The 71,963-nt window shown below is 36.7% G+C and overlaps 1 protein-coding gene across 1 annotated transcript; it reads right to left on the bottom strand.

The window, feature by feature from the left end:
* Positions 1 to 20,849: 20,849 nt before the first annotated feature.
* Positions 20,850 to 31,861, bottom strand: LOC129216690 (uncharacterized). Its single transcript, XM_054850906.1, has 3 exons — positions 29,544 to 31,861; positions 28,259 to 28,595; positions 20,850 to 21,098 (listed from the first exon to the last, which is right to left on the bottom strand). The coding sequence occupies exons 1-3, from the start codon at positions 31,859 to 31,861 to the stop codon at positions 20,850 to 20,852; spliced, it is 2,904 nt and encodes a 967-aa protein (XP_054706881.1).
* Between the last annotated feature and the right edge of the window lie 40,102 nt (positions 31,862 to 71,963).

The raw sequence follows: 71,963 nt of genomic DNA, 5'->3' as shown, positions 1-71,963 counted from the left end.
CGCCTACACACTGCCGAGCCAGATTACAGCAGTGTTGCCAAATGGTTAAATCCAGATTTCCCCCAATTCCCTTCCAACTTTTCCCCAAAAAGCGATGTTTTTTTATCAAAATTCCCCAAGTTAAAAAATTATTTTTCCACTAATATTTTCACAAAATGAATCGACTTCCTCTGATATTTTTGTCTCTTGAAAAAAATTTTTTTCCCCAAATAGCCCAAATAAAAATATAATTATAAAATTCTCCAACTTTTTTTCTTCCCATTTTCGTTTTTTTTTTTTTTTTTTGTCTTTACCTTTTTTTATCTTTACTAATAATAAAGCTGAAAGTCTCTCTCTCCGAAACTCTCTCTCTCTCTGTCAGAATCTCAGTGACGCGCATAGCACTTAGACAGTTCGACTGATTTTCATGAAATTTGGCAAAGAATCAGTTTGTAGCATGGGGTGTACACATTTAAGCGATTTTTCGAAAATTCGATATTATTCTTTTTCTATTCTAATTTTAAGTACATTTTCCTGAGAAAAATTATCATAAGATGGACGACTAAATTACCAAGTTATCATAATGTGGAACCGTAACGTGGGCAAGCCAATTGGCGAAAAATTCATCATGCATTATTTGTAAATGTACAGGGAAACTAAAATACCTTTTAATTTTCTACTACGGGCAAAGCCCTGCGGGTGCCACTAGTCATAAATACAAGCGGCTGGCCGAGACATATGAAATAATCAAATATTTTTTCTCTACTCTGCTTCTGTATGTGCATTTAATATATGATTTTTATATATATTTATCCAAAAACATTCTTCATCACACTTATTTTTGCCTGTTTCATGTATCAACTAGTAACTCACATAAAACTATTAATGCAAATTCCGTAGCATAATATTCCACATAATAAGAAATGCGAATTCCATAACGTTGAGCAAAGCTAAACCAACCTGTCTGATACAAAACGCAAATTAAATTACAATTTTTTTTCCCCAAGTTTTCCCCAAGAAAAAAAATTTTCCCCGAATTTTCCCCGAAATTTCCCTTTCAAAACCCATTTCCCCAGAAAGTACCAAATTTCCCCAAAATGGGGAAATTTCCCCCAATCTGGCAACACTGGATTACAGTGGTGCATGGCTCGATTAGGTTGGAATGGTGCCGACTGGGGATTTGGTGTCTTTAGCGACGAACACCGCTTCCAACTATGTCATGACGATCATCGAAGACGTGTTTGGATACACCCAGGGCAGAGGAGGGATCCTGGTTTCACTTTTGCACTCCACACTGGCCCTCAACAAGGCATTATGGTCTGGGGTGATATTTCCTTTGATAACTGGACCCTTTTGGTCGTAATTAGAGGTACACTTACTGCACAGTTTTACGTCGACGACATTCTAAGACCTGTTTTGCTGCCGTTCCTTTTGCAGTACCCTCGGCTGGTTTTCAGCAGGACAATGCCCGATAACCTTACGGCACATGTTACTATGAACTGTCTGCAAGCTTGTCAAACTCTTCCGTGGCCTGCCAGATTCTCAGATCTCTCTCCCATCGAGCATGTCTGGGATATGATGGGATGGAATATTGTTAACCTGGTCCGGCAATTGGAGCGAATTTAGCCGGAAATACCGTAGGACAACCTCCGGGAGCTTCATCGGTGTTTCCCACGTCGTGCTTCAGCTTGTACCTGGGCTAGAGGCGGGTCAATACCTTATTGAACTTGTTACTGTAACTCTGACATAAATTATTCAATTGTGCTAACAATTTAATCATTTACTATTCTGTGCATTGTCTTCCTATCCACCAATTTTCGTCTCAATCGGATCACTCCTTCTTGGTGCGTCGATTCTTTTGTTATAGAATGTATCACCAAATGATCGTCAATATGAGACGCTATATTAGTTTTGTATTTAAATAAGTAATTCATAGCCACAAAAAAAAAAAAAAAAAAAAAAAAAATAGTTTATAGGTTTTTAGAACACCCGATCGAAAACAAAAAGGGAAGTGCACAACTGGAACGTACGCACACCCCACATGCGAAATTTTAACCTTTTACAGCTTACTATTTTTGAGCTATGACTTATAAAAGATGCATATGTACATCCAGCCTCAATAAACAAACAATAATTAACTTGTTTGGTACCTGAATGCAGTATTAAAAACTCTTTCAGGGGTGACTAAAATAGAAATTCATACTGAAGTTTAAGTAAACAATTTTATATGAAAACTAGCATTCCCGTACCCGGCATTGCTCGGGTAATGGAATTAGCAGGGGTTAACAGTGCTTGGTGCACCTAGTTTCGAAAATCCCCTATAATAATTACTTATTACCTATAACTTTTTCTAATTTGGGGAGGATCCCGTGGCCCCTGAACTCCTTACATATATGCCTTTGTCCTTAACCGATCTTTAACTGTTATTAACGATCCTTTTAAAGTATTGATTATCTTTGCAAACACAGGCCATCCACATTTTATTGATATACCTATGTTTAAGCAAGAACTTCTTTGTATACAACATTTTTAGTTTTTTTTTTTTTCTGGTGCTAAAATTATTAAGCTGCTTGATGAACTGACTTTGGAGAAAGCTACATAACATTGGCCATGTGAAAAAAAGTCTTCTCTTAAATTGGTCCCTGCTACTTTTAATGTCTGTCCTTGTGATTTATTAATGGTTATTGCAAAGCAAACTTTAACAGGAAACTGTACTCTTCTAAATTCAAAAGGATAGTTCGCCTGTGATGATGTTCTTAAAAACTTCGTTTCTAGTTTTGAAGAAATGAAAGCAATAGACAGAAACATTATGATTTGACTTGAGAAAAGCCTCGAAGAACCACGTGAGAAACAAAAACAATATCAAATTTATAGTTCGCTATCGACCAAAAGTTGAGATGAAGTACTGAATAATGATTTGAATGGAGGAAAGCCTTCGAAAATAAGGGATTTGAAATTCAATGACAGGTTTTAATTTCTCAGAAATTAAGAGGTTTTAATTAATTTCTCCCGAACTAATTGAGATTTCGAAAAATCCTTTCTTAGTGGTTACTTTCGTAATCATGCGGACATGCCTGCCAAATTTCAAGTCTGAAGCTTCAGCGGTTTCGGCTGTGCGTTGATATATATATATGTATATATATTATCTCAGGACATTGATTTTTATATATTAAGACAATAACTCCGTTTACTTTGCATTAAAAAGTAAAACAGCAAAAGGTCTTTTTTTTTCGAAAACATCGGCCAATTCCATCGGCTTTTCGATGTTTTTAAGGCCGATGGGCCGATGTTTCCTGCAAGTTAGCATCGGCCGCCGATGCCGATGCCGATGGCTAAATTGTTGAACCATCGGCGCCGATGCATCGGCCAGGCCGATGCATCGGTCGAGTCCTAATAACTAAACCATCTGCATTTTTCAAAACCTATCGGCCATCTCGAAAAGTAAATTTACCAGTAAATAATTTTAATAATTCAAGTAAAGCTAAAACAGGGATGACAAGGGGGGGGGGAGTGGGCATGGTCAGGGTGCAGATTAAACCATCAAAACTTTTAGAGGCGTTTAAAAAATGTTAAAGTGTCATTGAGGAACTTTTTTGGGTGCAGTGGGGTTTTGTAAAATTTGGGGAAGGGGGAATGCTTTGTCGTCCTTCTTAGAACACCCAGAACTAAATCTGCATTTTAAGATCTGCAATAAAAGCTATCGGTCATCTCGATAAACCAGTGATTCGAGCAATTTACCCTTTGCTGCACAGGGTTGCCGAGGAGGGGGGAGGGAGTATGGCGCGGACAGTACCATTGAAATTTTTAGAGAAAATCAAAGACTTCCATTCCTTAAGTCAATGGCGTCACTGGGGGGGGGGCGGTCCTCCCCAGGTTTTACCCGTCTTGGGATTTACACCCAAAGTGGAATTGCAAGTTTCTGAAAAATATGAAGCTAAAATGTATTTTTAAGACTACAAATTTCAAATTTTTCCAGAGGTAAATCCCCTCTCACCCCACAGCACAGGGTTAATACTATACTCAGAATTAGGTTCATATTGTCGGTACGTGGACTGAAAATTGTGTAAATTTCATGCTTACAAAGAATACTTTTTTTTTTTTTTTTTTGTGTCGAGGGGGAGGAGGGGCTTGACACCACAAATTTGTGCCCCAGGTGTCACCCATGCTAGGTACGCCACTGCTTAAAATTCTCCTCATCTTTGGGAACTTTGAAAAGCGAAACGTTTTTGTTTTTTTTTTGCCTGATCCGTGGCAAATTTTGCACGCTGGTATAAAACAAATGTAGCTTTTTTTCTCTTAATATTCGACTTGGATGTGTCCATTAAAATATTTTTAAACTCTTTCATAATTATTTTACGAGATGCGGAAAAACAACATTAACGCATAACCGAATTATAACTAAATCCCACATCAACTAATGTGAACTCTGTCAAAAGTAACGTGCTCCCTAACCGCACTGCCCTCTAGCGGAATTCCTCAATTTCGTCCTCAAGAATCGCGGGGAAAACAGCGGTGGTCAGCACACTACTCTTTCTAGGCACTATAATTTTGCGAAATCCTTCGACCTTGGGCGACAAGTAAAGCAAATAGGGGGAGGGAAGTTGAGTCAGCGATTGCACGTGTTTCACTGAGGAGAGAAACGCTGATCCACGTGAGCGAGTAAGCCTTATCGCGTCGGAGCGATGGGAGTCAGGACATCCTTTGACCTTGGGCAAAAAGTAAAGCAAAGAAGGAGAAAGGAAGGTGAGTCAGCGATTGCAAGTATTTCACTGAGGAGAGAAACGCTGATCCACGTGGGCGAGCAAGCCTTATCGTGTCGGAGCAAAGGGAGTCAGGGAGAGGATCGTAAGCAAAAGTACTAGTAAGGGAGTTGGATGGATGTCCAGTTTTGTAAAGGGATTTTACCACCACCCTCACAAATTAGGTTGATCTAGAACCCCTATAGGGGCCTTAGGTTGATCGGGGTAGTCAAGCAATCTAGTCGTTCGTGCGTTCTTGGCTTATCTTTTTTAGGGAACTTCTTCGCAGAGTTGCTTTTGAAATGGCTCCTAAGCGATTGAGAAATTATACTGCAGTCTTAAAGTTTAAAGTTATAAAGGCAGAAGCTATTGGAAACCGACTTGCTGCCAGAGAGTTTGACAGTGATGAGAAATGCATTTGCCGTTGAAAATCGGATAAATTCACCATTGAAAGTGATGGCCAATCGAGGGATGCCGAAGGCAAAAAGTGCAAAATGGAAATTTTTAAAAATATTTCATTATTGTTAATTAAAAATACTAACTAGAAATAAAAAAAATATTTTTTAATTACATTTATTTCAGCTTTCTTTACTACTGATTGTGCTTTTAAATTGCTTAATGTTGGGTTCACGCTTATGGAGGGTGCGGCGCATACATTAAATTTTTTTTTCTTTGAGCATATATTACGATGTGGCGCTTGGTCCCGAAAATACGGTAGTTCAAAAAAAAAAAAATGCGATTTTATCACAAGTGCATCAATACAGTGATCCAAATATCTCACAGTTCAAAAGAATGGTCGTTCATTTTTGCATGAATGAAGGGGTCCGTTCATTTTAAGGACTCGTTCTTTTTGATCCATTCGTTCATGAACGACACATCCCTAGAGCCAACTCTTACGGATTAGCTGTAAAATGTACGCATGTTTGCTGCTATTTTGCTTTTACGTATCTGTCCGATAACTCTTTATACATTTTGTATTCCACAGTAAAGGACTTGCATGCACTCCATTTGCCGCACCCTCTGGTAAATTTCAATCTAGTAGCATCTGAGTTAATCCAAGCCAGTGTACTTGTAGAAATTTGAATTAATTTTTACCAATATGTTCTTTTTGAAAAAACTGTAAGGTGAAGTGCTTTATGCACCTAAGATGGTAGTTTGTTTTTAATAAAATTGGTCAAAAAAAGGCTCAAATTTCAGATTTTTTTTTTCTCCTCCTAATTTTTGTGGATTCCTAATTAGATTAGAGAACTTCAAATAAGTTGACAAAGTGGTGCGCATAAAAAATTTTTACTGATGCCGATCTTCAAAAGTTGGCAAGTATGGGAAAGTTAAAATTTTGTGGTTAAAATGGTTTTTGTTTAATTACTTATTTATATTGGCTCTTTCGCTTTCTCTGCTCTATTTTCGGAGATTAGTTTCAGTGGGTACAAACCATTATATCAAGTGACAAATGTATAGCTTTTCATGGAATTTCTGAGCCTTTTTTTTAATCGAATGACTTTTGTGCTTAAATGCTATTTCTTCCATCTTTTTGAAGGGAAGAACTTCTTGAATCTTTCCTAGTAACCGCACTGCCAACTTGGTTGTACCAAGAAATGTTGTCATAAGTGTCAGGATAATGTATTGTTTTCATTTTATTTAAACAAATTTTTAAGGAATTTTGCTTGATGAGGACTTAGTAGCCTTCAGCTACACTAATATATGTTCAAACAAGATTCCAAGATTATCATTCCGTTTTCTGAAAGTTAGCAACTTGCTCTAGCAAACTGAAAAAAAAAAAAAAAATAAAAGAAAAGTGTAAGAGACTTGAGCATGGATGATAAATTATAGAGCGGCGATCAAGTTAGTCACATAAGTGGAAAAAATAACTGCAACCAATCGAGCCAAGTAAGCATGACCATGCAATCACGCTTGGAAAATTAAAAGAATATCGAAGTAGCAATTGAAGGGATCAGTGGATAAAGGTGTTAACTGACATTTAAAAAAAAAAAAGCGAGTTTTGTTGATGGATGAAAGTTTTAAATGATTATATTTCATATAAGCTAGCATTGAAAGTCCTATTCTGTGTATTTCCAGAGATTCTAGATGATAAAGGTGTTATCTAACATAAAACCGTAAATTTTCTAGTGGTTAAAAGTGTTTACGTATGTTAACACCTTCATCCACTAACTGGCACCGTTTTTAATTCGAACGTGGGCAGCCAACAGCTGTTGAGTTGATTCCTTCTGACTGATCTGTTTGTTTACAGTACTTTCTGAACGTGATTTAGCTATTATTTTCTTGTAATAGCCTTTTGCGCTTTATTGTGATAATTAAACATAAGATACATTTTGTCAAGAGAAATAATGTCAATGTAATAATGCAATGTAATGGTACTGCTTTCATTGCCGTTGACTTACGACAGACTATGCCGTTGCCAAAATTAACAACATCAAAAGCCTTTTACTTGCGTCAAATGTGGTTTCTAGGAATAGAACCACATCTAGGAATACATATAATTTATAAAAATGTAGCCAAAACCACATTTTGTACATGGACTGAAGACGTTGCCCATCGAAGAAGCTTAGAAGTCGGTAGTTCAATTTTAACGGCAAATAGAAACAGATGATGAGCTGAAAACAAAAGACGGTTTAATAGTATGGAGTGACTCTTGTGCTGGTCAGAACAAAATCTTTGCAATGATCTGCCTCTATCCATTCCTTATATTGAAAGGTTATTTCAAATCAATTGACCACAAATTTCCAGAAGTGATACCATATCTAGATTCAGATCGGGATTTTATGGAAGAATTGAGAAGGTTCTTAGAAAACACGAAACGATATATGTACCAGACCAGTATCGGGATATCATCCGGAGTGTATCTCGAAAAAACAAAGTGATTGATATGACAAACCATTTACGCCATACTGAAATGTTAAATTTGACAAACAAAAAGAAAAATTGTCTACAAGAGAAAGTTAGGTTTAGGGATGGGATCAGATGGATTCGGGTTGAAGAATATGGATATTATCTAAATAAGGAAAGTTATGATCAATCTTTGCCATTTAAAAGAGTGTAAATTTACTACGAAAGAAGAAAATAGCAAGTCCACTAAATACTAGTATTCGTCTTCCTAGAAAAATAGGTAAAACAGGAACTAGAACGCAGCTCAAAATCTTAAAGAGCAACAAAAGTTTATTCCAGAGGAACATCAGGTTTTACAGCACTGTTATAAATGGAAATGATATGTAAATGACAGTAAAGCTTATAAAAAAGTTTGTTTACTTTATTTGGTTATTAAATCCAGAATCTTGCAATGTTTTCTTAAATTTATAATTCAAAAAATGTGATTCAGATAGATGTTAGTGTATTTTATTACCATCATCCATTGACACGGCATGAAAAGTTTGATCCGAAATTTAGTGGATGAAGGTGTTAACTACATAAAAGTGATAAAAAAACTCATTAATTGATGGTTTTCACAGCTGATCATTTTATTATAGATACCTGGACGACCCGAGACCCACGTGATAACAGGCCAGACAACTCCCCCCCCCCCCCCGCTTCGTTACGCCACCAGTCGTCGATCTATGAACTTGGCGCGAAACTTTGAAAGCAGTGCAGTCTACCAGTTAAACAATAGTGCTTCTTGCTCTGGTTGAAATAGATGAAATAGGAAATATGTAACTTCGGCTGCACATTTTTGAATACAATACTGTTGGATTTATCTCATCCTTTCCGCGTTCCTGAATGTAGAGGCAATTAAAATATATATATATATAATATAAGTGTCTGCTGAGTGCAAGTGAGTCAGCGATTTCCGCTTCCGAATAACTTGCATGTGAAGAAAAAAGCTGGGCGCCTCATGGAATAAATTTTAAAGTTCGGAGGTAAGTACTTTTCTCAGATAAACAAATTTACATTTTATGCAGTTAAGATTACTTAAGTTTTCCTCCATTACACAAACAATTGTCAGTTTCCTTTCTGGTATCTTTGTCTGTAATTTGTAATTTCAGTATACTGCTTTAATATTTGAAACGGTTAACTTGCAATTTTTTATTTCTTTATTTTTTCAACTTTGTACACGCATTTATTCGAAATGGATTTTCCAAGTTGACAATATACATATGTCAAAATTTTCTGCAAATATACTTGTTGCTATCAGAAGCAACGTAACTTGGTGTTGATATTCAGTTAATATGTAAACAAGTTTATTGAAAAAGGCTTTTAACTGAACTAATCTTATATTTTCCGTTTCGATTAAATTGTTTCATACGCTAGCATGTGTTATTTTGATCAAAAAACATTCCTTTGTGGGCTTCCGTAGTTCTGAGATAGAAGATTAGATTTGAACGCCGGAGGTCGTGGGTTCGATATTCAAACATTTCCCCCCCAACTACGCCCCTGCAATGTTATTCAAACAAGCTGGTTCTGTGCGTAAATTAAAAAAAAATATGTATGGTTTTTTTTTTTCACTCTTGTCTTTAAGTTTTAGGATATTTATGCACACATTGTGGTTAAGTTAACGGTATTCATAATTTCTGGGCTTGCGAATGATTAACTTTGAGCATTGGATACACAACGTGTTTTTGCCAAATGCTCTGTGCTTGTTTGTTTAAGCTTAAAAAGGGCAAAATGTCTTGAACTACATATTTTTTGAACTCCTTGGGTTTTCTGTTAATAAGCTTTCAGGAACTCTGAAACTGTAACGTAAATTGAATTAAGGGGCTGTCTATAAAGTATTATGCAAACTTTTGAACAAATCCCCCCCCCCCTCCTCCTTGTTACATGTAACGCTGTTCAACATGAGCATATTGTTATAAACAACGCGTGATGTCACACTTCTTGTTATCCCCTCCCTTCCCCCTGTCACAAAACTGTCACATTGATTTCCTAAAAGAGCATACTCAGCAAAATGTTGATCTAAAATTAACATATATGAGGTTTTAAGTATTTAAGAAAGTTGTTAAAATGGTCATTCTATGAAAAGTTTTTTAAAAAGGTTACTTTGTCATCAATTAATGCTTTTTAAAATAATTTTTCAAAAGCCTAAAATGATGAACTATTAAAGCCCCCCCCCCACACACACACAAGAATCATTAGCAGCAGAAAAAGCTGAAAATGGAAAAGTAGCCGAATTCAAAAAAAAAGGCTGTTTAGATATTGAATACATTTTTTTGATGTACAACATACAGTATTCATGATGTTGTATTATTCATTCTTTAATTAACGTTTTTCAAGTTGAATTCCTGTGTAATTTTTCAAGAGTGCCCACCGAAGGGGGGGGGTCGGAATCATAGTCTCATAGTAATGATAGCTTTTCAACGGCTATATAACTGTGCCCTTGAAATTTTAAGGGAGATGGAGATGTTTCGGGTTTTTTTTTTTTTTTTTTTTGAAGTTTTCATAATTGAAGGGGGTAGGGTACCGTCTACTTTGGGGGATGGCAGTCAAGCATTCACGTCTTTTTAAAAGCATAAATTTGCTCAGTTAAGTTAACATTAATAATCTGGTATTATGTACTTTAATTTGATGTTATGTCTTTGAAACATAATGCAGTCATGTTTCCCGTTTTCTTAAGTAAAAATGTTTATTTATTTTTTAAAATTTCATTTAATTCTTATTCAAATACAATAGTAATATTATTTTTTGTTTTGATGTAATTGTAAAATGAAAGTTCATTTATTTATTTGAATACTTCTTAAGACTTAATGTTTCAATACAATATACGAGTAGTTAAAATGCGATTAGTTAAAAAACATTTTATAATGAAAAATAAAACTGTGTTTATTTATCACTTTGTTTTAACATGATTGTAAAATAAAATCGTCTTTAGTTATTTGAATACTTTGTAAGACTTATAAATGTTTTTATGTTAAATACTATGAATTAAGCACAGTGTATTTTTTAATGTATGATTATCGGTTCCTTTTTATGTTTTCAAATGAAAAAGTAGAACTTGTAATGCTACTAAAATAACAGAAGTCAATAATAAATAAACCAAATAGGTTTATTTAACCAAAATATTAATCGAAGTGCTCACTTCCAAATATCAATGTGGATCGGCAAACGATGACGTCATTTGCTAGTTGGATGGCCTTCCTATCTCGAAGGCCTCGGACGACCGAGCCTCGCTCGGCTTTAAAAGGATTATTTTTTGTCAAATTGTGTTTTTTAAGGTTCACTACTTTTCCAAATAAGCTTCACGTTAACGAAATATTATGTACTCGACCTTCTTATAACACTAAAGTACCAAACAAAGATTCTGAATGTAATTAAATCAACATTTTGCTTTAAACTATCTGTTACGTTTGTTTCCACTATACAATTTTCTTGTCAGTAATTAAAATATTTTGACCTTAGTTTTGCTATATGGTGAAACCGGTTGTTAACCGAATTCTTCCTTTCATACTATGATGCGTTTTACGATTTTATCCCAATCGAGATTTTCTTTTTGAATTAGTACTTTTAGTTTTAACGCCAGAAAATGCTACATACAGCATGATATCCATCAAAACTGCTGATCCACAAACCTTCCAACAAATGATAACAACTGTCTTAACAAAACATAAACAATCTCAAGACATACACTTCTTCGAAATAAAATTTAGATGTGTGATTTAAAAAACATGTTAAACTATTTCAAGTGTAAAAAGAAAATAAATAAATAAAATAAAATAAAATAGGATGGTCAAGCTATAGTTTCACTTAAAAAAGAAAAAAAGCCTTTTATCGACTGTACATAATGCTTTTGAATTTGTTTTCATCTAAGTGTGTTTGAAATTAGTCAAAGTGGCCAATATCAGCCAAGCCTAGCAACCCTAAGCAAGTATAAAATTTTAAAGCGAGACGAGACAAATTTTCATTGTTATGGTTGCAAATCGTCTGCCTGATGCGTCAACTCACAGTTTCCTTCAAGGCTTAACTCAATTTGACTTTATATTAAAAAACTGTTTTTTGTAAAAAAAATCGCGTTTTTAGTGAAAAAACACTGATGTAGATGAACTTAGAATGCAAAACTACAATTAAATCCAAAATTTCATCCAAATCGTTAGAGCTGTTTCCGAGATAAGAAATATATGTATACCCACAAGAATTGCTCGTTAAAAGATATAAGATATTTCAAATAAAAAACTAACATTTGCTATCAAAAGAGAAACATTTTATCCATTGCATAAAAAATACTAGCCTTTGAACTTTGACTACGTTTTTCTCAAAACAAATGATTTGTCAGTTAACACCTTTATCCACTGAGCCCTTCAATTATTGAGTCACCTTTAAAAATTTTGTCCGTAAAAATATGGGGAATGTGTTTTAAATATTCAAGTGTTCTTATGCAATTGTAGATTGTTTTTGAAAATATCCCATATTTTGATATATATCGGATATTTTGATATATATCGGATATTTTGATATATATCCAATATTTTCTATCAGCACGAACTAGAGTCTTCAAATCAGTAAATGCATCCTCAAATCACTCTTTATTTTCTTATATTGTTATTACAATATGTAGACTTAAAATTAAGGTTTCTTTTATTATTTATATCTAATACAGTTTTAAGCACCATTTATACATTTCTCTTTTATGCGTTTTTATCAATTATACGTTTTTCCCTGCAAAGTCTAATACACATTAACCTATACCTATTATACGTTTTTTTTGTTTGTACGCTTTTTTCATATAGTCCCTTCAAAAACGTATAAACGGTGCTTCACTGTATTTCATTTTACATTTTATCAATTTTAATGGAGTTAATTTAGCATTAGCTGTTTTACTGATTTTTCTTCTGTTAGCTACTTCTACACAATTATAAAATTCAGAAATAAAAAATATGCATTAGTCGGTGCAGTCATCAGACATTTTTTCTGACCAATGTTTAATAATAATTAGGCACTTTTAATGTGAATTAAAATTGTTAAATTACTAATAATTTTATGAATATAAAACTTAAAAGGAATATTATATAATGTAAATGCACCAGTAGTGGCCACTTTGAGGTTTATATTTTAAAAATAAGGATTCTAATGGTTCCAGTGGATTTAAACTTGCTGGAGGTAGACCTCAGGCTATAGTGTAGTGGGCAGTTCAAGGAGGAGTAGGTAGAGCATCATGGAAAATTGCCATCAACTATTGAATACGGTCGCCTGGATTGTCGATGTTTTTTCAGCTGTCCTTCTAACGCTTCTTCGTAACGAGGTATATAAACATTGTGTTATATTATGAATAGAACAATGCTCAAAAATAATATGTTTAGAGCTGTAACAATGTTATGAAATGTGAAAGATCATGTGTGGAACGTTTTCAACTCCAAATAGTTATTTTCTTGGCTGACAGTTTATGTGGCCACTACTGATACCAAAAATGTTAGGAAATTCAAAAGTGACCACCGAGTTGCCACTACTGAATCAGGAAGGTTTTTCATAAATCAACTCAATTTTGCTTTTAATAGGTTGTAATCTCTTTACATAAAAACCTGCCTCATTTCTGACATAATATTATCGTGTGATCTAGTAGTGGCCACCCGGTGGCCACTTCTAAATAGCAATATGGCCACTACTGACTCATGTACATTATGTGATGGCGCACTGATGGATCAAAATTTGTGGTTTGAAAAAAATTGAACAAATTGACATTCTGGCATTTTTAAAATATGGGGGAACGATTAAGGAAGAGAAGGGCTATAATATGCTCATTTTCAAATGTGGTAATTGATAGTGTAGTACCACAGTTTAAGAAAAGCCACAAAATACGCTTTACTGTGGCGACTGCTAGTGCGTTTACCTCTTCTATAGACAGGCACGGATTACTCAACAGGCCATCCCCTACGCCCATACGCCCTGGCCTAGGAGCGCATATCACGGAGGGGGGGGGTAGTATTAAATTACTTCTAGGTAAAAATAAATAAATAAATATAAAAAAAACAGGAATTTGGCGCGCTAGTACAAAAAGAAGAGGAACATTCTACTAGAACCGAGAGAGAGATTGCAACCTGCTTGCTGAGCAGGTAAAAAAATAAAGGGGGAAGGGCATAATGCTTGATCGAAGTCCCTTTTCTAAGCAAAGCAGATAATTTTTAACTTCTCAGATTTAAGCAATCATTTCTTGAAAATACAGATTTTTTAAGGTAAAATAATTATTAGAAGTAAGTTACACACAGTAAAATTAGAAAAAAGTCATGATATATAAAATTCCCAGTTACAACACTTGTTTATGGAACAATTTTTCTCTTTGATAGTCTAAATCATATCAGTAAGTTTGTGTTTTGCAATTTGTAGTCCATTGATTCATATTTATTTATGACTGCTAATAGTCTGGGACGCCCAAAATTCAAATTTTGGGAAAGAGGGAAATTATCTGTTTACCGGATAAAACTTCAAAGCTTACCGAATAAAAAATAGGAGCATTGTACTACTAGTAGTTTTCTAAATTATCTGTGAATAGCAATAATTTAGTAGTTAGTAAAATTATGTTTACAATAAATAGCATAAATAATGAGAAAAAAATAAAATATTAAAGTACTTAAAAAATAATTTACCAGACAATACCAGATATTTACCGCCAAACTTTTATGATAGGGTACAAATGTTGTAAAATTTCCGAATTTGTGAAACATGTAACATTTACGGACTTTTTAAAAATTTTACCTTTAAAAATTCCCTGATTTATGTATTTTATCGATGTACAAAATGTCTGTAATTAATTCTTCAGACCAATTTTATTTTCTAAAATCTTCATTAACATAAGACATAGCTGTGAATTAATGATAATTTTTATGACTCTCTTGAATCAACACGGATGGCTTAACGTTTTTGCATCGAATGCGATCGGCAAAATTAGAAGTCTAAAAGTCCTCAACTTCACACTATAAGACATATAAGGAGGGCAGAGCCGCGCCGTCCCTATGTGCAAGGTCGTGCGGTGCACGACGGCGCCTGAGCCCAAAGAGCGCCGAACTCTACCGATCAAAAATGCTTCAAATGAAAATAAAATAAACCCTAACCCAAAAGTAAAATGGAATTCTTCATGACATTTAATGGAGGCAGTGAAATTATACTGCTCATTTAAACAATTAATCCGCCTCGCTGAGAATCAAAAAAGAAAAATTATCGACTTGTTGTGTCTGAACTTGCTATTCAAAAGCGCTATCTTTCACACTGAAAACAAGTGAAATTAATTAATGCATACATTAGCATTTTTCTTCTTAATGTGGAGCCATGAATGCTATATCGGTATGTCTTTATTACACAAGGTTGAGCATACGAGGAGCAAGAAATTTGCTTATCCCCATTTTGGTTCTTGAGGTGAATATCTTAATATATAAAAATCAATGTCCTGAGATAACATATATATATGTATATATATATATATATATATATATATATATATATATATATATATATATATATATATATATATATATATATATATATATATATACATATATATATATATATATATATATATACATATATATATATCAACGCACAGCCGAAACCGCTGAAGCTTCAGACTTCAAATTTGGCAGGCATGTCCGCATAATTACGAAAGTAACCACTAAGAAAGGATTTTTCGAAATCTCAATTAGTTCGGGAGAAATTAATTAAAACCCCGTAATTTCTGCGAAATTAAAAACCTGTCATTGAAATTCAAATCCCTTATTTTCGAAGGCTTTCCTCCATTCAAATCATTATTCAGTACTTCATCTCAACTTTTGGTCGATAGCGAACTATAAATTTGATTTTGTTTTTGTTTCTTACGTGGTTCTTCGAGGCTTTTCTCAAGTCAAATCATAATGTTTCTGTCTATTGCTTTCATTTTTTCAAAACTAGAAACGAAGTTTTTAAGAACATCATCACAGGCGGACTATCCTTTTGAATTTAGAAGAGTGCAGTTTCCTGTTAAAGTTTGCTGTGCAATGACCATTAATAAGTTACAAGGACAGACATTAAAAGTAGCAGGGACCGATTTAAGAGAAGACTTTTTTTCACACGGCCAATGTTATGTAGCTTGCTCCAAAGTCAGTTCATCAAGCAGCTTAATAATTTTAGCACCAGAAAAAAAAAACTAAAAATGTTGTATACAAAGAAGTTCTTGTTTAAACATAGGTATATCAATAAAATGTGGATGGCCTGTATTTGCAAAGATAATCAATACTTTAAAAGGATCGTTAATAACAGTTAAAGATCGGTTAAGGACAAAGGCATATATGTAAGGAATCCAGGAGCCCGGGATCCTCCCCAAATTAGAAAAAGTTATAGGTAATAAGTAATTATTATAGGGGATTTTCGAAACTAGGTGCACCAAGCACTGTTAACCCCTGCTAATTCCATTACCCGAGCAATGCCGGGTACGGGAATGCTAATCTCTTATATAATTAAAAACTGAGCGTACCTATGTATCTATGTATGTTCAAGCTTCTTCTCCCAAACGACAATGAACTGACCATCGAACCAGGTATCGATGGATTCGTCATCCTCCCGTCTTCATGTTTGGCTATTTAACATAATCCTCCGATAGTAATTAGCGGAGATATCAGTTAAAAACTATTAATTATGACTCTTAGCTTTCAAAATCAAATTCCTATTTTTCGAAGGCTTTCCTCCATTTAAATTATTATTCAGTGTTTCACCTCAACTTTCCGCAACAATGCTTTTATTAAAATGTATAGCGGTGAAGAAAATCATAGAGATGAAAGATCTGTTGCCATTTTTTTCTCGAATATGAACTGGTAAAATTCTTGTTTTCGTTTTGAGGCTTTTCCTGTAATCAGGGGATTTAAAATGTTTACTTTTTGGTGTTTTTCCGCAATCTGTAGCAAAATTTCACTGACTTTTTTTTTTTTTTTTTTGGTTCAAGCCTGAGTGTTGAACTTGCGTCACTTGACATACCTTTTATTTTCGAGGTGGACCGTGCAAAGCCGGGCGACGCAGCTAGTCTTGTATTATAATTTGTGCAAACATAGTCTTTTTGTGATTTTTAGTTCGTTGTAATTCCACTGCTTCATGTTATCATACATTTTAAAAAAATACAGTAAGCACATTTGCATATTACTTAGATGTGTGTAATATTTATACATTGTAGACAATAATTTAGGTTAAATTTTTAGTTCCGAAAAGTGTTGAACATAATTACTTGATTCTCCTCTCCCCTCCCCCTTTTATCTTTTAAACTTTTTGTGTATTAAATTAAAAAAAAAAAAACTTTGGAGAGACTATATATTTGTTTTGAATCTAAATTCAATGCCTTTTGTAAACTCGACGTTAAATCCCGGTTATCACAAATTTGCCATTTCAACTGCGCTTGCGCACGGACTTAGCTGATTTCAAAAATCTTGCTAAAATTAATTACAAACATTTTAAGTTTGGTAATAAATATGAGATGGCAACAGATAAAAATTAGAAATCACAAAGTTTTCTCTGATTTAGTTTTTAGGCCTCGGTAAAGATTGAATTTTGCGTCTTAATTATTAATGGATTCGGTGTCTGATTTGTCTGTCCCTTTTCAAGACCAAATTTTTAACTTCAGAAGAGCGTACTAGAATTGCAGCATCACTTCTAATGCAAAGCCGAACCCTCAACCTAAATAAAAATGTATAATACTAAGCTGTTTACGCCTAACGTAAAATATCCGCAAAAGACGGATTTCTGTACTAATATTCCAATCATTTTTGAAGTACGCAACGTATTTTACATTTATGGTAAATAAATATTTCCAGACTAATAAATATTGAAGTGTCACTTTTCTATTAAGATTATCAGTTATTCATATCCGTAGTTTCATATAATACTAGCAAAAATACCCGGCGTTGCCTGGGTCAGTAATAATTATTAGAAAAAATCGTTACTTGCTTTTGTTTTCTGTTTTAAGTAAAAGAATTTAAAACACATCTTTTTGACGTGATTAAAAATAGAGTTTCTTCCTTACCCATAAAACTAAAATAGCAATAAGTATAAAAACAAAGTAGTATTGATTTAGAAACGAAAGCACTATATTTAAGCATATACAAATTTAAAAAACATTAAATTAATCTTCTCATGTTTAAAAAGATTAATCTGTTGATACTTTTTTTTTTTTAACATGGAGTCTAAAACCTTCTCTGTATGGCTAATGAAGTACGAAGTGATTAAAAAAAAGTAGCTGCGCTCGTAATCCCCTTATACTTGCTTTAGTTATTTCGGGAAATTTCAATCATTGTGGCTCTTGGTGCGATTTTACCGAATTTGCGAAAGTCGTTTCGAGGTACCTTCGATGATGCTCCCCCATTCTTTCCTTACTTTGTAAAACGATATGATATTAATTTTCGTTACAGAGATATCGTCGCCAGATGCTGAGATATTTTTGGTCACCATAAAATGGCGCTAAACAGTTTCATCCGAAATGTTACCAAAATAAGTAATAAAATTTGGTGATTGTTTGAAATTGTGCAAAAAGGAAAATTAATGGAAGTTTTTGTGCTGTTTATGGATTTGCCTAATTTAGTTGCTGGATTATTTAACACAGTAAAAAAAGTCTTTTGAAAATTCTTTGATTGGCGATATTTCGTTTACATGGTGAAAGCTGAGAAACATTATGACGTAGTCTTCGGCTTCAAAAACAGCAACGTTGAAAAAACTGCCAAATGCATCAGCTACGGAAATCTTTCTGCAAAAATTTTGGCGATCTGCTGGTTGTTTGGATAATGAGTAAGTGTTCAATTAGCATAAATAATAATAAAAACCATTAATTACTTTAAAGTTCCGTTTAAATGGAAAATCATCAGCCAAATCATGTATTATTTGCCAATCTTGTGCAAAAATCTTACTTCAAGATTTGACTTGAGAAAAGCCTTGAACAATCACGAAAAGCAAAGAAAGTCAACAATACAACAATTGTCGCTATCGACAGGGAGTTGAGATGATACACTAAATACTGTATTGAGTTGAGGAAAGCCTTCGAACATGGATCTAAAAAGCTCATAACTCGTTTTTTATTCTACTTAGAAATTTCGAACAGGTGCCATCTTCAGCAGAAAAATCAGAGCTTTCGATGGACATATAATGTAAATATGTGCAAGTATTTATTCATCCCAATATTAGAGAATTTATACAAAAATTGTGTTTTATTGCCCCCCTAAGGGGGTTTTGCCCCCCATAACGGGACGAAAACTACCCTATGTGTTATTCTGATGCATAAGCTATATTATTGTAAAGTTTCATCAAAATCCGTTCAGTAGTTTTTGCGTGAAAGAGTAACAAACATCCATACATACATCCATCCATACAGACAAACTTTCGCATATATAATATTAGTAAGATATCACGAAATCGCTTATAATATATCACGAGAATATTCTAACGCATACATTAATTTGGTTGGACTCTCGCTCAGCCTAAATATAAACAAGCAACACGAAATCTTAAAGCAGAAAGCCCAAAAAGCTAAGTCCGTGCGCAAGCGCAGTTGAAATGGCAAATTTGTGATAACCGGGATTTAACGTCGAGTCTTTTGTAACGGTTCCGTATTTTTAAATTCTTGATTTTACCGGAAAAGATTTCAGTTTCAGATTTTAAATGGAAATAACCTCTACTTTAATTTAGAAATCTGTGGCAACAAATATTGATAGCTCAACTTTTTGCTATTGAAGTGAAGTGAAGCGCTATATGTTTTCATTGCGCCATGTTGCTCGCGCCTCGCACTCGTACGAATCATGTCTAGATAATACTTGGAATTTCTTTTACCATTTTCTTTTCTCTTCTTGTATTGTCCAAAAATGTTTGAATAAATGTGTCACTTTTGTGTAACTTCGTTTTCTTCATGAACGTAACACACCAACCTGCCGTAAATTGGTGACCTGAGGACTTATTAAAAAAAATGTATGCAGTTAATGTTATCTGGATGCAGCCTTAAGAATGCGTGTTAATGAAGCATTTTGCGTCATTGTTTTCCTGAGGACTTTGATTAGTAAGTTTTTGCATTTGGAGCTACTACTGTGAATTAGCGATGACTGCTCCCGACCAACAAAATCAGGTTGCGAAAGTTGCACTTCGCATCCCACCAAGTTTTGCCTCTGGCCCTCAAACTCCTGTTGGACAACCTCATCAATCAATGCCGCAAAGTCAAGCAGTCAGTGGAAATCAACCTCATGGGCCTGGTGTTCCACAAAATTTTAGTACAACACCTCACCCTCCTGTTGATCACTCACCTGGTCCCCAGCAGCAACAACAACAGCAGCAGCAACAACAGCAGCAGCAACAACAACAACAGCAGCAACAGCAATCTCCAATCTCTCAACAAGCTCAACAGCAGCAGGCACAGCAACAGCCCCAGCAACAACAACAACCACAGGCTCAACAGCAGCAGCAACAAGCATCGCAACAACCACAGCAACAGCCTCAGCAGCAACCTGTACCCCAGCAAAAAAACACAACAGCAGCCACATCAGCAACAAGCCGGATCCCAGCATTCTCCCGCTGGCCAACAACAATCGAGCATACAGTACAGCCAGACTGCTAATCAGCCTCATCAGTCCTAGAGCAATTTCAATATTTCTCAGAGCACCACTCCCCAGCCTCAAGTGTACACTACCCAATCTGCTACATAAACCAATTACCTCACCGAGTGGTTCTTCATTGAAACCTACAACTCCTTCGTCAGAGGATGAAGCAAATGTTCAACCAAGGACTATACGTTCTGGACGTCATGTGCATTTTCCCGCAAGATATCATTGGGGAAGATTTCGATAATTGGGAATCTGGCGATCATTTTCTATTGGCGTCAAATCATTGGCACCAATGCATGCGCGGGGATAATTTTTCCTTTCCGAAACGTAAACAAAGGGAAAAACGTAGGGTTTTATTTACCAAAACTTGAAATGATTTTAAAGGCTCAACAAGATTTATGCAAAAGAAAGAAAACAAGATAATAATGAATTTCAATGTAATCTAAGCACTTATTATCTATAAAATCATACAACCATTTTCCCAAGACAATTCAACAGGACAACATCTTCACATTTAAACATTTTTTTTTTAATTTTAAGTTTAAAAAGTTACAACTTTTTAAACAAAGAACATAATGACCACTATTTACATTGCAGTAGGTCATACGAATTTGTGCTAATAATAAAATGAAAAAAAAAAAAATCACCAATATTTTTGGAGAAAAATATTTCAAATTTGGCACGAATCAAAGTCCGGATCATCATCTTCTTCTTCAAAAAAGGGAATGTCTCCCTCCAAATCTTCTGTACCAGAATCTGTCGGAACTCTATATTTCGGCATCAAATGCTCAATTCCTTCAGACTCAGCAATTGGGGGATCAATATATTGCATTTCTAACCCTTGTTTGCCGTAACCAGGATAGACAGCAGCGATGTCCCTGAGGAATCGATCAAGTCGAGCGCCATTGTTTGCCAAACCCTGAAGACGGAAACGCCGATAATAATGCAGTGCCATATATTGGCGAAGCATTGGCATCGACCTTCGCGACTTCAGGGTTGTTTTTAGGATCCTGTTTTCATTTTCAAGGGGATTGATCATATTTGTGGGATCTTTTTTGTCTACAAACTGACCCTTGCTATGGTTCGTTTTTTTTGTGAACCGCATCGGTAAACAGATTTTTAACGTTAAAATACTGTTTCGCCTCATCAGTACATATGTAGCTGGTATCTGGGTGGCAGTGCTTTTTAATAAGGGGCCACAAATCTCTCTTACTCTTTCCATTTACAAGGAAAAAAAAGCCCTTCTTTATCATCCCTAGAAAGATAAGGAGAAACGAATAAGCAAAACGTGCACACTACATAAAATGATCGATAGCGGAAACATCTAAAACACATACTTGCAATAGATTCCTAGTACGACCTGAGTCATAGGTGTAATTCTTCCTCGATTATATTTCCTAATCGTAAGGAACGTCTCGTCTAAACAAATGGTTTTTCCTACTCCCCCTAGAAGTTTGGAATGGTGGGAGGAAAAGATTTCAGAAACCTCTCGCACGTAGCTGAATAAGTTGACGATGGTTTCAGTGGACATCGTAGGATTTTTGGCTTCACTTTCCCACCGAAACTCACGCACCTCCTCCAGAATTTGCGTAAGAGGAAACTTCATTAAAAATGCCAAATCTCCCGAAAAGACAACCGCAGACCATCGAAAAAGGTGTTCTTGGCGGGAGAAATCTAAAACAAGTACACCAAATTTAGCGAGAAATCGTTAGCTACGCATTACCAGGCTCACCACTGCATATAAATATTAAATTGTAAGTTTTAAGCATTTCTATAATACAATAACGTTAAAATATTCATTAAACTTTAGCTTTTTAGCGTTATTTTCTGGCAGTCTATTTAACATTAGCGTTTGGCATCCAATCACCTGGCGACAGTTAGAAAAGTCACCAAAAATCTCAGTTACCGATTTTTTTCCCCCTAATAACTTGACTACAATCCAGTGGCGCCGACTCCATAGGGCTTGAGGGGGCCCGAGCCCCCTCAATAGTTTGTTTTGGGGGTCAGAGCACCCTCAATAATTTAAGAACATTATTTGCCATATTATGGTTTCTAAAATTACAAAATTCTGTTGGTATTTTTTACTTCCCTTGTTTGAATATAGTTACATTGCAAAATACATTCAGTAATGAATTTAAAAAAAAAAACTATTACGGTAGTAAACAGGTTAATTGAAAACGAGCGGTGTGAATAATGATAGTGTTACGGTGCTGAGAGCACTCATAGAATTTGTCCCAGTGCGCGAACCTTCATTTGAAGTCTGTCGCCGGCGGCGCTCTCATCTAAGTGTTGCTGATCTGGAAAAAATATATCAGGGTTTGATCTGTATATTAAATGGAAGGCGTGATAGTTTTCTTCAGTTATTAGAGTTAATAAAATAATCTGTATTAACTTTTTAACTCTATTAAAGCATTAATTTTGAGACATTTTTATTTAATGAACTCTGAGCCTTATTCAAAGCAAGCTTAAATGAGTTATTTCACTTATAGTAAGCAGTGCAACAGCAATCTTTTATGCTTTATTCTTTAAATGATAGTTTAGATTTATTTAAATATTATTTCAATCTTTTCAGAGCTATATATTCACTGCTTTGTAATAGACTAAAAGTATAATTATTATTGTAAATTAAATTAGCTTTTTACAAAAATACCATGCGTTTTTTTTTTTTTTTTTCAAAGCCAAAAAATGTGTCGGCTTGTCGAGTTTCTCAGAGTGTCGATTTACCGAGGGTCGAGTTTTTGGGGTTCTAATGTTGATTATAAGACTAAAAAGCTTTAAAACTCACTACTTTTTTTATCTCATATTTAGAAAATTCCCCCTTGCAAGGCCCCCGTTATGGCACTCTCCCCCCAATAGTTGTTATAAATCGGTGCCACTGGGAGTTCATTTCCATGCAAGTCAAGTGCACTACCTTGTATAGTGCCGTAGCCTAGCTATGACACTTCACGGCTCCCCGAAAAATGGAACTGTAAAATTGTTCCTCACTTAAGGCAAGTGACATGATCTAATTGAAATCAGAATATTTGTGTACCAATTTTTAGATTGTTTTACTTTGAAAATGCCATGTCACATATTGTTTGTTTGTATAAATTATACGCACCAGAAAATATATAAGTTAGCATTTTCAAGGCACAAAAATCTGAATTTTTTTCGGGGGGGGGGTGGCTCCGTGCTTTAACATACTCCCTAGACCCAAATTGACATCCGGCCCCCCCAATAATTTTTCCAAGTCGGCGCCCCTGCTACAATCTGTGTGAGAGTTTGAGATTTATGGTAAGCCCGATGATGAAGAAGTAGCAAAAAATCAAGTAAGGTAACCTACTAAAAGAGGGGAAGAAAAAGAAATACCTTCTTATTACATGGTCGACAGAAATAATAGAATTCAAATTTTCTGTTCTTGTCTTTTCTGGCATGCATTTCCTTTCCACAAGAACAAGGAGGATATTCATTAGGGTCAGGGGCAACCCCCATCTCTGTGAAAAAATTCAGGGCTACATTTTCCGATTCTAGCAGTCCGCTCCAAGAAATAATATTAAAGTGCCTTAATTTAGGATGCAAATCGTCTCGGGAACCACTAGCCATCTAGGGCCAAAATTCGATGATTAAAATAAATTCAGGAAAAATTAAAAATGAACTAAATCAACGAATATAAAAAAGTAAACTTACAAGTATATCCCAACTTCTGCAAAACGATTGAGAATTGTGCAGGAGTAACTATGTTAAGAACTTTGAATATTATTGCTGTGAAAATTCAGCTAAGATCAAATTAAAATAATTCTCGCTTAAAACGTAATTTATTTCACGAGTTTAATTACTCGCGACATTTACAAAAATTTAATCAAATCCTTTAGATTAATAGTAGGGGAAAAAATAGGGAAATATTTGGACTCGTGGGGTTACCATAAAGCAACAGATAGGAAGCGGGTTGCCAAAATAAATAAGTATCGCAAAAAATTTGGCGACAGCGCCAGATTCCCAATTATCGAAATATCCCCTATCATTGACACTGGGAGGGGAGTATGCGGCAACAAATATTGATAGCTCAACTTTTTGCTATTGAAGTGAAGTGAAGCGCTATATGTTTTCATTGCGCCATGTTGCTCGCGCCTCGCACTCGTACGAATCACGTGTAGATAACCCTTGGAATTTCTTTTACCATTTTCTTTTCCCTTCTTGTATTGTCCAAAAATTTTTGAATAAATGTGTCACTTTTGTGTAACTTCGTTTTCTTCATGAACGTAACACGCCAACCTGCTGTAAATCTATTTAGTACTTTGTTGTCATATTTTGACCGGCGTAACACTTCAAATAATTATTTATTAATTAGAGAGATATTTAGAGCGGTGTTAACTTTGATGTTCAAAATATTTTCTTTTTCCAAAAACGCATTAGCATATCACAAGCCGGATTCATCAAACGGGGTCCAGCCTGAAAAAAAACAACTTGACGTTAAATCCCGGTTATCACAAATTTGCCATTTCAACTGCGCTTGCGCGCGGACTTCTGTTTTGATTTAGTGTTGCTTCTTTATATTTAGGCTGAATGAGAGTCTCACCAAATTAATGAATGCGATTAGAATATTTTCACAGCGATTTCGTGATATATTACATGAAACTACGGATATGAATAACTGATAATCTTAAGAGAAAAATGACACTTCATTATTTATTAGTTTAGAAATATTTATTTAACATAAATGTAAAACACATTGTGTACTTCAAAATTGATTGGAATATTAGTACAGAAATCCGTCTTTTGCGGATATTTTACGTTAGGCGTAAACAACTTAGTATTATACATTTTTATTTAAGCTGAGGTTTCGGCTTTGTATTAGAAGTGATGCTGCAATTCTAGTACGCTCTTCTGAGGTTAAGAATTTGGTCCAAAAAAAGGACAGACAAATCAAACACCGAATCCATTAATAATTAAGACGCAAAATTCAATCTTTACCGAGGCCTAAAAAGTAAATCAGAGCAAACTTTGTGAGTTCTAATTTTTATCTGTTGCTATCTCATATTTATTACCAAATTTAAAATGTTTGTAATTAATTTTCGGAAGATTTTTGTAATCAGCTAAGTCGGCGCGCAAGCGCAGTTGAAATGGCAAATTTGTGATAACCGAGATTTAACGTCGAGTAAAAAAACACGCTATCTCGGTAAAGTAGTTTTTTCAGAATTTGCTACATTTTGAAACATTCTCTTCAGAAACAAACTAGATATCGATCAATATAAAGTCCAGAAATAGACATCTTGCTTTCTGAACAGTGTATCAAATATTAGAAATTTAAGCTGTATACTAGCAAGCAATAATTATTTCGATCACATTTCAAAAAATGTTTTTAATTGTTGGGGTAAAATGCTTTGATTAACTGAAACTGGCCATCTCTTTTTTAACGGCAGCTCAATGCAAGGTTTCCAAGAGAAAAAGTCAGATTTCAAAAACCAGTTTCAATCGCCCGTCCCTTACAGACGCCCACACTCGAAATAACTTAGAGATAAGAAGTAAACACGTACACTGTGTTCCAAAATTGAAAATTTACAGATTGTTTTTATTTTAATAAGTTGAATGCCTTTTTTTTTTTTTTTTTTTTCATGTTGCATTTGTTTACAAAACCTGACCCTAAGAATTAACTATATTTAGCTCGAGCGTCACTGCATGAAGGCGCTCAAAAGACATTTGCACGACGGCGCTGATCAAGCTTGGCGCGGCCCTGAAGGAGGGTTAAAAATAATGCTAAATACATAATTATAAATGTCCAAAAGGTAAGATCACAAGGAAAAGAAAAATGAGCGAGTATTAAAAAAGCGGATGCAATCGGATTTAGAAATGTGTGAAAAAATGAGATTACACGTAATAGCGTAAAAAATGGCCAAGATGCGCAAGTTTAAGCTAATGTGTAGAATTCAATAAATATGCATGTTCTTGAACTCAAAATCCATGATTTTTGAGCACTTTTTGCCGAAAATCATGATTTTCCACGACCATTTTTGATCATAGCCGAAATCCATGACTTTCTAGGTGCATTGAAACCCTGCCTTTAGTAGTATTGAAAAATTATGCTACCAATATCCTATATCCATTGATATACCTTGGTAAGTTGTAGGAAACAAATTGTCCTAGAATTACATTGAATTGTGTACTTACAATTTTCTTATGAAGAAGTGGTACCCGCACGGCTTTGCCCGTAGTAGAAGAATTAAAAGGTCTTTTGGTTCGCCTATGTATTTACAAATAATGTATGGTGACTTTCTTGCCAATTGGCATGCCATGTTACGGTTCCACGTTGTGATAACTTGGTAATTTACTCGTCCATCTTATAATTTTGCTCGGGAAATTGTTCTTAAAATTGGAATAGAAAGCGAACAAAATCGAATTTTCAAAAAATCACTTCGAGGTGCACACCCCATGCTACAAATTAACTTTGTACCAAATTTCATGAAAATCGACCGAACGGTTTAGGCTCTATGCGCGTCACAGACATCCATACAGACAGAGATCCAGATATACAGACAGACAGACTTTTAACTTTTTTATTAGTAAAGATGATTTCGTAGTGATAATAATTATTCAATTCATACTTACCAAAGTTCATATGTAGAATACTTATATAAATACATTAATTTTCTTTTACTTTATTTTTTACATTAGTGTACAAAAAATACAAATACAAATTTTCTACTAAAAACTTTTTATTTTATCCTAAGTACGTAGTACTTTGAAGAAAGAAATGTACAATAAAAATGTGATTAATATATTGGTACTTAATGTAACTATCATATTGAATCAATTTTATCCATCAGTTATTTGAATTTAAAGTAAGTAATGTGAATTCTAAGGAAAGGATGTCAGATGGCCACTACTGACTCTGTGGCCACTACAGATCAACATTCAGGGTTGAGAATCGGAGGAAAAATGACTGAGACTTTGACTCCGAATCCGACTCCTGGATTTTTGAAGGGTTTACTCCGATTTGCTGCAAAATCAATTCAACTTTAACTCTACGATTCCAACCCCGATTACCTCACTGGAATTGCGAACAAAATGAGACTCCGACTCTTGAATGATTTCTCTCTATCTACAAAACAATTCCACTCCGTTCAATCTGACTCCCAAAATTACCGACTCCGACTCGGTTTGCGGGCAAAATGATGGACTCCGACTCTTCACTAGCTGGCGCCTCATGTATATTCACTGAATAAAATTCTCACTTTCCGTTCAGAAATCTGTTATGACCTTGCCCCCCGATAGATGGCGCCACAAATGATTTTCCATTTAATACATTATTTTCCTCCTTGGAGAGAGCATTATTTGTCTAGTGGTTAGCATATGAATCTCGTATTCCAGAGGTCTAGGGTTCGATCCCCGGCTAAAGCGACTTAGATTGAGCTCATGAATCACGTTCATCAAAAGTTGTTAAAATAGAAATTAAATAAACCAGTTATTAAAAGAAATATATATATTAAATAATTGTCTTAAATGACGTCATCCGAAAATACCCCTCCTGAAACGTTTTCAAGATGGCGGAAGGGTCACGTGATCCTCCAAGATGGCGGACCCCCTTCTCACTGTTAATTTTTTTTCCTCCTGCTTGTCCCTATATCGCTGTTGTTACTACTGTTGTTACTCAAATAAAACTTCGTAAATCCCGGGTATACAATTTATTGTAGATGACATGACATACACAGGATATAATTCTTAAACATATTGAGCAACTTAAAACGTATAATAATAGTATATAATTAGCTTAGAACAGTAGGACGTATAATAACGACAATTCAAAAGAAAGTAATTCTAAACATTTTTCCGTTGCCAAATTATCAAACGAGTTTCAACATACTCCCACCTTTTGTATTGCAAATAAAGCTGGTCGCAATACAAAACTACAATAAAATAAAAGTACATAAGAAATAATTTCAAAATATAACAAAAATGAAAAACAATGAAGAATAATGCAAATAATAGTTAACACAATTTTAAAGTCACAGTGTACGAGAACAAAATAATTGAAGTCTACAAGTCCAAACGTTGTGGAGGGACTATTCGTCGACCACTGCGGGTTTGTTTCACTGGCTGAGGTACCTCGGTCATGGGAATGAAAATCTCAGCGTTAGGGTTGAGGGTTTTTGGAATAGGAACTACTGTGGACTCCATGTATCCAGAATCGATATTAGCTGCCACCTCCTTTCCATTTGCTGCTAGGTCTGATGGCAAATCACTGATTGACATTTCGAGAGGATACAGCCTCTGCAAAGGTCTAACGAGGTAACCATTAGCAACTCGTAGTTTGGCAATTCTTTGGATACCATCCCTGCCAGGATACAGTTCAACAACACGACCTAATGGCCAGTTCAATCTCTTAGTGTCCTCACATCCTATGAGAACTATTTCTCCCACCGAAATTTCCTGCTGTTTTGATCTAGATTTTGGATTACGTACAAGTTCACCTAAATATTCCTTCTGGAAGCGTTTTCGAAAATTATCGCGCAAACTTTGTACATAACGCACTCTTTTTAATAAATGCTGGGAGTCAAGGATGTCCAAGTCATGTGTTTCTGATCCTCTTATGTCTTGTATGAAATGAGCTGGAGTTAAAGGTGTCATTTCATTCGGATCGTCCGAGATATAGGTGAGTGGTCTCTCATTAATGACACTTTCTGCTTCGCACAACACCGTGAGCATCTCTTCGTATGTCACGCAAGCCTTTCCCAAGCACTTTCGTAAAATTTGTTTAATACTACGTACCATTCTCTCCCACCAACCACCATACCATGGCGCGGTGGGTGGGCTAAAATGCCATTTGATGTTTTGCAAGGCACATTCAGATTGTATTTCCTCCCAATTCAATGATTGAAGGGCTCGTGCTGTTCCAGTAAAATTTGACCCATTGTCAGAATACATTACAGAGCATCTCCCTCTTCTAGCGAAGAATCTTCTCATTGCTTGCCGGAATGCTTCAGCTGACAATGACGTGACGAGCTCTAGGTGAATGGCTCTATATACAGCACATGTGAACAAAACAATCCATGCCTTGGTACCTTGACGTAAGTGTAAAGGTCCCGCCAAATCTACACCAGTGACTTGGAATGCAGAAATGCGTTTTGTTCTATCAATGGGTAGAGGCGCTGTATTTGGCTGTACTGGCTTGCTTGAATGTCGCTTGCAGATCACACACTTGCTTATAACCTCTCTAACAACCCTCCGACCGCGAGGAATCCAGTAGAGCTCTCGAATATGATTCAGAGTTGTCTGAACACCACTATGCATCAAAGCTTTATGAACGTATTCGATGTACAGTCTCACGATGGGATGATCTGGTAGTACGGTTGGTTTTTGAAAATCTTCTGGGTCTTCACCCAAAACTAACTTAGTTTCAACTTTTAAAACTCCAGACTCTTCGGAAAATCGTATAGACTTCGAGTATTTTTCCTTCAATTCAGCATGCAGTTCTGTTTGTACCAATTTAATGACGGCGAGTTCTGCCTTCTGTATTTCTTCACATGTTAACTCGGAGATAACTCGGGTGGACTTATTCCTAGCATTATTTATAAATCTCAGCATCCAAGCTACCATTCTTATAACTTTGCTGTACTTAGAAAAGTATAGAAGCTTCTTGCTGAAGTTTTCCTGTAAGTTAATATTCGTGCTGCAGATAACACTTTTCTTTCTTTCAACTAAAGCTTCTTCAGGCATCGTAATCTCAGTATTTGGCCAGGTATTTTCTGTTTCTTGTAGCCAAGTGGGACCCTCCCACCATCGACTATCTATCAGCTCCTTCCAATTACAAGAACGCGAGGGCAAGTCGGCCGGATTCATAGATCCTGGTACAAATCTCCAACTATCGACATTTGTAAGTTGACGTATTTCTTTAACCCGGTTACCGACGAAAGTATTCCACGGTTCTCCTTTCGTTATCCAACTTAGAACAACCATTGAATCGACCCAAAAGGAAATTTTTAAAGGTTGCTGTATTGCTTCTAAAACGGTACTTGCTATTCTTGCACCCATTGTAGCTCCAAGCAACTCTAAGCGTGGAATCGTCGGTCTTTTCATCGGAGCTACTCTGGCTTTGGCAGTTATTAATTGGACAGAGGTTCCCGTTTCTTCTTCAGAGCGTAAGTATACACAGCAAGCGTATGCATCTGTGGAAGCATCGGTAAAGACATGCAGGCTTGTATTCTCAAGAGTTCCTAGCATTAATCGACGAGGTATTCTGCACTGTTCTATGAGATCAATATGCTTCACCCAGTGTTGATATCTATGTTGAATATTTAGAGGCAGATCGTCGTCCCAGCCTATCTTGTTTTTCCAAGCTTCTTGAAGCAATAATTTTGGAAGAAGAGTTGCAGGTGACGTAAATCCAATAGGATCGTATATGCTGTTAACTATAGAGAGAAGCTTTCTCTTTGAAAGGACCTTTTCTGAAGTCCTTTTACAGCCAGCACAATAAAGTTCATCTGCATGAGTGTCCCATTTCAGGCCAAGTACATTCTGATCTATACTTTCTTCAATTCCACTGTAAGCCCAGCATCTCAATTCAAAGGAACCCTTTTGCATTACTTCTATAGCTTGCGATTTTAATTGTTCCAGTTCTTCGCTGGTATTCACACTCGTGACTAAGTTGTCTACATAAAATCCTTCTTTCATTCGATTGATCGTGTTTTGCAGGACTATTGATTGGAATTCCTGCGATTCAAGATGAAATTTAATCGTGGCATTTAATAAGAAGGGGCTTGATGAAACGCCGAAAACAACACGACAATGCCTGTAAAATTTCATCTTAGTGTGTTCTTTGTCTTCCCACCAAAGGAATCTTAGGTAGTCTCTATCTTTGGAAGCTAAAGAGAGTTGAAGAAATGCTTGTTTAATGTCTGCAATTACTCCAATGGCACCACAACGAAATTTACTTATGAGGCGAGGGATTTCACTTAATAAACTTGGTCCTGTACTAAGACAGTCATTTAAGGAGGCATATCCGGGGCGTTTGCATGAAGCGTCAAAGACTGGCCTGACCTTTGTGGTAGCGCTTGATGATTTAACGACTGGATGATGTGGCAAATAATGACAAGCCTTTGAACTTGACGTTTCAGCTTCTGTCACCTCCTCTATGATGTTATCATTCTTCCACTGCTGTAAGACACCATCATACAGTTCGTAGTAATTGTCTTTCAAAAGACGCTTTGTAACGGTGCGAAGTCTTGCTTCTGCCTGGTCGTATCCATCATACAAGTCAGGATGTCCTGCTAGCCATGGAAGAGCCACCTCATACCTGTTTCCAGTTTTCCGAATTGTCTCTTGAAAAAATGTGACCGTTTCTTCATCTAGCTCCTTAGTTGTTTTCCTCTCAGTGGGATCTGTTATACCCAAAGATTCCAAGTCCCAAATTTTGTGTATCTCTGAGTGATGCATACATAGCGATACCATATTTATGCTGCTCTTCTTTCCTGGACCTAAAACACTCCATCCGAGTTTCGTTTCTACGGCTGTTATACCAGATGGCAGAACTTCTATTCTTCCTGTTAATATTCCTCCCAGAAAGTCAGCACCGATGAGCATGTCAATAGGAGGAGTTTCTGGACCTATGTCTGTTAGTTCAATTCCTCGACGTTTTAATTCTTGTACTAAATCTGGGTCACGTATGCGAGGCAAAGAAGAACATATCTTGGGCTGGTCCAAAATTGACATGTTGCACGAAAACTTTCTATCGATACTCTGAACGTTGATGTCATAGCGACCATGTTTAACTTCAGCTGTTTGCTTACCACCAAATAGTCCTTGGGACAATAACTCTGTACCTGAAGGTTTTAACCTTAACTCTTTAACTACTTGGTTGGTTACGTAAGATCGCTGTGATCCATCCATCATCAAGGAGGGCTCTGACATAAATTTCTTGATTTCCCTTTCTTAAACGTATCAATATTGTTTTCAAATATATAACCTTCTGAGGTGTAAGTTCTGTAAATAAAGTGGACGTATTCACTTCTATCTTTGATTCATTAGGGAGTTGAACCTTATTTTTTCTAGGCAATTCTGGGCACAAGATTACGTAGTGTCGCTTTCCACATACAAGGCAATGAATATTACTGCGACAGTTTTTCGCCATGTGTCCAATCTTCAAGCACACCAAGCAGCAGCGTCTACGTATTACAATTGATTTTCTTTCTTCTGTACTCATTGAGGCAGCTTTATGACAGTCTTGACTGTCATGACGTTTCTGACAAAAAATGCACTCAATCTTACAAGGCCTTTCGTAAGAAGATATTAAAGTCATTGCTGTAGGTTCATCTTTGCTTGAAGATTCCTTCTTAACTTTTGCGGGCTGACCAAAGGCTCTTTCGGCTAAAGCCCGATGCTCTTCCCCTTCTATCTCGCGACGAAGAAATGACATCAACCTTTCCAACAGTTTCTCTTTCGTAATTTGGACGGTTTCTTCATCATCCACCTCACTGTTTAATAAATATCTATCCCAAGCCTTTAATACATCAGTTGGAAGACACGACTCCACAACCGGATACAACATGGCAGCATAATTTTGCGTAGTGACGCCTAATGTTTCCAGAGCTCTTAAACACGAACCGAGCTTGTCGTACAAATCAGAAAGCTTAATGTTAGCTCGGTTGTTTACCAATGTTAAAAGATCTCGTATAAACACGTCAATTAATAAATCACGTCTGCCAAACCTGGACTCGAGATGTTCGATAACCTTGGCATAATTTTTCTTAGATGGTGGATAACTTTCTACTATATTGCGTGCTTTCGAAGTAGGCTTCAATGATGACAGAAGATACTGAAACTTATCCTCTTCTAATATACTAGTATCTTCATGAATACGACTGTATTGCGCCCAAAAGGCAACCCAAGTCCTTGGCATTAGGTCATATTCTTTCAATTCAATTTTTGGAAGCTTCAACTTCCCAATCGTAGCTGTATCAATTGGCGAAGAAGCGCTAATCGTACTACGCCGTAAACAATGCTCATATTCTGTTTTAAGTTCAATAAAGCGATCTCTATACGTTTCCATTTCATCATATTCCTTATCGCTTTGCTCGTAAATTTCCAATAATTGAGCATCAGCACTAAATAAACGCTCGGCTTTATCCGCCAACTTATTAAAAATTGCGCCAAGTTCATTACCTCCGAATTCTTCTTTCTGTGTTCTTTCAAATTGATTACAAGTCGTGGTAAATAACCTTCGTAAATTAGTTCTTTCTTTCCGTAATCTTTCAAATTTGTCGCATTTCTGAGTGATAACGGCATCATCTTTGTCTTCGTTGTCAGACATATTCGCTATTCGAATCAAAAAATACAAAGTTCAAATATCACGGACGCCACTTGTTGTTACTCAAATAAAACTTCGTAAATCCCGGGTATACAATTTATTGTAGATGACATGACATACACAGGATATAATTCTTAAACATATTGAGCAACTTAAAACGTATAATAATAGTATATAATTAGCTTAGAACAGTAGGACGTATAATAACGACAATTCAAAAGAAAGTAATTCTAAACATTTCTCCGTTGCCAAATTATCAAACGAGTTTCAACAACTACTTCTCATCGTATTTTCATCCTAAATTCATCGCCTCGGAGCAGCACTGCTCGTATATTGCTCCAAATCTCATCATATTTTCATCCAAAATTCATCGCCTCGGAACAGCACTGCTCGTATATTGCTCCAAATCTCATCGTATTTTCATCCAAAATTCATCTCCTCGGAACAGCACTGCTCGTCTATTGCTCCAAATCTCATCGTATTTTCATCCAAAATTCATCGCCTCGGAACAGCACTGCTCGTATATTGTCCCAAATCTCATCGTATTTTCATCCAAAATTCATCGCCTCGAAACAGCACTGCTCGTATATTGCTCCAAATCTCATCGGTATAGGGAGCAAAATTCATCGGATTCCGATGATCGGATTCTACTATTGCCGATGAGACATATTGGAGCAATTTCCGATGAAAACTCATCGGAATTCGATCATCGTCCGATCGTCGGCCGATCAAAGTTTGATCGGATTTCGATGATCGACCGATGAGTTGATGCTACTCGGGGTGGTTCTGGGGCTCTCCCCAAAAAATGTTATGAAATTAAAGTCATAGAAAACGAAGTTTTAAATAGATAGTCAGTGATACTAGGTGAAGAGATGTAAACGCTCTCCACCTTAATTTTTTCGAAATAGTAGTTTTTACATTTTCAGATTTCATGCGGGAGCAGTCGGACCCTCGCCCGAAATTTTTTCGTAATTGAAGTCTTAAAAGCGCGACTGTGGACCATATTTGGTAACATCAGGGATACGGCTATTTTTCAAAATTAAAACTCCATAAAAGTCGATGCTTTCCGAAGGCAATGCGTTTGGTAACTGTCTGCTGGAAATTTTTTGACAATGAAGCCCTGAAATCGAGGTTTGGGAAGCTCTTTAATGGTTTTCAGTGGGGCTTGCAAAGTGTAACATTTTCAAGACTTTCTTATTTCTAGACCGACTTGAAAAAGGAAAAAAATGGGGTGGGGGGTGGGAGAAATAGGAGGTGTTGGACGTAGTTACCTGATCAATAGTCAGTAACTTTTGAATTTTTTTTTTATTTTAAGGTTCTTTTTAAAAGCAATTGAGATTTTTTCCCAACATTAGGCAATCTTTGGAAGGAAAGAGTTCGAGAATCCTCCCCTGAAAAGTAAAACGCAATTTCAGGTCATCTTTGGAAACGCTTCGGTTTTAGGGATCTTTCTCTGAAACCTTTCAAAATTGAAATTTTAAAAGTACAATTTCAGACTATTTTTGGTAGTAACCTTTGTGAAAGGGTATTGGTTCGGAGACCCTCTCCAGAAATGCTTGAAGTTAATGTCTGAAAAACGCCCAAATAAATGCGATTTTAGGACATGAATTTCCATTATTACTCCAACCGAACAACTAAAACTTGTTTTAAATTTCTTGCAGGGGACGAGAGTTAAGAAGAGAAACATTTTGAAGGACCTTCTTTTCAGAATGACTAGGAAGAAAAAATAAAGGGGGGCGGTGGACAGAAAGAGAAAGGAAATTAATTTGCTCACTAACAAGGTGCATCTGTTTAAAAAAATGTAATTTAAAGACTTCTTTTTGAAAGAATTGAGATTTTTTTCCCCAACATTATTTGCTTTTCTTTTTGTTAAAATAACTTTCCTTTCCCAAGACACTTTTCTTGAGCAAGGGGTACGGATCCTGTTACCCCTTCTGAACACCGTTGCATAGTGCCATCTAACACAGGATTCCCAAACTTTAACGATTCGCGACACAAAGTTTGGAAATCTCTGATCTAACTATTATCATTATCACTATTATATATATATATATATATATATATATATATATATATATATATATATATTTTTTTTTTTTTTTTTTTTTTTTTTTTTTTTTTTTTGTGGCTGAAAATTTGGAAATTGTTTGTGAGCAACTAAAACCAAAATAACTACCTTTTATTTAAATTGTTTTCTAGATTTATGGGGGGGGGGCGAGCTCCCCCCCCCCTCTTATATACGCTTTTGCAGGGAGAGAGCTTCCGAATCCTTTTAGCATCATCGAAGATCATTTATAATTGCATTTTGGGGATTTCAGTTTTGGAAAATTTCTGAAGCAGGGGGCTCCTGAACTTCTCCTTTTATTATTGAAGACCGTTTGAAACTGCTTCTTTATAGCTCACTTTTAAAATTTTGCGGTGGAGCATTCCCTTTCTTTTAACATCATGAAATATGGTTTTCAATTTTGTTTTGTGGGCTTCAATTTCGCAAAATTTCCTAGGGTGCATCCCCAAAACTTCTTTTCCTAATATCATTAAAATTCAACTTAGGTGACATTTTTAAAGCTTCAATTTCGAAAAATGGCTTTTCCTCTGAACGTTACCTAAGATGGCCTACAATTCGAAAATCTCCGGATGTGGGTCCATGAATCTCTCCTCCCCTAACATCACCAAGGATCAAATAAATGGTAATCAACAACATTTTAACACACAAAATTAGCTGATTACTGCTTACACTTGTTTCGGAGTTGCAGGGATCCCTTTTCCAATGCAAAGCTTTTGTATTAAGGCTTTTCATTTAAGGATATCTGATCTGTTATGAGCGATTTTATTTCTTTTCACTAAAAATTGTCTAAATTTTCGTGTTTGGAGCTGCAATTTCCCATCCCGATTTTTAAAAAATAATAATGTTCTCATCCTCATCGTTATTTCTATCATCACTATTTTGATACAATCAGAAAGACGTGACGCATGCGCAAGTTCACGCAGTTCACCTTGTAACTACGAACAGTAACGCGTAGTGCGTAGATTTTCAATTAGAGAATTGTAAAACATACATCTTCTTTATCTTTATTATTATTATTATATTACTTATAATAAAGCAGAAAGTCTCTCTGTCTGTCAGGATCTCTGTGACGCGCATAGCTCCTAGACCGTTCGGCCGATTTTCATGAAATTTGGCAAAAAGTTTCTTTGTAACATGGGGGTGTGCACCTCGAAGCGATTTATCGAAAATTCGATTTTGTTCTTTTTCTATACCAATTTTAAGAAAAAAATTTCCGAGCAAATTATCACAATGTGGAATAGTAAATTACGAAATCATCATAACGTGGAACCGTAACATGGGTGATCCATTTAACATAGCCAATTGGCGAGAACTTCATTATCCATTATTTTTTAATATATAGGCGAACCAAATGGCCTTTTAATTTTCTACTACGGGCAAAGCCGTGCGGGTGCCTCTAGTTTGAAATAAAACCCCTCTGAAGCTGCATGGACAAGTCCGAACCAGGCTAGTATAAAAAGTAAAGAAAAACCAAAATTCCAAGAAAAACGGATCGTTGGCTCAACAGGCCCGTGACAAATTGTAAGCACTGTTTGTATTTGCCCTGCCTTGAATTCCTGGGACTGTACTGTGTTAGGCGTATCACAATTAATGACTCTGAATAAATGCAGATTTATGAACCGAACCTCTTCCCTTCCCCGAAGCAAAAACTTCCGGTTGTGCTATGGGATTGTGAATTGTTCTTTTTTCACCACCCTGTCAACCCACCCCTATGTTAAAATATGTTAATCCCACCCAGATGAAAAGTAGAATCGCACGTGACAACTAGAAATCACTCCGGCTCCACCCATTTCCTGTTGATACAAGACTTCAAGGTCGTTCCATTGTGACGCTATCTTCTCAAGGATTTGCACTACCTTTACACAGATGATTACACAGCTGCCGAGGTTTTCGGCCCGCTCAAGGTTAGTGGGTTTCAAGTGGAAAAGCTTGAAACTCGTTTCATTTGAGGAGCACTACTTTCCAATTAGATAGAACTAGTGATGTGCCGGATCGTCAAAAAAAGTAGATCCGCGGATACGGATCATTAGTGTCAAGATCCGCGGATACAGATACGGATCTCATTTTCTTTCTTTTTTTTTTTTTAAACCTATTTCAACTATCCAAGTGCAAAATTTGTTACGGAAGGTATTCCCGTCAGAATAATGGCAGTTTTTTTTAAAAAAGGTCAACTGCGGCAAAAATATAATCAAGACTATGATTTACTCTTTAAAGAAGTCTCCGTTAAAATTGAGGGAGAGTTGGAAGGAACGGGTCAACGCTGCATTAATGCAGGGGTCGAAATAGTCCTATATATCCTACATTTCCTATATTTTCAAGAAAAGCATCAAAATCGTTCTATATTTCCTTTATTTTTGAAAAATGTCTTATATTTCCTACATTCCCATTTTTAGCCTACTTTCCCAGTTAAAAGTCAGAAAAAAGAAGAAAAAAGCATGAAAGAAGGCTTAATGCATCTGAAAAATATCGCGAAAAACAAAAAAAATGTCAAAAATAAATAATATAATTAAATAAATATTGAAAAATTAAAAATTGGAAAGTAGGGTCTGACTGTCTGCCCCCCCCCCTAATAACTTTTGAATGAATAGTCCGATTCGAAAAAAACTTTTTTTTTTTGTTCGAAAGATCTCGGCGAGGACACCTGATTCCCATATTTAACTTTTTGATTTGAACTATTTTTTGGGCCATTTTGAACAGTTCAAAAAAATTTAACATTAGCGCCTACGGGGAAATTTAAGGCAATTCCGAACTGTGAGGCGAATTTGCTGCAAACAAACTTTGTAGGAAAAGGCTTTTGATGAAAAACTTGTATGTAAAATATCTTTTTTGATTTGAACAATTTTCCGTTCAATTTTAAACAGTTCAAATCCCTTTACAATAGCACCTACGGGGAAACTGAAAGTCAATGTAGATTCCGTACTTGAAGGCGGATTTACTTCAAACAAATTTTGTTGGAAATAGCTCTTGACGCCAAACTCTAGATTTCGACTCCGAGAATTTAGGGGCACTTGACTCCGACTCCTGTGCCCGACAATTAATCGGACTCCTACTCCCCGACTTCGACTCTGACTTCGTAGCTTTGGCAAAAATTTATACACGGAGGACAAATGACTGACTCCGATTCTTAGATATTCGACTCCGACTCTTTTACCCCAGAATGAGATTGACTCCGACTCTGCAGCTGGTTTTGACTGTGAAATAATTATTGTTGATTTGACTTGTTTTTTTCTTTACGCTGAAGTTTTAATTTAGGTATTCCGTTTTCGGCGAATAAAACTCGAAGTCCATTTACTGTCTGACCACGGATTGTATGGAAAGACAAACATCTGTTTTACAGCCGGAAATGGACAAATCTATTATTTTTTAGCAATGTCAGCTTTTGCAGAAGCAGAGTCTCATTCAAATGAGCGGAACACTCGCATCAAATTTTTACTTTTCCCCCTTATTCACATAGATTCGTCATATCTGGGTGGTCATTCTAAACTACTTACGTTTCGACTTCGAGATTTCCCGTCACGTGATCGATGTTATCGAAAAAATCTCGCAACGTTGAATTCTGAACAGCTCGCAGCTGTCTTTCGAAGAGGCGCCAATTTTTTCGATTAGTTTGGTCGGCCAGGAGGTACACGTGACTTCTTCCAACCAATGTCCTTTCAGTGCAGCTAGTTTTGTTTTGTTTAATTCTTGGACGGAAAAGCGCGAACTTTGACGACTGGCACGCTAATGGCTATTCTTCAAAGAATACGTTTTACGTTACAAAGAATCACGCCGAAATAATTTTAGATTTTCTTGAAGCAAATCCTGATGTTCTTAAAAATTAATTCTCCGAGAATTTTAAAAAATAGTACATAAAGGAAAAATGGCAGAATGCTCCGGTGCAAAAAGCTTAGTCGAATGGCAAAAAGTAAGTCGTATTTTTTGCATATTTCAATATTACAGTGTCTAAAACAAAAATCGAAGAGGTTAAAACAGCCAATACATAAATTTGATAAAAATTATCCGTAAATTTTGTTGATTTACTATATAACACCATCTATATTAGTAAGAATGTCTTATATGAAATATATTTTTCCCAAGAAACTATAATCGAAATAATAATAATAACTTAAAAAAATAATGATACTAAAAAAAATCTTAACCGTCATAAATGCAGATGAAAAAATATAAATAGTTCGTAATCGTGGATTGAATATTATATTGTTGCCGTGTCTAATGAAGTGCAGAGTGCGAAAGGTTTAGAGGCATCCAAAAGTCTTGATGAAAAAATCTGCTAATTCAAATTGAATAAAAAAAAACACTAAAATGTGGGGGGGGGGGTAAAAATTTCAATGGCGCTGATTGCGCCATTGAAATTTTTAAAGGGGCTTGAGGGGTATTTTTTTATTTGGGGGGCTCTTGCTTTTGGAGGGGGAGTCTTCCGGATATTCGGGGGGAGGGTCACCCCTACAAAATGTAAAAGGTTTGTTGTGCTAATTGAGCTTTTGGGGATGGGAGCAGACATAACAGAATATATAATCTTCCACATTAGGATTAGTAATGTGAAAACCAACTCTCCCCCCGCTCCAGTTGCAATTATAACAACAATCTCAGTTTCAAAGACATGTTCCAGATTTTTTTTTCTCTTCTCCTTTAAAATTATAATTAAATAAGCATATGCTAAATAAAAAGTTTTACTTCTTCAATATTCCGGTTTTCAAATTCCATTTTTTCTAGGTACTGTTTTCCAAGACCCAATCTTAAGATATCCTCAAAACAGTACTTTTCTAGATTTTTTTTTTTTTTTTCAAAACAAGCAACTTGTACCTATTATTACACAATTCCATCTTTATTTTCAAGATTAAAAAGTCAAAACAGCAATCTTGGTTACAAGAGCAGTTTAAAATAAATAAATACTCTGCTTCTGTAAATGTATATTGAAAAATATTCGTAAAAGGAATAAATTTTTCAATCATTATTTCTCTTCAGCTGATAAAGAACTTTAAAGTTCAACCCAAAGGAAAGATCCTAAATTGAAGAAGAAAAGAAAAAAGGAGCATTTTGAAGCATTCTCTTTTCCTTGAAATGCATCATATTATATAGCAGCCAATTTACAAATGCTTACAGTATAATCGAATACAGTATTTATATAATATTGCTAATTTTGATGTTGGCGAAATGGAAAATCAAATTTTAGAAACAACTCCCCAGAAATTACCAGCCTTTCTACTGTTTTGTAATTAGTTAATCAATATCAAATTTCAATAAAGGAAAATAAATTATCTTACAAATTGAATTCAATTGAAATTGAATATTGACAGTAGGTAATAAATAAAGAATTTAGGAAAAAAGGGGGGAGGAGGATTTTATAGCAAAAGAAGACAAAAAGGAAAAAAAAATTACCTACGTCAGTGGCGTACCTAGCATGGGTGACACCCGGGGCGGTAATTTGTGATGTCACCCCCCCCCCCCGCTAAAACGCAAAAAAAAAAGGGATTGTATATTCTGTGTAAATTTTAAATTCATACAATTTTCAGAAACAACTAGTACTTTTGTGAAAAACTAAATTTTAAGTGGGATAATGTACAAAAGAAAAATAAAATTTATCAACGCTTTTTACATAAAATTTGCCCTAGACGCATTTGTGCAGGCCGTCGAACGGTCAAAAAAATAAGAGGGAGTAGGAAATTCCTAGCCCCTTAATTATTTCAAATGCATTATATCTTGAAAATTTGAAGTGCCCCCGATTCCCCCCCCCCCCCACCCTTACCTTAATTCCTAAATGATGGGTTTGGTTACAAGAAAGTGGAATCAATGGAAGTTATCAACCGTAGCCGAATGCATTTTCATTCACAAACTAACATTTTACATTGAAAAAGAAGTTCTTAACACGTGTCTGCAATTTAATTCGGATGTTTGTGCATTATAATGTTGTTATTAGTTAAATTAAGCATTTTAAGCTTTGAAAACTTATTGCAAAGCGAAAAATGTTGCATATATACCTATTTTATGTTTTCAGTTATAACCCCCCCCCCCCCCCCCCGCCCCCTGCACCATTTTTAGGGTTGGCCACATCCTAATTCGTTTTCCTCGTGCCAATACCTATCAGAAAAACCAACTACTGCCGTAATTTTATCACAAAAATTCCACGGACAACCACTTTTCCCCTCCCCCCCCTTTCACTATGTTCAAGGTTCCTAACATTCTAATTTGCTTTCTGCTTGCCAATACTTTTCAGAAAAACTAACTCCCGTTTTTGTGTCACAAAATTTAACGGAAAACCACTTGCCCCCAGCGCAGTTTTAACCCTCCTCCCTCCCCTTCACAATGTTCAAGGTTTGTAACATTCTAATTTGTTTTCTGCTTGCCAATACCTTTCTGAAAAACTAACTCCCGTTTTTGTGTCACAAAAATTTAACGGAAAACCACTTGCCCCCCAGCGCAGTTTTAACCCTCCTCCCTCCTCTTCACTATGTTCAAGGTTCGTAACATTCTAATTTGTTTTCTGCTTGCCAATACCTTTCTGAAAAACTAACTCCCATTTTTGTATCACAAAAATTTAACGAAAACCACTTGCCCCCCCCAGTGCAGTTTTAATCCCCCCTGCACCATCTCCAAGTTTGGCAACATCCAAATTCGTTTTCCTCGAGCCAATACCTTTCAGAAAGACAAACTCCCAAATTGTATCACAAAAATCGCACAATCTCACCTACTTTAGGGCAGTCGAGATTTCGCTCCGCAAATAAGCGCCCGAAAAGTCACTTTTCCCCTTCTTTTGGCGATTGGAATCGCTACTTGCGAGAATTTCCTTTCGAGACCGCTTTTTTCCCTATAGCGCCATCTAGTGAGGCGATCAGAACTAATCTCGCAAGGTGAGTTTCGAGCTTGGAATAAGCACCCTGGATGTTTGAAAATTCCATGCAATCCGTGGTTGAACAGTATGTTTCTACATAAAGATATGCGCAGACGATTTTTTTTTTCTTTTGACCATGAAAATTTATTTCTTTAAGCTGACATTTTATTGTTTTTATTTATTTTTGGTAAGTGCATTAATTCATTTAAAAAAATTGTTTTGGGGCAACAGGGGAAAAAGAAACGATTTTTTCTTTTTTTGATATGATGTATTTATTTCATAGACTAATAATAAAAGTAGACCGAGCTTCCCCAGACTTGAAGATGAAAAAATTTGTTCATGGATACATCATGTGACTGGTGGGAGGCTTAGCGAAAACTTTGACAGCATGGTTGCTAGATGGCAGCATTATCTATAGTTTGGCACTCGACATGTATTTTAAGACGTAATGTGTTTTCATTATAATTTTTTTTCCAGGTGCAGAGATTGAACTGTTTTTCTTTTAGTTATGCATTATTTTGACATTAGTAATTAGTTTTTTATTACAGTTTTCAGTAACTTTTATTTCATTTGGAACTGCTACGTCAGCGTTGGCGTGAACGTAATGGCGTAAATGTTTTGCGTTAATGCGTTCTTAAATTGAAGTTGTAGGTAAAAATCTTACCGTTTGCTGGTTCTTTTTGGGCGCTTGCATCTTTAATTGCTTAGAGAGTTATTGAAATTGACTAAAGAAAATGCACAGTACTATCTAAACGAAAAACTCACTATATATTTACAATTTAGAATAACAAATTTACAAATCGGACTCCATAAAAGATCATTCTTCTGTGTTCCATCTCAATTATATTTATTTTATTTCTCGCGGGCGTTGATCGTCTGCTACAATCAATGCCTGCTGTTGCTAGGATATCCACCAGTCACATGGTTTGGTTTATGAGCAGCAAAAGGGTTGCCATAGCTCGGTCTATTCTTATTATTAGTCTGTGATTTATTTTAATGAGCTTATTAATTTTAATTATTATTTTTTCATTTCGAAAGCTGTTAAAGATTTTTTTAATGGAAAAAGTGTATTGTCTGCTTTGTTTAAAAATTGCCTTTATTTTATTTGTTCGTTTTTTTTTTTTTTTTTTGAGCAATCACGATTGCTTATTGTGTTTATTTGACCGTTTTTGGTGTCCGTGCCTTTTTCAACTTGGACCAGAAACCTATGCAGCACCACCGCCCACCGTCCTCTGCTGGCGGCGCGGCTGCTCCGGTTGTGAGCTACCCGCTTCTCCTGGTAGGAGGCGTCCATGTCCTACACACACGCACGTTCACACACACACACACACACACGACTTCACACACATATACTCACACACGCCTACGTGCATACACACAGGTCTACGCACACACACAACTATGTACACGTAACCGCCCAGGAGGAGAGGCAGGCTTGGAAGAGGGGGGGGAAAGGAGCCGTTTCTAGAAACAATAACTCCAATGAGTAGGGTCCTATCTCAGTTCGTGATTGCGAAAAACATAATTTGAATTAAAAATTTCAGAATTCAAATTTTTTTTTTTTTAACTTTTTTCTATCTTAATATATAAAAATCTTCTGTGCGGACGTTTGTCACCATAAGGCTTTTAAACGGCTGGACCGATTTTGATCAAATTTTTTGTGTGTAATTAAGTTGTGGCAAGCATGGTTTCGAAGCGCGATGGATCGAATCGGAAACGCTTTTGTTAATTAATTAATTAATTTAAACATTGGATGGTTATATTTCCCAAATGTTTAATCTTTATTTTAACCTATTGTTGAGCGAGAACTGAAATAAATATCTAACCCGTTGCCAAAGGACAATAAGAAAGCCAGCTCTGCTTTTTGTAATGAAATTTCCTACTGTGACATTTCAATTGAGAATAGATAAAGCGTAAAGCCTTCATTTCTCTCTTGAAAACAAGGATTTTAGGTCCCATGATATATTATTTTAAAGTTAAGTACTGAAAGAAATCGGGTTTCTTTTACTAACCAACTTTTACTAACGGAAATAACGAGAACTTATTTTTTTCTTATCTATGGTTGCTGCAGTCAGCAACTGTTTAGCATTGGATTGCTTGTTATTTCATGTCTAGAGAGTAGTAAAATGTGTCGAAACTAATTTTACGCCTTTGCATTTTGGACTGCCCTTGATTTTTTAGACGATGTACGCAGCTTTTAAGTTAGTTAATAACCATTTTCTTCTTTAAAATTTCCAGTGCGACTATAATTAGATATATATTGTGTGTTCAAGCGTGAATAGTTTCAACACCCGTGTTTATACTTAATGAAACGAAACCCTTTGGATTACTTATTCAGTTGTAATGGAGGTACTTAGATTTTCTTGCGCTCATGTTCACTTGTAAGTATTAATGAATATTTTAAAACATGTTGTTATATACATTTATATTTTTGTTGATTTGCATTTGATGAGGCTCCAATTGTAACTGTTTTTTGGGTTTATCGAATTAATTTAAAGTTATCCTACATACCTATGTGCGCGGTGTACTATTTGTTGTAACCAACTGAAACTGATTAATTACGCAAAAGAAATAAGATTTATATTTGAGAAGCAATCACAGCAAAGTTATTTCGAAACACTTGGATGTACATACATTTTGGTTCAAAAAGAAAAAAAAAATCAATTGTTTAATTCATTAAAAATATCTTAATGCAAATATTTTCTAGCATTGTAATATGCTTCACAAAAAATGTGCCAGTATTATTTATCTTTTTTTATTATAATTTATTCATTCACTTAAAAATATTTATACCATTAGAAAATGACCATGTTATCTATTAGTAAGAACATAGTTATGCAATTAATTCATCTGCTTATCCATTTTGTTAAATGTGGTTAACAGTAAAAAAAAATCCTTGACATTAGTTGTTCCGAAAATAACATTTCCTTCGTGGATATACTAGTTTAATGTAGGACAGTCAGGAGGAATGAGTCAGTGGCAAAAATGGAACAGCTGCATTTACATGCCGAAATAAAAAGTAATATTATTTCATGTCATCGTTTTAAAAGTGATCATTTTTTAAATACTATGTTACTAATATGCAATGCACATATGGGGAGAAGACGAGGGGCGTTCACCACGCAGACTGTGCCATTGACATTTTCAAGGGGTTGCTTTTTTTTAAGGGGGGGGGCGCTTTATATGATTTTATGGGTACACCATCACTCTTATGGTGTAGGGGGGGACTCTCGTATATATGAAATGGAATAATCATGTAATATAGTTCAGTGTTTTAATAAATAAAATATATAATGCATTTTGCGCATACTCTAAAAATAAAATCAGTAACCTATTTTGATTAAGTATCTATGTTTGTGATAAACTGGAAAAGGGCAAGAACAGAAGAATAAACCTGAATGGTTCCAGCAGGGGAACTTTGGTGTCATATTTAAATTCATCAATTTCTCTGTTGGTACTTTTCGGTACACTTTGTTCGTCAAAGAAATTGACTTGACGTGAACGAATTTCGGAACGCGAATTGTAGGTAAGTTCTGTCAAATTTTATCCGAAAATGAAAGCTATCAAGTTTGATACAAGATATGTTTTTAAGTTCTGCATTAAAAATACAATATGTTGATAATTTTGTCTTGAAAATATTGAGAGAAAAACTGAAGTTTAATATTGTTTAACAAACAATCCCACTTTTGAGAAAGTACTCCCCTTCCCTCCCCCGACGATTTTGTGATTCGGAATGAAACTACTATATTATTTCATAAATTTTCAAAAATTTATAACTGTGCGTATGTTATGCTGTTAACCATGCTATTTGTCATTAGAAATTCAGAAAAAAAATTAAAAAAAATCCACGAATGATTCTAAAATTGCTTGTTTCATTGCTCTTAGATATGAAAGAATTGAAACTGATATGGCATACAGTACTATAGAAAAGAATTATTTTTTAGAAAAAATCACGGAAAAGGGTTCCGAAATTCTCAGAAACGTTTTTGAAAATTGTTTGGAGAATTCCGAAATACTCGGAAACGTTTTCGAAACTTTCATGAACCACAGCTGCACAGAATACTCAGAAACATTTCTGGAAATTACGGAAAGAGGATTCCGAAATACTCAGAAACGTTTCTGAAAATTACAGAAAGAGGATTCCAAAATACTCAGAAACATTTCTGGAAATTATAGAAAGAGGATTCCGAAATACTCAGACACGTTTCTGGACATTACAGAAAGAGGATTCCGAAATACTCAGACACGTTTCCGGACATTACAGAAAGAGAATTCCGAAATAATCAGAAACGTTTTTGAAAATTTCATGAACCGCAGCTGCACGATATACTCAGAAACGTTTCCGAATTTTTTTTACAGTGTCCTTACATTTTTTAAAAAACTGACTACCAATTAGTAGGGCTCGACCGATGGCAGTTTTTGGCCAATGGGCCGATGCCGATTGTTCAAAGTCGGCCGATGGCCGATTATTTTTTATTTCAAATGGCCGATGGAAACACTTTGCTAAAGACGGCCGGCATGTATAGGTTTCAAACATTTTTAAATCATTCACTACGATGTAGAAACCGATGGCAAGCCATATTTTAAAAAATATGAACGGATAAATGATTATGATGGCTAAATAGAAGCTTCTGGCATATTTCTATATCTCTCTTTTTTTGTAATTAAAATATTACATCGCAAATCACAGGAAAGTAGAGAAAAACACATGGTCTGTAGGAATATGTTTCTAATAGAAGAAAAGATAAAAGGAGAAAGAGAGAGAGAGAGAGAATAATGAAAAGTCACACTAGTACACTAGTAGTTTAAAAAAATGGAAGTAAAACAAAGCTTTATCTGCATATTTACTGTATTTGAATAATTAAAAATATAAAGAGAGAAATCTGAAATATTTCTGTCGAAAACTATAACTTTTTAGTGTTTTGGGAAAAAAAAGACAAGGAGAACGAAGAGAATCTGTACATGAAATCATATCTTTCCTTAGTGGCACCAAACGTGACCTGTAATTGCATTTTCGGAACTTTAATTTTTAAAAATCTCTGAAGTTACAAGCGATCGGCTGCAAAATCGCGTTTTGAAGCCTATAATTTCGAAAACTATCCGGAGGAAACCCCAAAATAGGCCTCTCTATGTAACACTTCCGAAAATCGTCTGAAATTGCGTTTTTGGAACTTCAATTTTTAAAAACTGGCATGGGAGAGTCTCCGAACTCTATCTTTTTGCCTGCCGACGCTACCAAAAGATGGTCTACAATCGCGATTATAGGTCTTCCATTTCAAAATGATTCCAGGGAGAGTCTCCAAACTCCTCCTCGCAGCATCATTAAAATACTTCTAAAAATATTTTAGCAGTTCAATTTCGATAAAGTGCTGCAGAAGAGTCCCCCCCCCCTCCCTACCCTTCCTCTAATATCTCCGAAAACCGTCTAAAATTGTGAAGCTTCCATTTTGAGAAATAGCCGCGGAGAGTCGTTGCACCCAATCCCTTCTTTTAACGTTACCACAATTGCTTACAATCGCTTTTTTAAGACTTCAATTTTGAAAAAATTCCTGTGGAGGGAGAGCCTTACTAACATCTTCGAAGATCCTCTAAAACTGCGTTTATAGAACTTCAATTTCTGAAAATTGTCGCAGACGAGTCCGTGAATCCCACTCCTCTGCTTTTGCTACCAATGTCGTCTCAAATATACCTACAATCGTATATTTAAGAAGATTTCCGAGGATTTTTAAGGAAGGACACTCCCTGCGTTTCTGCCGCCACCAACACTACTGAAGGGCCTCGTAAATTTCTTTTTAGGACTTCAATTTTTTTTAAATATCGGTTGAACGGACTCTTAAATCCTTCCCACTATCATCAAATGTCGCGTAAAATTGCGTTTTTGGAATTTTATTTTCGGAAAATTGCCGTAGAAGAGTCTAAACTTTGTTTCTCCTCTTAACGCGAGCATAGATGGTTTGCAATCGTATTTGGAAGATAAACTGGATAATAGAAATAAATCAAAAGTTTAAAGAAAATTTTCATTTATGAATATCTCTGTAACACATTAGCACAAAGACCAGTTCTATATACACATTATAACGCAACAGCTTTTGCATTTATTGCACCAATAACCCAGTAAATTTAGGATTTTTTGCATTACAAATTTATAATTAAGAAATATTTTCATAATTAGTTCCTCATAGCATGTAGAGTAAATCCTAAAAAGTCCCCTAAGAATGTGTGTGAGCTTCCATCCAAAATAGTGGATCAAAGAGGCCACCTAGTACTTTTTGCCTTCCTCATATCTTGGACAAAAATGAAGATTTTTCAGTTCTAAAAAATCCTGTATGCTCTAAAAGTGTTACTGTTTCGATATGTATCCTAAAATAACCAATAAAAAAAGTTCAAACAATTATTTTGACACCGAAAGCTAAAATTTCTATTTTCTACGCAATTTGCAGCAGAACAAATAAGCTACTAAAATAAAGAATTTTTTATGATATTCTTTTTTAAATATTAACTGCAAAATGATTGATGTATTCCATTTGCTGAACAACCAAGTTACTTTTATTCCAAATCTGAAAGAAATCTTGTTATTTCTAGCTTTGGAATGGGTATATTGATAAGGGAAGAAAAGTGATCTTATAAGGAATTTTTTAAAAAAAAAGCAGACTATCATTCATTTAGTACTATAAAAACTTGCGTATAATATATCATATTGAAAAACTTGTAAAATATATTTTGGAAAGATAGTAAGGTCAGTAAAATTCTAGAAAAAAACTCATCATCATTCAATATCATCATCTTCTTCTTCGAAACTGCACAGAAGCTGAATTTTTACATGTTTCACCTAAACAATGCACGCAACACTTGGAACATTAAAGGTCTGCATTTTCATTGGCATCTAGATCACAGTCTCACATAATTCCAGTTCCAGTTAATTTGTGGTCATAAAACATTAAATGCAGAACTCCTTCGGAATCTTCGGAAAGTGACAAAAGTGTTGTGAACAGTCCACCTTCTTTCATTACACATCTCCATTTGATTGGATTCGTGTTTTTCCTAAGCCACTGTTTTGCTTTTGGATAAACACAAAATGGATGCTGTGAAGCTACTGCACTTGTGTGTGGAAGAGTTGCCTGGTTTTAAATTTTGAAGAAGGAATTTTGGTTACTTAATTATTAAAGCGGTTATATCGTAAGATGTCTAGAGAATTCAGTGTTACTCCTACCAAAAGGATGTTTCAGCAACACTTCTGCAATCCGCGTGACCTTTCCTGGATGGATCAAGCTGAAAACTACTGAGCTGTGAGATCAGAGAAAGCAGTTTGAGATTTTCCTGCAGCAACTTGAAAGCTCAAGATTTGCCTTTTCTAAATATAGCTGAAGTGGCGTCACATCCTGTGGCTGCGTGAAGAAAAATATGAGGATCCTTCAAGGGACCCAAGGCTTCTTTCAATGCATTGAAACATTTTCCTTTGTACTGAAGTGATTTGAGGGTAAAATTTACGGTGCTGTCCCAAACATTCCTCTTTCAATTTGAATCGAGATCAGATTTGTATAAGTACCTGTTACAGCGACTAGTCTGGAGCTGTTCTGGCATGTTTTGATTGCAATTGATTTTTAATACATAGGCGTCCCTATCCAGTTGTACAACAGTGATTCCTTCTAATCGGAAATATTCCATCATAATTTGAACTAATCTTGATTTATTCTCAGAATTCCATAAAAAGTTAGTCTATTTAATCATTGCCACTACATTTTCTTCAAAAAGCAGTGGTGTCGGACTTTTCGGCATTACCCTACTTTGTCTTCACAATGTTGGTAACGCACCAGTGTATCCATTAAAAACCAATGCCTCACATAAAGACAAGTTTTTTCTGAAGAAACCTGACGTATTTGGGGCATATGCCTTTTTACTTTCTTCTATATCTAATATATAGAAGAAAGTATTGGATTCGTGCAAATTTTCGAATTTCGAATTTTGACGGATTCGAACGTTTTGAGGTGTGCTGAGTCCATTTCGACCATTTTTGGAAAATGTCTGTCTGTCTGTGTGTGTGTGTGTGTGTGTATGCGTGTGTGTGTGTATGTATGTATGTGTGTGTGTGTGACCAGTTTTTTGTGGCCGCTCTACAACAAAAACTACCGCATGAAATCGAACGAAATTTAGTACACATATGTGCCCCTATGTGAACTTGTGCCCAATAGTTTTTGGCGCGAATTCCTCCAAGGGGGGTGGAGCAATGGGACGTTTTTCGAGTTACGCGTGCTTGCTATTCCTCAGGAAGTTACTGGCGGAATCAAACAAAATTTGGTCCATATGTTGGTATTAACAGGAACAGGTGCTGATTCAATTTTGGTGTCAATAACTCAAACGGGGGTTGAGCTGTAGAACGTTTTTTGTCGTCAATTGTGACTGCTGTATCTCAAGAAATAATGAACGGAATGAAAGAAAAATTTATCGGCAAGTAGCCCTTAGTGGGTATAAGAACTGATTTTAGTTTTGTGTCAACAGCTAAAAGGGGGGTAGCGCAATCACCCGTTCTTTTTTTCCATTTTGAGTGCCCTATCTCAAGAAGTAATGCTACGTTCTGGTTGAAATTTGGAATATATGTGAATCCATATGTAAACAGGCTTTGGTTCTATTTTAACGCCGATCGCTCCAAGAGGTGTTGATTTTTTTTTTTTTTGCGAATAAAAATATTTTTATTAATGCAACAATAAGAAAGATAAATCGTAATAAATTGTCGTCTGCGTATTTCTCGTGATTTTAATTGTATGGAAATGATAGGAAATATTATCTCAATGATTTAAAATTTTTAACTGTTGCCATCTTATGTTTGTTAACAAATAAAATATTTGTAATTAATTCAAGCAAGGCTTTTAAAATAACTTTCAATTTTCGCTCTTTGCTTTGCTTTTGCAATAATTCAGACATTGGGATAGTCGTCAAGTTTTTGCATGTGTAATTTTGTTTTTGTTGGGAATATTGCTTCCTCGTCAAGCATGGGGAGGGATCAGAAAAAGGAAAAATATAGAAGAAAGTTTCGTGATGGCCACAACATACTAGTTATTAATGCAACAATAAGAAAGATAAATCGTAATAAATTGTCGTCTGCGTATTTCTCGTGATTTTAATTGTATGGAAATGATAGGAAATATTATCTCAATGATTTAAAATTTTTAACTGTTGCCATCTTATGTTTGTTAACAAATAAAATATTTGTAATTCATTCAAGCAAGGCTTTTAAAATAACTTTCAATTTTCGCTCTTTGCTTTGCTTTTACAATAATTCAGACATTGGGTCAAGTTTTTGCATGTGTAATTTTGTTTTTGTTGGGAATATTGCTTCCTCGTCAAGCATGGGGAGGGATCAGAAAAAAAAAAAAAGAAAAAGAAAAATATAGAAGAAAGTTTCGTGATGACCACAACATACTAGTTTACTTTCTTCTATATCTAATATATAGAAGAAAGTATTGGATTCGTGCAAATTTTCGAATTTCGAATTTTGACGGATTCGAACGTTTTGAGGTGTGCTGAGTCCATTTCGACTATTTTTGGAAAATGTCTGTCTGTCTGTGTGTGTGTATGTGTGTGTGTGTGTCACGTCTGTGTGTGACCAGTTTTTTGTGGCCGCTCTACAGCAAAAACTACCGCATGAAATCGAACGAAAATTGGTACACATATGTGCCCCTATGTGAACTTGTGCCCATTGGTTTTTGGCGCGAATTCCTCCAAGGGGGGTGGAGCAATGGGACGTTTTTCGAGTTACGCGTGCTTGCTATTCCTCAGGAAGTAACTGGCGGAATCAAACAAAATTTGGTCCATATGTTGGTATTAACAGGAACAGGTGCTGATTCAATTTTGGAATCAATAACTCAAACGGGGGTTGAGCTATAGAACGTTTTTTGTCGTAAATTGTGACTGCTGTATCTCAAGAAATAATGAACGGAATGAAAGAAAAATTTATCGGCAAGTAGCCCTTAGTGGGTATAAGAACTGATTTTATTTTTGTGTCAACAGCTAAAAAGGGGGTAGCGCAATCACCCGTTCTTTTTTTCCATTTTGAGTGCCCTATCTCAAGAAGTAATGCTACGTTCTGGTTGAAATTTGGAATATATGTGAATCCATATGTAAACAGGCTTTGGTTCAATTTTGACGCCGATCGCTCCAAGAGGTGTTGATTTTTTTTTTTTTTTTTTTTTTTTTGCGAATAAAAATATTTTTATTAATGCAACAATAAGAAAGATAAATCGTAATAGATATTCGTCTGCGTATTTCTCGTGATTTTAATTGTATGGAAATGATAGGAAATATTATCTCAATGATTTAAAATTTTTAACTGTTGCCATCTTATGTTTGTTAATAAATAAAATATCTGTAATTAATTCAAGCAAGGCTTTTAAAATAACTTTCAATTTTCGCTCTTTGCTTTGCTTTTGCAATAATTCAGACATTGGGATAGTCGTCAAGTTTTTGCATGTGTAATTTTGTTTTTGTTGGGAATATTGCTTCCTCGTCAAGCATGGGGAGGGATCAGAAAAAAAAAGAAAAATGTAGAAGAAAGTTTCGTGATGGCCACAACATACTAATTGTCTTTCTCGTCGTCCCATTCGCATGCGAAGTGTGCATAAAAAATCCTACTTCTATAATGCACGAATAGATTGGTGGCGGCTTGACAGAAGGCTCTACTGATTTAATGTTTGCTGCCACACATGATTTTTTATCCTTTCTCAGAGAAACCCGATCAAAAAGCGAGGAAAGTTGAGTGGCAAATTCATATTTGAGATCATCTCGTAAATTATTGCTTTATTTGAGAACAGCAGCAATCCTGGAGAAAAGCTACGGACAGCAGAGCAAAACACTCATTTCTTAACAATAGCACCCCCCCCCCCCCTGAAGTTTGACTTTCAACTCCCCAAAAGAACAGAACTTCCTAAAGTTGAAGGCAGTAATTTTTCATCAACATTTTTTTCCTTTGTCATATTATTACACAGAAATATATTTAAAAAAAATCATTTTTAAGAAACTATTTGCTACCTAAATTGCAAAAAATACGATTTTGAGATAACAATGATATTTTTCATTAAAAATAAACGTCTTGAACCATCTTTGACGAATTTTTATCGTTACCATGAGTGCTTATTATTATTGTAACGGATCCGGTGCGACTTCCACTTTCTTGAAAGGACGACACAGTTCTTGATACAAACACAGGAGCTTTATTTACACTATGTACAGGAGAAATCGTTTACAACTGCTAAATTAATCATCAGCAATTAAACAAATATCACTCAACACCGAAAACTCAACGGTTACACACGTATTTACTTCCAAATACGAAAACAACACAGCGAAATGCCTCGCAATAAACAGAGCTAATACACTCTCAGTACGAATTCTCAATCGAAACTAACTTTTTATCACGCGGGACGCTTTTATAAACATCGAAAGAAATCTCTCAAATATTCCACAAGATTCCAAACGCTTCTCGAAAATAGTAGACCGTTATCAAATTTTATCAATGAACAAAAAAAAAAGAAATAGGGGGATCGTATACTTTAACAGAATATATAGGGGTTGTATGTTCATTTCAGGAAACTATTTACAGGTTACGTTACTACAATAATTACTATTTACAGAATTTGTAACATTGCCCCCTTCCTAAGGACTGCGCGTCCCGGGCAGTACAATCCCCAGAAAGGGTGCCAAACTTCTATCACAAGTTCACAAATACACGCATTAAATAACAACCAATAATGCATAGGAAACACAATAATAACAAGAAATATTACTAAACATTAAAAGCAAAAAAATTATCTACAACTTTTATGTTATCAACCATGGTTGTTTACGTAATACTCATGAACTATGGCCATAGTATGGGGCTAACCGATCATAATGTACAACCCTAGGTTTTGCATTAGGTGATTTTTGGATCCTCACTACGACGTCATTCAGTCGGTTAAGGACTTTATAGGGTCCATCCCAATGCGACTGCAATTTGGGTGAAAGACCTTTCCGTCGGATGGGATTCCATAACCAAACCTTGTCGCCTTCGTTGAATTCATGTCCAGTAGACCTTGTGTCGTATCGGGTCTTCATCTTCTCCTCCGCGATGTTGATTCGCTCTCGTGCGAAGTTATGAACGTCTTCCAGCCGGGCCTGGAGATCCTGGATGTACTCCTCAGGCGATGAAGGCGCATCCGGGGGACGACCGAAGACGAGATCACAAGGTAACCGAAGCTCTCGTCCGAAGAGCATCTCAGATGGGGCATATTCGGTAGTCTCGTGGACAGCACTGCGGTAGGCCAGCAGGAACAAAGGTAGCTTCTTGTCCCAATTCTGTTGATTTCTGGAGACCATAAGCGAGAGATTATTCAGAATTGTGCGGTTAAATCTCTCCACCATGCCGTCCGATTGTGGGTGTAGTGGTGTTGTCCAAGTTTTCTCAATTCCGACAATTTGACATAGGCCCTTAAACACAGCAGAGATGAAATTCTTCCCTTGATCGGAATGGATCTGCAAAGGTGTTCCATATCTCGAGATCCAATGTTGCACTAAAGTCTCTGCTACGGTGGTAGCTTCTTTATCTGGAATGGGATATGCTTCCGGCCATTTGGTGAAAGAGTCGATGGAAACAAGAATGTATTTGTTCCCATCAGCAGTTCTTGGTAGAGGACCCAGGATGTCGATCCCAATTCGTTCGAAAGGAGCTCCAACGTTGTACAGATGTAGCTTCCCTCTGCTTCTTTTCCTCGGTCCTTTACGAGCAGCACAGGCGTCACAAGAATAGCACCACTTCTCAACGTCATCCTTCGCCTTGCTCCAGAAGAAGCGCTCCCGAACTTTATTGAGGGTTTTCAAGACACCAAAATGTCCTCCAGTCGCACTACTATGTATTTCTTTCAGAACATCTGAAATCCTTGATCGGGAAAGTAGTAACTGCCACCTAGATGTTTTGCCGTCATCAGATTCCCATTTTCGGTACAGTACGCCGTTCCGTAAATGGAGTGAGTTCCATAAAGCCCAGTATCTTTTTGTTGCAGGACTGAAGATGGAAACGTCCTGCCAGCTAGGTCGCCGACTGTCACTTTCCAGAACTCCAAAATGGGTTTTATGTCGGGGTCTTCAAGTTGATCTTTTCGAACTTGGTCGTCACTCCATGGGTCAGGTTCTGATGATGTTGGAGTCACTGTCACCTGATAGGCAGTAGGGCTAGTCGTTCCATACTGTTTCTCGATTCGGGAACAATAATTGCAGTTTCTCAGGACAGGGTCTCCTTGATAAAGCGTCAGCATTACCGTGAGACAACCCTTTTCGGTGCCTGATCTCCATGTCATATTCCTGGAGCTGCTGTATCCACCTGGCTATCTGGTCTTCTGGATTCTTGAAGTTCAAAAGCCAAGTTAACGAGGCATGATCTGTCCGAAGCAGAAACTTTCGGCCGTAGAGGTAATGATGGAAGTGTTCTACAGCTTTCACTATGGCCAGTAACTCCTTTCTGGTGACGCAGTAATTTCGCTCCGACTTTAATAAGCATTTGCTCCAGTAAGCGATGACATGTTCATTGCCGTCAATTTCTTGGGATAAAACAGCTCCGATGCCCTCGTGGCTCGCATCAGTGTCTAGGATGAAGGATTTTCCAGGCTGAGGATATGAGAGAATAGGCGTTGATGTAAAAGTCTCCTTCAGTCGTAGAAATGCATCTTCGCATTCTTTGGACCATTCAAACTTTTGCTTGCTCTCCGTCAGCTTATGCAAAGGTCGTGCAATGTTGGAAAAACCCTTTACAAACTTCCTGTAGTACGTGCAGAGCCCCAGGAAACTACGCAGCTGATGGATGTTTTCGGGACGACTCCAACTCTTGACCGCAGATACCTTTTCTGGATCGGTTTGTACACCTGCAGAAGAGATGATGTGACCAAGGTAGTTCACTTCCGGGCGGAACAAATTACATTTGGACGAGCTTAACTTCAGATTGGCTTCCTTAAGCTTTTGCAGCACCTTTCTAAGATTTGCCAGATGTTCTTCGAAACTGCGTCCCACGATGATGATATCGTCTAAGTAGACCAGACAGGATTCGTAGGAAAGTCCTCTTAACACTGTCTCCATAAGACACTCGAACGTAGCTGGTGCATTGCAGAGGCCGAAGGGCATCACTTTAAACTGCCATAAGCCTTGTCCAGTTGTAAACGCTGTCTTCTCTCGGTCATCAGGGTGTATCTCAACCTGCCAGTAGCCACTCTTCAAGTCCATGGTCGAAAACCACTTGTGTCCGGAAAGAGTGTCCAAGGTGTCGTCTATCCGTGGAAGAGGGTAACTGTCTTTCTTGGTGATTACATTTAGCCGTAGGTAATCGACACAAAATCTGGTGGAGCCATCTTTCTTTCGGACTAAGACGATGGGAGAGGCCCAAGGACTGGATGACAGTTCGATTTCATCATTCTCCTTCATCTCTTTCAGGAGGGTCTCAACCTCTTCCTTCTTGGCGAACGGTAGTCGTCTAGGATGCTGTTTAATAGGGGGGCTGTTCTCCAGTGTAAATCCTGTGCTGCGTTAAATTCGTACGGCGAACATCCTCCGATGTAGGTGAAAACAGATGCTTGAAGTCGTCCACCAATTCTTCCGCAGCAGTTCTTTGATCTTTCGATAATGGCGCACTCCCAATTAACCTTGATGTCAAGGACGCAGAAGACACATTCTCGGGGGAATTGATTCTTCTAATGATGCAGTTTACTGGAGTACAAGTTGCTAACACTTCACCTTTCCGGATATTCCTTGGCCTTTCACTCACGTTGGCAACTCTCACAGGAATTACATCCTTAGAAAGGTCCACAAGCGTAGATGCTACCAGCACTACTTTTGGGTTATTGCTTAGGTTAGGGTATTCAATGAGTCCAAATCGAAAACTATTGCTTTCTTCAATGGAGCCAGGTATTAATGATTCTGACCTTGAGGGAATCGATAAATCTGTTTGGGCTATTATTTAATGAGCGGATTTTACATCATTTTCAGCGTTGAAGATGGCTATGTCTTCTCTTATCGAGTGCAGTTCATTAGTCTTGAAGTCCAGGGTGAAGTCATACTTCTTTAAAAAGTCCAATCCGAGAATGAAGGAGTCTGTGATAGCAGCAACGAATGCGGTATGATGGTAAATGGCATTTCCAAACACTATTTCCAAGTCCACTTTACCCTCAATCTCAATTTTGTCACCTGTCACAGTCTGGAGACTTACGCGTGGCGATGTCCACAACAGTTTCAATCCAAATTCTCGAGCCTCATCTGTCCTAACGATTGTCACATATGCTCCAGTGTCGACAATCAGTTTGCAAGGATTCCCATTTACATGTGCGTAAATGAAAAGTTCATCACTGCCACTACTAGTAGAGGAAATCTGCAGAGCTCTGGTGGAGGTGATTTCTTTCCCTCGCGTAGCTTGGCGAGCCGGAGAACTCCTTCGCAAGTGCCCTTCACTACCGCATTTCCAGCACTTCTGTTCTTGTTTCTTTTGGGCTGTTATGCTGTTCAGATGTCTTGCCAAGTCACCGAGTTGTCTCTCAAGTTCAGCGAGATGGGACGACCTGGAATCAGGCTCATCAGCTTCCAGAGTCCGGATGGGATAGCGATCCACACGGGTTGCTTGCTGGGCGGCCTCCAACTTCATCGCATACACAACAGCAGAATTCAGGTCTTTGACATCCGCCATCCGTAGAGCTTTCTGGATTTCCGGATCTCGAACCCCGTCGATGTAGTAGTTGAATGCCAGGTTGTCTCGAACATCCGCAGGGCAGTCGCAAAAAGCAAGATGAGACAGTCTCTCGATGTCCGCCGCAAGCTCTTGCAGGGTTTCCCCGGTTTTCTGGAAACGGGACTTCAACTGGAGTCGGCTGAAATCTTTCTGGCACTTCTCATCGAAGCGAAGCTCCAACGCAGATGTGAGGGCGGCGAAATCCAGGCGCTGGCCGTCCGGAAGGGTCTGAAAAATGTCCGCTGCATCACCTCTCAGGGATGTTGCAAGATGGCAGGCCTTGGTAGCAGAGTCCCATCCGTTCGCTTCCGCCACTATCATGAATTGAGTTTTGTAAACCTGCCACGAAGTTTTCCCATCAAATGTGGCAAGTTTAATGAACGGTCGAGCAACCGATGTGGGAGCGCCAAACTGTACAAATCTCCGCGGTCGCCAATCTCCTTTCCATGTTTTTAATTTTCTCATCCACATGATTTTCAACTGTTGCGATACGGTTTTCTACTGTTTCAAATTTTTCATCAAAAGCATCAACCCGATGCTTTATCTCATTAAATTTATTTTCCACCACAGTCTTTACCGAAGTAAGGTCGTTTTTAATTTCCTCTTGGTTAGAAGCTAAATCATTTTTCAGCACCATTAAATCACTTTTCATTGTTTTTGATTAGCCGCCATATCATTTTTTAATTGTTCTTGATTAGCCGCCATATCACTCTTCCCAGAGTTGATTGCGTCAAGAAGTTGTTTTAATTGATCATCCATTGCGCAAGTAATCACATAAAAATAAAGTCCACATCCAAAAAGTCTTTATGAAAAAATGTCCAAAGTCACACTTACTCCAAGAAAGTCCAGAAGAAGCCCCACGTTGGGCGCCAATTGTAACGGATCCGGTGCGACTTCCTCTTTCTTGAAAGGACGACACAGTTCTTGATACAAACACAGGAGCTTTATTTACACTATGTACAGGAGAAATCGTTTACAACTGCTAAATTAATCATCAGCAATTAAACAAATATCACTCAGCACCGTAAACTCAACGGTTACACACGTATTTACTTCCAAATACGAAAACAACACAGCGAAATGCCTCGCAGTAAACAGAGCTAATACACTCTCAGTACGAATTCTCAATCGAAACTAACTTTTTATCACGCGGGATGCTTTTATAAACATCGAAAGAAATCTCTCAAATATTCCACAAGATTCCAAACGCTTCTCGAAAATAGTAGACCGTTATCAAATTTTATCAATGAACAAAAAAAAAGAAATAGGGGTCGTATACTTTAGCCGAATGTATAGGGGTTGTATATTCATTTCGGGAAACTATTTACAGGTTACGTTACTACACTGTAACAAATTTCGGAAACGTTTCTAGATATATCGGAAACGTCTCCGAAATAGTAAGAATCCTTCATCCAATAGCGAACTCCTCATTATTCAGAAAGCTTTTTGTTATTTCAAGAAATCTAGAAGCGGAAGTGAGGTGCAATGCTTCGAAACGTAAATTTTATCCTTCCGGCGCCAGTGAGTCGAAAATAACGAGAGCTTATTTTTTCCTTATCTATGGTTGCTGCGGTCAGCAACTGTTTAGCATTGGATTGCTTGTTATTTCATGTCTAGAGAGTATTAAATTGTGTCGAAACTAATTTTACGGTCTTTGCATTTTGGACTGACCTTGATTTTTTAGACGATGTTCGCAGCTATTAAGTTAGTTAATAACGATTTGCTTCTTTACAATTTCCGGTGCGCCCATGATTACATATATATTGTGTGTTCAAGCGTGAATAGTGTCCACACCCGTTTTTATACTTAATGAAACGAAACCCTTTGGATTACTTATCCAGTTGTAATGGAGGTACTTAGATTTTCTTCCGCTCATGTTCACTTGTAAGTATTAAAGAATATTTTAAAACATGTTGTTATTACTTTCTTCTATATCTAATATATAGAAGAAAGTATTGGATTCGTGCAAATTTTCGAATTTCGAATTTTGACGGATTCGAACGTTTTGAGGTGTGCTGAGTCCATTTCGACCATTTTTGGAAAATGTCTGTCTGTCTGTATGTGTGTGTATGTGTGTGTGTGTGTGTGTATGTGTGTCACGTCTGTGTGTGACCAGTTTTTTGTGGCCGCTCTACAACAAAAACTACCGCATGAAATCGAACGAAATTTGGTACACATATGTGCCCCTATGTGAACTTGTGCCCATTAGTTTTTGGCGCGAATTCCTCCAAGGGGGGTGGAGCAATGGGACGTTTTTCGAGTTACGCGTGCTTGCTATTACTCAGGAAGTAACTGGCGGAATCAAACAAAATTTGGTCCATATGTTGGTATTAACAGGAACAGGTGCTGATTCAATTTTGGTGTCAATAACTCAAACGGGGGTTGAGCTATAGAACGTTTTTTGTCGTCAATTGTGACTGCTGTATCTCAAGAAATAATGAACGGAATTTAAGAAAAATTTATCGGCAAGTAGCCCTTAGTGGGTATAAGAACTGATTTTATTTTTGTGTCAACAGCTAAAAAGGGGGTAGCGCAATCATCCGTTCTTTTTTTCCATTTTGAGTGTCCTATCTCAAGAAGTAATGCTACGTTCTGGTTGAAATTTGGAATATATGTGAATCCATGTGTAAACAGGCTTTGGTTCAATTTTGACGCCGATCGCTCCAAGAGGTGTTGATTTTTTTTTTTTTTTTTTTTTGCGAATAAAAATATTTTTATTAATGCAACAATAAGAAAGATAAATCGTAATAGATTGTCTTCTGCGTATTTCTCGTGATTTTAATTGTATGGAAATGATAGGAAATATTATCTCAATGATTTAAAATTTTTAACTGTTGCCATCTCATGTTTGTTAACAAATAAAATATTTGTAATTAATTCAAGCAAGGCTTTTAAAATAACTTTCAATTTTCGCTCTTTGCTTTGCTTTTGCAATAATTCAGACATTGGGATAGTCGTCAAGTTTTTGCATGTGTAATTTTGTTTTTGTTGGGAATATTGCTTCCTCGTCAAGCATGGGGAGGGATCAGAAAAAAAAAAAGAAAAATATAGAAGAAAGTTTCGTGATGGCCACAACATACTAGTATACATTTATAGTTTTGTTGATTTGCATTTGATGAGGCTTCAATTGTAACTGTTTTTTGGGTTTATCGAATTAATTTAAAGTTATCTACATACCTATGTGCGCAGTGTACTATTTGTTGTAACCAATGGACCTTATTCACGGTTTGGCAACGCTCCCATCAGCTGTCCATCTGCGGGTATTTTGACCAATTACGTAGTGTCAGTAGTGCTAAAGAAACTCGTTTTATTTAAGGATTACTGGACTTCGTGCGCATAATGAACATGTTTAGGGCTTAAAAAGACTTACGAATGCATGAAAAATGGCGAGAAACGGGGAAAATAAAAATAGAATTCGAGTTTTCACCATGTTTCTGATAAGGAACCAAAGAGGCTTAAACCCATGAAAATACCATAATAAAGAGAGTATTTCGTATCAAATGAATCGTTCATCATTCTTTTACAACGTTTCTTAGTTAAAAACGTAAAAAACCTGCCATTTTTAAATAGAAAGAAGAGTTTATAAGCCACACAAAAGCAAGTGTTATTATACGCTGTAGTGCCGGATTTTCGTCTGCTACAGTTCCCACAATGCACTGCAGTGAGGGGTTTTTACCCGCAGTGACGTCAGGTAAATACTGTCCATTGAAACTGGTTATATACGCAAAAGAAATAAGATTTATATTTGAAAAGCAATCACAGAAACGTTATTTCGAAATACTTAGATATACATACATTGGTTCAAAAAAAAAAAAAATCAATTGTTTAATTCATTAAAAATATGGTACTGCAAATGTTTTCTAGTATTGTAATATGCTTCACAAAAATGTGCCAGTATTATTTATCTTTTTTTATTATAATTTATTCATTTATTTAAAAATATTTATACCATTAGAAAATTGCCCAGTTACCTATTAGTAAGCAACATAGTTATGCAATTAATTCATGTGCTTATTCATTTTGTTAAATGTGGTTGACAATAAAAAATTCCTTGACATTAGTTTGTTCGGTAAATAACATTTCCTTCGTGGATATACTAGTTTAATATAGGACAGTCAGCAGGGGCGTAGCTAAGGGGGGGTTTTGGGGACAAACCCCCCCCCCCCCCCCCCGAAAAGTTAGTCTCAAAAAAAAAGAGAAAAAGAAGAGAGAAGAGAAAGAAAAGAAAAAGAAGAAAAGGAAAAAAATTCCAAGCGATTATACATACATACATATATATATATATATATATATATATTATATATATATATTGCCGCGCAAACGTTAATCAGTGTGGCTCGGTTGGCAGCGCGCGGGGCTTCGAGCAGGTAGGAGCCAGGATCTGGTCCCGGCTGTGACATTCCAGTGTTTGGACTTTTAAATTGCTTTTATTTACACCGTGTTCAAAATGTTCTGTAAGTTTCTTTCACTTTCCAACGGAATGTTCTAGAATGTTCTACGTTCATATAAAAGCGGGAACCTCACGAGTTGTGGGCAGTTCTCTAGTTCTTCCATGCTGCGAGTTGCGGCAAGCTAATAAAATATCTAGTTTAGTTAAACGTTCTCTGTGATTATTTAAATCATCGTGACAGATTTGGTGGAAGCGCCGGGTAACGGTTTCATAAACGTGGATACCAACAACGCCCTTCGCAGAAGCCTTCGTTTAAAAGGAATACCTCCTGAATTTGAACTCCACTTGCCTAAAAGAAAGAAAATGGAGGACAGCAAAATGGCGGGAGAAACCACTACACCAGTCATCGTGTCGCCTAATTTCCAGCAACAAAGGAATCCGTCGACCTTCCGAGGAGAGGCTGGAGAAGACCCTATGAAGTGGCTTAAAGAATACGATAGGGTAGCTAAGTTTAACAGATGGGATGATATGATGTGTTTAGCCAATGTTTATTTCTTTCTCGATGGTACGGCAAAGCAATGGTTTATAAACAACGAAGATGCTTTAAATTCGTGGCAGGCATTTCAAACAGGATTAACTGGTCTCTTTGGTGATAAGCAAAAATATGCCAGGAAGGCGGAAGAGCAACTGAAGAACAGAGCCCAGCACTCAGGAGAAGCTACACAATCTTACATACAGAGTGTTCTCGGACTTTGCCAGGAAGTTAATCCCTCGATGCTCGACAGTGAAAAAGTGTCACATCTAATGAAGGGAATAGCAGAGGACATTTATCAGAGCTTATTAACAAAAGAAATTTCCACGACTGAGGATTTCATTAAATGGTGCAGCTACATCGAGGATATGAAGCAGAAGAGGGTTGGAAGACGAAAATTTGAAAGACTTCCAAATGTCGTACCGGTTGCATCTATAGAGGACGAGTTAGACCTGGAGTCCCGTATACGCAGAATTGTCCAAGAAGAAGTTCGACGGTTGATTAATGGAACTGAAGAGCCTATAAAGGTCTACTCTCAATCTCTGGAGGAAATAGTCCAAGATGAAGTTGAAAAGGCTTTGGCACCTATATCGGAGAAACGGACGGAAACCCGACGACGACCAACTTATACGGTGGCAAGTAGATCTGGAGTTTCTGACCAACACCCGGCAGTGCAGCCAAGAAAAACTGATGTTTGGAGAACAAGCGACAACAGACCAGTGTGTTTCCATTGTGGAAGACCTGGACATGTTGTGCGCTATTGCCGAGAGAGAAAAGCTGCTTTTGACAACTATAGAACACGCCGACAACACGACAACGAATTGAACGCCGACAATCTTCCACGTGTAAACTTCCCACGCCGATCAACGCCTAGTCCAACTCGAGGCCGATCCCCAACACGCCGTTACAGATCACCGTCCCCATATCGCCGATCCAGTCAATCTCCTAGCCGTAGAAATGAGGAAAACTAGATGATGCGTCCTTCGTTGGGGGTGAGGCCGCTTGCTCGAAAAATCCTTCAACAGCCGCCAAAATGTCAGGTAATCATTTGAAAGTAACTGTTGACAACCATCCAGTATGTGCTCTTATTGATTCCGGGGCTTCCTTCTCCATCATCTCAGAGAAATTTCGCCGTCAACTAAGAAAAGTTATGCTGCCTGTAAAACAGAACGTCGTTTTAAAAGTCGCTAATGGAGATTATGTGCATTCGTTAGGTAATTGCATTCTCCGGATCGGCGTAGAAGACCAACTGATACCCTTTGATTTTACGGTGTTACGTCATTGTAGTCATGACCTTATCCTTGGATGGGACTTTCTAGAAACCTCCCAAGCCGTGATTGACTGTGGTCGAAGTGAGTTATTTTTGGACGACGCTTGTCACGAACTCTGCGCACGGGATACGTGGAAATTGTGTGCTTTAGAAGACTGTATACTTCAACCCCATTCTATGACTAAAATACCAGTATCAGGCTATCAAGTTGAAAGAAATCTAAGCATAATAGTAGAAGGCAATAAAAATTTGCTCTTCGACCGTGATATTGCTATACCGTCAATGATAACTTTCCTCCATAATGGCAGAGGTGAAATTTGGGTTGCCAACATGCAGTCCGAAAAACGAATAATCCCCCAAGGAATGTGCATAGGTCGAGCCGAGTTCCTAAATGAAGAAAATTTGTGTTCGATTGCTTCCGCTTCGGAAAAAATGGTTGACCTTAATTTAATATCGGAACCCCTCGTAGACTGTTCAGCAATGATATCGCCCGATTTAAGCGTCGACCGAAAACAAAAGCTGGCAGAATTGCTCCGAACATTTTCTGAAGTTTTCTTGAAATCTAACAAGTCAACAGCCACACGCACGAATGTAAAGCACAGGATTAACACTGGTGAACACGTACCTATCAAACAAAGAGCTTACCGCGTCTCTCCGACAGAAAGAAGCATTATTCGAGAAGAAGTTGGCAAAATGCTTGATAAAGGCATCATCCAGCCTTCTGAAAGCCCCTGGTCGTCACCCGTCGTACTCGTAAGAAAAAAAGATTTGAGCTGGCGTTTTTGTGTCGATTATCGCAAACTGAATAGCATTACAAAAAAAGACGTCTATCCGCTGCCTCGGATAGATGATACACTGGACTGTCTGAGGGGCGCAACGTTTTTCTCTTCCATGGACCTTTGTTCTGGATACTGGCAGATAGAAATCGATGAAGCGGATCGTGAAAAAACGGCATTCATTACTCCAGAAGGCTTGTACGAATTTAGAGTTATGCCGTTTGGACTCTGTAATGCGCCTGCGACCTTCGAAAGAATGATGGATAATTTGTTGCGCCATTTGAAATGGACTATGTGTCTTTGTTACCTGGACGACATAATAGTGTTCTCGGAGACTTTTGAAGACCACATTAACCGGTTAAGTACTGTTCTGAAATGTATTCAAGAAGCTGGTCTTGTACTAAATCCAAAAAAATGCCTCTTTGCTGCTAAAGAAGTAAAAATACTGGGCCATCTGGTATCTAGTGCCGGCGTCAGACCAGACCCTGATAAAGTGAAAGCTGTAAACAATTTTCCAGTTCCAAAGAATGTTCATGACGTACGCAGTTTCCTTGGACTTTGCTCATACTTCCGTAGATTTATTAAAGGATTTTGTTACGTCGCCGAGCCCTTGCAGTTACTGTTAAAAGGCAACGCGAAATTTCGTTGGGGTTCTAAAGAGAGTGAAGCTTTTGATAACCTTAAGAAAGCACTTACTTCTAATCCAGTATTGGGACTATACGATGAAAAATGTTCTACAGAGATTCATACCGATGCCAGTGGTTATGGCCTTGGAGCAGTTCTGGTACAGGTTCAGGATGCAGTCGAAAAAGTTATAGCATACGCTTCTCGAACCTTGACAAAAGCGGAAAGGAATTACTCTACAACTGAAAGAGAATGCCTGGCCATTGTATGGGCAATTAACAAATTCCGACCCTACCTATTCGGAAAGCATTTTTCTGTGGTAACGGACCATCATTCACTGTGTTGGCTCATGAGCCTCAAGGATCCTTCAGGAAGGCTGGCAAGATGGGCGCTTCGATTGCAAGAACATGATTTTTCTGTAAAATACAAAAGCGGTAAGAAGCATAGAGACGCCGACGCTCTTTCGAGAAATCCAGTTGAAGATGGAATTGAGGGGACAGAAAATTTTTTGGCTGTTACTTCGAGTATGAACCTTGCCATCGAACAGAAAAAAGACCCAAACCTTGCAAAAATAAATCTTTCCAAGACCCGCCTCTCTATGGATAGCAACGAATTCGCTTTAGTCGACGGAGTTTTGTGTAGAAAGAATTTTGATCCTACTGGAAAGAAGTGGTTACCAGTCATCCCCAAGCATCTGCGGACGGATATACTTAGTCATTTTCATGACGCTCCTACTGCCGGACATCTTGGTTTTGCAAAAACGTACGACAGAATTCGCAAAAGATTTTATTGGCCAGGGATGTACCGAAGCATAGTACGATATGTCATGCATTGCAGAGAATGCCAACGGAGAAAAGCCGTGCCTCAACAACCACCTGGACGCCTTATTTCCATTCCCCCAGCAATAGCCCCCTTCCATCGCATTGGGATTGACCTTCTGGGACGATTTCCAAAATCCGCTGACGGAAACAAGTGGATTATAGTCTGTACGGATTACTTGACACGTTTTGCAGTAACTAAATCTTTACCAACTGCTGAAGCAGAGGAAATAGCAAAATTCGTGCTCGAAGAAATTCTTTTGCGGCATGGAGCTCCTCGAGTAATTATCACTGATCGGGGAAAAGTCTTTCAATCCAAACTTGTTTCATCTCTAGCCAAACTGTGTAACATCGATCATCGTATGACAACAGCATATCATCCTCAAACTAATGGATTGACCGAACGCTTCAATAAAACATTGGCCGACATGTTATCCATGTATGTTGATATAGAGCAGAAGAACTGGGATGAAATCTTACCATTCGTGACATTTGCTTACAACACGGCTAAACAGGAGACGACAGGTTTTACCCCTTTTTACTTACTTCATGGTCGTGAAGCTGAGACAACGCTGGATACAATGTTACCATTCTGTCCAGATGAAGTGGACGACAACTACCTTTCTGAAATGATTGTCAGGGCTGAAGAAGCAAGACAGTTAGCTAGAATACGAACTCTGAAAGCTCAAGATAAAGACCGTCGACGTTACGACTCTAAACATCGAATGGTAATGTATTCCCCAGGAGATCTCGTGTGGGTTTATACTCCAATTAGAAAAGTTGGTCTTTCCGAAAAGCTCTTAAGAAGGTACTTTGGTCCCTATCAAGTTTTACGCCGTTTATCAGATGTGACTTACGAAGTGCAAGATTTTGATCCTGTATCGCGGAGAAGAAAAAAAAGAGATGTCGTTCATGTACTACGGATGAAACAATTTCATGACCCAGACCAGCAAATTGAAAACAGCAACCAAGATGTTCCTCCTTCGGACAAAAGAGATACGTCCAAAGGACCTCTGACCCGTTCCAGAACTAAGATTCGTTGAAAAAACAGCTAGACAGCGCGGCGCAGTCTTTTTAAGAGGAGAGTAATGCCGCGCAAACGTTAATCAGTGTGGCTCGGTTGGCAGCGCGCGGGGCTTCGAGCAGGTAGGAGCCAGGATCTGGTCCCGGCTGTGACATTCCAGTGTTTGGACTTTTAAATTGCTTTTATTTACACCGTGTTCAAAATGTTCTGTAAGTTTCTTTCACTTTCCAACGGAATGTTCTAGAATGTTCTACGTTCATATAAAAGCGGGAACCTCACGAGTTGTGGGCAGTTCTCTAGTTCTTCCATGCTGCGAGTTGCGGCAAGCTAATAAAATATCTAGTTTAGTTAAACGTTCTCTGTGATTATTTAAATCATCGTGACAATATATATATATATTATATATGTATATATGTATTATATATGTATATATATACGTTTTATATATATATATATATATATATATATATATATATATATATATATATATATATATAAGAAGTAACCCCCCCCGAAAGTCGGGTCTAGCTACGCCACTGACAGTCAGGAGGAATGAGTCAGAGGCAAAAATGGAACAGCTGCATTTACAAGCCGAAATAAAAAGAAATATTATTTCATGTCATTGTTTTAAAAGTAATCCTTTTTTAAATACTATGTTATTAATATACAATGTACATAAGGGGAGAAGACTAGGGGCGTTCACCACGCAGACTGCCATTGACATTTTCGGGGATTGCTTTTTTTTAAGGGGGGGACGCTTTATAGCATTTTATGGGTTCACCATCACTCTTATGGTGTGGGGGGGGGGATCTCGTATATATGAAATGGAGTAATCATCCAATAGAATTCAATGTTTTAATAAATAAAATATGTAATGCATTTTGCGCACATTGTAAAAATAAAATCAGGAACCTATTTTGATTAAGTATTTATATTTGTGATGAACTGGAAAAGGGCAAGAACAGAAGAATCACCCCGAATGGTTCCAACAGGAGGACTTGGTGTCATATTTAAATTCACCAATTTCTCTGTTGGCACTTTTCGGTACACTTTGTTCGTCAGAGAAATAGACTTGACGCGAAGGGAAGGTAAGTTCTGTCAAATTTTATCCGAAAATAAAAGCTATCAAGTTTGATACAAGATATGTTTTTAAGTTCTGCATTAAAAATTCAATATGTTGATAATTTTGTCTTGAAAATATTTAGAGAAAAACTGAAGTTTAAGATTGTTTAACAAACAATCCCACTTTTGAGAAAGTACCCCCCTCTCGTCCCCTGACGATTTTGTGAATAAGAATGAAACTACTATATTATTTCATAAATTTTCAAAAATTTATAACTGTGCATATGTTATGCTGTTAACTGTGCTATTTGTCATTAGAAATTCAGAAAAAAAAAAAAATCCACGAATGATTCTAAAATTGTTTGTTTCATTGCTGTTAGATATGAAAGAATTGAAACTGATATGATATGCAATACTATAGTAAAGAATTATATTTTAGAAAAAATCACGGAAAAGGGATTCTGAAATTCTCGGAAACGTTTTTGAAACTTTCATGAACCACAGCTGCACAGAATACTCAGAAACATTTCTGGAAATTACGGAAAGAGGATTCCGAAATACTCAGACACATTTCTGGACATTACAGAAAGAGAATTCCGAAATACTCAGAAACGTTTTCGAAAATTTCATGAACCGCAGCTGCACGATATACTCAGAAACGTTTCCGGATTTTTTTTTACAGGTTACAATAATTACTATTTACAGAATTTGTAACATTATTATTATTTTTTTTTAAATTCTAACTTAATATCAAAAAAGGTTGGGACAATTCTACGATTTATGGTAGTTTTAAGTAGCTAAACAGATCAGCAATGAATTTTTCAAAAGGAAAATTGTGCATTTCAGACAAAAAACAGAATTTTCAGATCATATATGTTTTTGGTTTTTAATGGGGAAATATCGGTAAAACACAAGTATCAATTCAAACAGAGTACGTAGCATTTTTCAAAATCGAAGAATAAAAACTAATGACTAAGATATGAGTAAAAATATTTTTTAAAAAATACCACAAAATATTCATTTTAGTAGCTGTGTTCTGTAGCATATTACGTAGAACATAGAAACTTCAGTTTTTGGTATCAAATTTTAGGTTATGTATCGAAACAATATTACTAATTACTTCTAGAACCTGCAGGGTTTTTCAGAACTGAAGAATCTTCGTTTTTGACTTGGATATAAGGGAGACAAAATGCGCCAGGCGGCCATCTTTAATCCACCATTTTGGATAGAAGTTCAGATGGGAATTTTTCAGAATTCGTACTACACTTGTTCAGGAACTTGTCCTGAAAAAAAGTCAGCTAATTATAAATTTGTGGTGCATCGACCCTATTTTTGGTCTAAATTTACTGGGCTACTTGTGAAGAGCCATTTTTAGCAGAGAGGAGTTTTTTTTTTTTTTTTTTTTTTTTTTTTTTTAACCTGTGCATTGAATTCGCTCATTTGAAAATGTTGCGAGTGATATCTCTGCGAGAGTTACTCCCGTTTGAGTTATGAATTCAATAAAAGCAATCAAATATACTAAACGTTTTATTTTTAAGTCATACTGAAATTGAAAGTTATTTGCTTTTTTGAATCTAACTATATATCAGATACATACAGGGGCGGACTGGCCAGGTCGGCTAGTCGGGGATCTCCGACTGGGCCAACCGCCCGGTGGGCCACTTCAAGCAATTTTTTTTTATTGAACTTAATACATTTAAATTCACACCTAACATTTTAAAAAGTATCATTAAAAGATAAATAGATTAAAAGAATTACATGTTTTTATTTATGTAAAAAAAAGCGTTTGGAAACAGTTTTTTTTCTTTCTTCCACCCTAAGTAGGGACCAAAGTAAATAGTCGAAGTTCACCACGTATGAATGCTTTCCTCTCTTTTATCAACTTTCTCTCTAATTTTTTGAGCTCTGGGGGCCATGACTCCCGCATTGAGGAAACGAGAGGGGGCCAGAGAAATTGGGGTCCGGTGCGGCTTGGAAAAGCGCTCGGGACGAAAAAAGCGGGTTAAAAACTCGTATTTGTATGTCTATTAACAAAAATTGAAGGGACCTGCACTGCTATAAATGTGTGGATCATGCTTTGGGGTGTTTATACATGAGCACGAGCAGGGGTATACACAGGGGGGGGGGGGGAGAGAAGGGATAGCTGTTGACCCGTTCCGATCCTGAAGAAGTCCCGAGATTTTTTAATGAGGGGTGAAAAAATATGTAGGGACGTAAGGGATAAACTATAGGGGGGCCCGTCAAAGTAATTTGTGACATGCTTCAAAATTTCTGTGCACGTCCCTGGTATTCACTGGTTGTGACAGATTCAACTAAATGCTGTCAGTTGGCAAGATATTTCATTGGTTTATTGTAAATTATCGCTAAACGAATGTTTTCATCTCCGAATCTCATACGGGAAAGCTAAAGTAAGTCTGGACTACGATAAACTGAATCTGAAAGAGAACAAAATTTCGACTTCGATAGAGCTTCTGAACACAGTCGCATTTAGGACTGAGTTCCGGGGTGCTGGGAAGGGCAAGGTTTCTTTTTTTTTTTTTTTTTTGAGCTACATTAGTTGAGGAGTAATTTATCAAAAGGGAACATGTCCCCCATTTTTAGAAAAAATCATTTTATGATATTTTCTAAATCTTTCAGACGACATTTATCAAATTACTGACTCTCAAGAAGACCGAACGTGGAAAATCCTATTTTATTTAAGGCAAGGGTAAAGTGTGGCTTTTTGATCAGAAGGTGACATATCCGTCCTCTGCACGTTTTATTTTGAACAAAAGGGTACATATCCTGAAAAAAATCTGTAGTACGGAGACTTTTAGATCCAAAGGAACACATGTCCAAAATCCTCAAAATTCAATCCACTACTTTTAGGTTTATGTTCTTCGATAAGAGAATATGAGAAGGTGAAATACTATTAGTTTTGTTGAAATTGGAATTTTCAACATTCAGGTTTTCGTTCAAAAGGGAACATATCCAAAATTAAGATGGCGATATCTCCTTGTTTTTTTTTTTTTTTTTTTTACAAAAACATTTCTTACTCTGGCCCTTTGATTTGCTGTGCTTTTCTGCTCAATTTCTTACCCAGAGAAGTTGATAACACTGTTTTGTTCTTACCTTAATTCGTTTTTCTTACCTCCCGAACATTTTTGAAAATACATATGTTCCCTTTTGATAAATTAGTCTTCGGTTGTAATCAGGGCCAAATTTATGCTTAACGGCGTACCTAAAGTATTTCAGATATGAGGTCCCTCTGTAGTCTAAAAGTCACCAACGATACTTGCCTTAAGTCTACAATTGAGGACTTCGATGCAAGAACCTGTTTAGTTCAAACTGTTTTTTTTTTTTTTTAATTCATTTTTGCGTGTGGCCGATAGTATAGAAGTTTCGA

The sequence above is a fragment of the Uloborus diversus genome, chromosome 2, assembly GCF_026930045.1.
Source record: "Uloborus diversus isolate 005 chromosome 2, Udiv.v.3.1, whole genome shotgun sequence".
NCBI classification, from domain to species: domain Eukaryota; kingdom Metazoa; phylum Arthropoda; class Arachnida; order Araneae; family Uloboridae; genus Uloborus; species Uloborus diversus.
Note: the sequence above shows the minus strand (reverse complement) of the source record. Positions and strands in the feature narration are given on the sequence as shown.

What these genes read in the sequence shown, in the direction of transcription:
- LOC129216690 (XM_054850906.1), bottom strand. Translation starts at nt 31,861, where the DNA reads ATGTCAATTTTGGACCAGCCCAAGATATGTTCTTCTTTGCCTCGCATA. An exon ending in GTTTTAAAAGTTGAAACTAA is followed by an intron (nt 28,596 to 29,543) that starts GTTAGTTTTGGG and finishes TCCAAAATCTAG; the next exon opens with ATCAAAACAGCAGGAAATTT. An exon ending in TTTTCATTCCCATGACCGAG is followed by an intron (nt 21,099 to 28,258) that starts GTACCTCAGCCA and finishes TTCCGTCTTCAG; the next exon opens with GGTTTGGCAAACAATGGCGC.